Here is a 72,089-nt window from a genome sequence, read left to right on the forward strand (position 1 = left end):
TATAATCGCACAATTCGCGGACGACACAGCACTTCTGGCCACTCACAGACGACTCTCAACCACAATAAACAGGCTACAAAAACAAGGTGACTGCACGGAAAAGTGGGCAAAATTCAACAGGATAAAAATCAACCCAGAAAAGACAGCCGCTATCATATCACACGCCGCCGACCACAACTCCATGACGGAATCGAACTGAACGGCAGACAACTCCCATGGACCACATCAGTAAAGTACCTTGGAATAACAATAGATAGCAAGATGATATTCAAACAACACATCGAAGACAAACGACAACGAATATCAAAAACAATCCACTCGATTTATCATCTCTTGGCCAGTAAAGAAATGTACCATATAAGTAAACTAAACATCTATAAAGCAATAGTCCAACCAATGATGCTCTACGACTGCTCGTCGTGGGGCATAACCAGCAAATCCAATAGAAAACCATTACAGATTCTACAAGACAAATGCTTCAAACTCATACTTACCGCCCCATGGTGGACCAGTACAAATCAAATCCGTGCAGAACTCAACATGCCGACAGTAGACAGCCAGATCAACACCATCGCAAGAAGACTCTTTGACAAAATAGAACGGCTCAGACCTACTCGACAGCAACTACAAGAATTGGCAACAGTAGAACCAGCCCATTGGCATAGAATACTTGTTCCGCTATCCATATTACAGTACAATTAAGAACCAAGAAGCAACTCAAAAACTAGCAATATCACAACAAACAACAACGAAGCAGCAACAAGAATATATAAAAATACCATGACTGTGGGCCTCAAGGACCAAAAAACCGTGCCCAAAGGCTCTGAAATGAATACAAGGTGCCCTATTTTTTCAAATAAATGGAGTCCCCAATGAGTTACCTTACCCCGCACACTTGAGGGACCAACCTCCTCCGAAGGTAGAGCCCTAGCCATCGCACCACACACACACACACACACACACACACACACACACACACACAAAACTCTCAGTTGAGTTCAGTCAGGAGTCCCACCATTCCTAGCTGGCAGCTGCTCCACTGCTGTAGTCAAAATGTTTTTGGATGGGGTTCGCCTTTTGCAAAACACAACTTTGTTTTTTATGTCAGACATGTTTCACTGCAGTTGCACCATCATTAGTTTTATTTTATGGATGTTAAACATAAAGAATGTTCTTTACTGTTTGTACACAGGTAAATATTAGTTTTTAAAATCGTAATTACGAATTATTAAAGAACATCCAACGTTATGTATACCTTTTTACCACATGGTGTGGTTTTCCTGAGGTATTATGTTTTCTTTCACAGTTTGTCATCTGCAACCATGTACAACTTATTGTAGGCATTATTTAAGCAAAAATTACGATTTGGCAACTGTTATGGCTATGTCTGAAGTTAATTAATTCTCGGGGGGGGGGGGGGGCGGCGGCAGGAATGTTCTGTAGGTGGTGTTATCTCACAATTCTTTGAGGGCAGAGAACAGAGTTCCATTGCAGAGAGCTGTGTATTCATTTATTACTGTAGCCAAAGTTTCCAGCTGTTCGGTGACTCGATTTGCCTCTTCCTCACTACGAGAGACCGGTTAACACGCCGCTGAGCTTTTCAGTCTCAGCTGTGGAGGTTCACACAACCAGTCTTTAAAAGTCCCTAGTAGTCTTTTATTTTATTTCATCTTTAGTAACATTCAGTTCATCTTCAAGTATAGCTTGCAACGCCGACAGGTCGAAGGCAGACGTTGCCATTCGAACCAGAAAGTGCGTCACCGGCGGTTGTGGGTTCTACCTCTGTTCCCGCTAGGGCTGTTGATAATACACTCCTGAAAATTGAAATAAGAACACCGTGAATTCATTGTCCCAGGAAGGGGAAACTTTATTGACACATTCCTGGGGTCAGATACATCACATGATCACACTGACAGAACCACAGGCACATAGACACAGGTAACAAAGCATGCACAATGTCGGCACTAGTACAGTGTATATCCACCTTTCGCAGCAATGCAGGCTGCTATTCTCCCATGGAGACGATCGTAGAGATGCTGGATGTAGTCCTGTGGAACGGCTTGCCATGCCATTTCCACCTGGCGCCTCAGTTGGATCAGCGTTCGTGCTGGACGTGCAGACCGCGTGAGACGACGCTTCATCCAGTCCCAAACATGCTCAATGGGGGACAGATCCGGAGATCTTGCTGGCCAGGGTAGTTGACTTACACCTTCTAGAGCACGTTGGGTGGCACGGGATACATGCGGACGTGCATTGTTCTGTTGGAACAGCAAGTTCCCTTGCCGGTCTAGGAATGGTAGAACGATGGGTTCGATGACGGTTTGGATGTACCGTGCACTATTCAGTGTCCCCTCGACGATCACCAGTGGTGTACGGCCAGTGTAGGAGATCGCTCCCCACACCATGATGCCGGGTGTTGGCCCTGTGTGCCTCGGTCGTATGCAGTCCTGATTGTGGCGCTCACCTGCACGGCGCCAAACACGCATACGACCATCATTGGCACCAAGGCAGAAGCGACTCTCATCGCTGAAGACGACACGTCTCCATTCGTCCCTCCATTCACGCCTGTCGCGACACCACTGGAGGCGGGCTGCACGATGTTGGGGCGTGAGCGGAAGACGGCCTAACGGTGTGCGGGACCGTAGCCCAGCTTCATGGAGACGGTTGCGAATGGTCCTCGCCGATACCCCAGGAGCAACAGTGTCCCTAATTTGCTGGGAAGTGGCGGTGCGGTCCCCTACGGCATTGCGTAGGATCCTACGGTCTTGGCGTGCGTCGCTGCGGTCCGGTCCCAGGTCGACGGGCACGTGCACCTTCCGCCGACCACTGGCGACAACATCGATGTACTGTGGAGACCTCACGCCCCACGTGTTGAGCAATTCGGCGGTACGTCCACCCGGCCTCCCGCATGCCCACTATATGTCCTCGCTCAAAGTCCGTCAACTGCACATACGGTTCACGTCCACGCTGTCGCGGCATGCTACCAGTGTTAAAGACTGCGATGGAGCTCCGTAGGCCACGGCAAACTGGCTGACACTGACGGCGGCGGTGCACAAATGCTGCGCAGCTAGCGCCATTCGACGGCCAACACCGCGGTTCCTGGTGTGTCCGCTGTGCCGTGCGTGTGATCATTGCTTGTACAGCCCTCTCGCAGTGTCCGGAGCAAGTATGGTGGGTCTGACACACCGGTGTCAATGTCTTCTTTTTTCCATTTCCAGGAGTGTATATCGTTACTTTTCAAAAAATATCGACTACGTCGGCGGTATACTTTTAACCGACATATCGATATCGAAATGTAAATATCGAGTAACGATATGTTTATTTTTTATATTATATTTTATCGCAATTTTCGATAAATATTTGAAATTGTTCTTTTGAAATTGTAGTTGAACATAATTTTACTTTCATTGTTTGAAGGAGTCTTACTACTTTTTGAACTTTCATCGCGTTCAATCTTTCCTTTGACTCTGTGAAGCAAGTATATAGGTGGCACTAAGTAGTAGCCCGGCTGGAGTGGGTGATGGAATGACAAGACTTCTAATGTGAAGAAATACCACACTAGCTCATTTAAAAAAAAAAAAAAAAAAAAAAACAATTTTTAACCCAAGTAGTGTGCTATTGTTTCACATTGTCATTCTTCAAAAGCAGTTGCTGAAAATGATGACGAAAAATCTAAATGCTGACGTAATCGGCGCTCGGTGCTACCAACAGAAACTGCAACGTTTAACTCCAACGCGCAATCTTGACACTACAACTGCTAGTTCGCTGACGTTTGCAGAAATGAAAAAACGGGAAAGTCGACATGAAGTGTTGCGGACAGACATGCAGTTACCATTGTTAGCAAAGTGGAGATCGCCAAAGCGTGAACGTGCATAGTTTTCATCCCATGTAGGCTTCCACGGCCGGCGTCTTCATCAGTAAACACTTCCCGGCTAAATTGCCGTGGTAGATCTGTAGAACATAGTTTTCCTTCCAATTCTTGCTCTAAGGGAGGTAGGCAGGGTGCTAGCTTGTTGATGTGCAGAGTATCTAATAATTTATCAATATTTAAATATACAGCTCTAAAACCGGCAGTATATTTACAATGTGCAGCTGATATTTTTATAGGCCGGTACGCTGGTGCTTTTCCGTCGATATATCGATACTTCCTTCGACGTACCGTGGGCCGATAGTGATACTATTTTAAATATCGATATATCGGATTCGCGATATTTTTAAAAATATTAACAGTCATGGTATAGTCTATCTCTGAACTCAAGAGCGAGAAGCGCTTTGGGTGGTGCAAGGTGGCCTTTCCTAGAAAGACCCTGCCATTGGCCTACAGGGGCACCCAAGGTCAGTTATCCGTTGCCTTTGCAGCGGTGTATGTCGGCGTGCGGTGATACACGTCGTTTCTATTCGTGGCATCTTAGTTGGCAGCGTCAGTCAATTAGCTTCGTATACTTACTGATATACTTCGATATCCGGAACTAATGAATAATCGCCCTGCATTGCAAGAAAAATAGCAGAATATGAAGAACAGGAGGCATTTGCGGAGTAACGTGGCGTGCGTTAAAGAGGCGAAACAAAAAGAACTGCTGGCTAATATTACCTGTCCCAATGAAAGGGCTGCAGTTTACGCACATGTCAGTCTCGCCACAATAGGACACAAACCAAGGAAAGCGAAAATAAATCCCATAGTTTACTGGGATCGCGACAAAGGAAAACAAGTAATTTTTGGAGGGAACCCATCGTTACAGTCAGTTTCACAAAATCGGTCTTTGGTCAAATGATAGAGGGCTTTTACATAAATCAAAAAATAATGCTGTCATTACGGAAATTATTTTTGTTTTACGCCAAAAAGTAAATTTTCTCATTATTCCTTGGCAGCAAGTTGTTTTACACGAGACGCTGTGTGTGAAATGAGATTTACCTAGGAAAGATCTGTAAGTAAACGAAAGATTCTTGTAAAGAAAACGGATGTAATTGACTGACGATGGTAGTTCCTGATCCAATTGAGGAAATTAAGGGAGCTAGGCAGAAACGTCTTTTATTCTGATAAAACTCGAGTGGATAGTACCATTATTTATAGAAAATATTGGCATGATCCTGGCGCTGATGGCATTGTGGACAATGTTTGTGGAAACAATGGGATTATGGTGGTCAATATTGGATCAAAAGATGGGTTTTTACCCAACGCATTTACAAAGCGGAATATGCAGCAGAGAATTACCGTGGGCAAATAAACTACAAACATTTTTCAAATCGGATATCGACTAAAGTAATTCCGAATCTGCCATCGAACTGTGTTATTGTTACGGACAACGCTTCATGCCACAATAAGGAGTGTAAAAAGCTCCAACTAGGTCCTCGAAAAAAAGAGAAATGATTGAGTGACTATTAAAGAATAAGGAGGACGCTGATTTATCAGTGAGGGAAACAAAATTATTTGATTTAATTATACAACATAAGCTGCATTTTCTGAGTTTCCGTTTTTTTTATTCCAAACTAACCGAAAACAGCATACACAAACACTTGTCCCAGTTGTTACAGTTTTTGAAACGAAAAGTCAAGACTACTGGAGTGGATTCGGCCTCCACGTAGAGAAACGTCAGTAATACCGTCCTTAATCCAGTACTCTCAAGACATACTAGACGCCATAGTTATTAATTTAGAAAGCGACGACGACGACGACGACGAGGAGGACAATAAGGTCAGTGACACTGTTGATGATGACCTGTATTCACTATTTACATACATCGCATTTTAATTTCTTAAAAAATACATTGTGTATGCTTTCAAACCCGACTGTGTTCATACACTGTAAAGTTTCGTTTAGTAGAAACGTACTACATGGAAGTAAAAGTATTAAATAGTTTTCCAAAATAAAGGAGGTAAAATGTGATCCAAAGCAATAAATACCTTTATCACTAGTAGTACAAAACCAGCAATAATTTAAGAACTTCGTGGTAAAATTAATTAATTTTTCGCTAGTAGAATGTGACTCAATCGCGTAAAACCTCTGATGTTTATGCAACGACAGCACTTGAATGTATTCTGTCACTAAATCTCTATGTCGGTTACTATTCACCTGATTCTAAGACATATTGCATAAAACATGTACGTAATAGCTGTCCTAAACACTGCTGAAATTTCCTTCGAAACGTGTACACCGATTATAGACTTCTATGCAAAAAGCTTGACATACTATGTGCGTTCACATATTCATTTTTATTTTATGGTAAGAACTTTATTTTTAAGTGAATAACATTGCTGTAGATTAACAAAAAAATGGTTCAAATGGCTCTGAGCACTATGGGACTTAACATCTTAGGTCATCAGCCCCCTAGAACTTAGAACTACTTAAACCTAACTAACCTAAGGACATCACACACATCCATGCCCGAGGCAGGATTCGAACCTGCGACCGTAGCAGTCCCGCGGTTCTGGACTGCAGCACCTAGAACCGTGTAGATTAACAATCACCATTACATACTATACACTTATGCCAGTACTTTTTCCAATTCCCGAAACACTTTTGGAACTGTTTCTTGGGGATAAATTACAGATCTCTTAACTATCCATTTTTAATTTCCTCCATGCATGTAAAACCGCTGCCCTTTAAGGCCTGCTTTGAAATGTTTGTTTTGTGTCCTTGTTTTAGTCGTAGCAGACTCACCAAAGGCAATATTTAACATTTCTAAAAATTTTATACTTCATTCCATTCTTATAACAAAATTTACATACAAAACAAATAATTATTGATACTACGGAAACACATGTAACCTTCTTGACAGCTGAAAAGACTAAATACCCAATATGCATAACATTGTACAGATTCTTTTTACGCATGTTTACGAAGACAGTGACAAAAAAGTAGTGCGGATCAGATTAATACAAACACGCGAAATTATAAATTTCTCGCACTTCAAAGAAAATTTATACCTTCTCATAGAGAAACAAAGTAAGAATAAGCTTTATATTCTACAGATTGATTGCACGATACCGGGTTCGTTTTACGAATAGCTGTAGAGGAATGTACATTCACATGAACAGGCATTCGGTTCTCTGTTTATAGTACAACCTGACTTACGTTCCTATATTAATATTATTTACTCTGTAACGTTGTTTCGGAGGAAGCTATCGTTTTTTATCTTCCTTATGGTCTTAACGCATTTGTCTAAAAATAAACGCTACCGGGACGTATCTGTACACGGCGTCGCCACAGATTTGAAGTGCGCGCCGCGGCAGGGTCGGCAGTACGTTGTGAAACAGCCTGTAGAAGCGCCTCGTGACGTACCTGATTAGGCAGAGTGGGGGCTCGCTAGCTCGCTCTTAAGAGTTTACCGGCAGACTATATGCCTCCCTGCGCGAGCCTTGAGATCGTGCAAGCAGGCACCACATTTTCACTGTGTGAACAACTAAAAAGACTAAATATGCTTCAACACGTACAAAAATGGAAGTCTACAGAAACCAGACAGCCATAATTACAAGTCTGCACCCGCACATAGAAACTATAATACGCAACACAATCTGCACAAACTACAGGCCAGAAACCAAGGTCTCGAAATTACACAGTCCCAACAGACAAACACAAGCCAGGCAGCTCCCAGAACGGGGTGATAACGAAAGCAACTAATGACGTCACCGAAAAAGACACAGAGGACGAACTAATCAAACTAGGGCTTGAGTTCACGAAAGTGAATAGAATCACCTCAAGAGAATACGGAAAACGCATTCGAAAGTAAGGGTCATCTCCCGTAGGAAAGAAACAATACACCAACTATTAAACAACTGCTTCAGGATTTTCCACAAGTTCCACCCAGTGGAACAATGACACGTACCACCACCGCAGTCGGCACAGTGCGTAAGATGTCACACGTTCGAGCACGCTACGGAAAACTGTAAAAACAAGCCATTGTGCAACAGATGTGGAGGGGACCAAACCTGCCAACAGGACACAAACAAACCATTCTGCGTCAACTGCAGCGGGGAGCACCTCTCGATGGACATGAACTGTAAAAAACGACCAAAAGCACCGATATCGATAGACGCCACAGCTAAGATTTTTCGTCCATTGGTTCATCTGTGCAGACAAACAGACGACAACGAAAGAGTGCGAACGATAGCGTGTGAGGACTTTCTCACAGCAACAACGCTGTCACTCCTAAATATATTACCGGACAGGAAACCCCTCGTCCTAACCACGATGAAGGACATATTCATTTCGCGACTGGAAAAGATTTTGGATGTCTTGCAAGCATGTAACTGCATCCACTTCAGTATCTGCCGGGCAGACAGCAACCAAAATGACATAAGGGAAGATAGCAATCAGACTGAAAAAAGCTAGCAAGTTCACCAGTATAAACAAGATGAACACAGAAATAGAAATGCGAATGGCTGCAATACAAAAAAAAGCCAATAATGGAACACCTAATCAAGAGGGAAGACATTCAAATCCTAGGAATGACAGAAACCGGGGTGAGGCAAGCTCCGATGAACATATTGGATTACTCATGCTGCCGTGAAGACGAGACACACAGGGTGGGCACATGGCGGCATAGCTATACTACACCACAAAAAGCTAGCGACCGTTCAATTCGAACTTCCACAGCGCTTCGACAAACATACAGTACTAGCAATAAAAGTAGCAGCGAAGACATTTAGAACAATTCACAACGCCGTTACATACGTCCCCCCACAGAGGAAATACCAAAAGATCTTTAGGACCAAGCATCATCCTCGGAGACTTTAATGCAAGGTCAATAAATTTCGGAGAAAACGGACAAACAGAAATGGCAAACAATTGGAAGAACTAATGGAGGAAGACACACACATTCTGCGAATGCCCAACACCAAACCCAATTTAATAAATCAAATAGGTTCGACACCGGACCATATACTACACACAGCAGACCTAGCAAGGCACATAGGAAATAGGAGACAGCACAGGAAGCGACCACCTCCCGCTCCTCACAACTAGCACAGCAATAAACCCAGAACGGACAAAACCGGTAACAAATACATATAAGGACAGGAAGAACATACATAAAAACAAATACGTCGCCCACATCAAGGAAAAGCTAACGGCAGCAAAGGAAGGAATTACGGACCAGCAGGAAATGGAGGAATTAAATGAACACATTACGACCGGAATTTGGGCACTAGCTTCGATAGCATCGCAAACACGTAGAATTGCGGAGGGAGTTCAATGAATTCCAGCGAACATACTTGTGCTCATAAAACAAAAAAGAAAAGTATATGCACCATTCAAACAAAACCGCGATCCAACGATAAAAAACCAATGGAACCGGATAAATCATCTTATAACTCATATAAATCATCTTATAACTGTCATCTGCTTGCTGTACAAATTGTAAATAGCCTTTCGCTCCCTGTATTTTACCCCTGCCACCTTCAGAATTGGAAAGAGAGTATTCCAATCAACATTGTCAAAAGTTTTCTCTAAGTCTACAAATGCTAGAAACGTAGGTTTGTCTTTCCTTAATCTTTCTTCTAAGATAAGTCGTAAGGTCAGTATTCCCTCACGTGTTCCAACATTACTACGGAATCCAAATTGATCTTCCCCGAGGTTGGCTTCTATCAGTTTTTCCATTCGTCTGTAAAGAATTCGCGTTAGTATTTTGCAGCTGTGACTTATTAAACTGATAGTTCGGTAATTTTCACATCTGTCAACACCTGCTTTCTTTGGGATTGGAATTATTATATTCTTCTTGAAGTCTGAGGGTATTTCTCCTGTCTCATACATCTTGCTCACCAGATGGTAGAGTTTTGTCAGAAATGGCTCTCCGAGGGCTGTCAGTAGTTCTAATGGATTGTTGTCTACTCGGGGGGCCTTGTTTCGACTCAGGTCTTTCAGTGCTCTTGTCTAACTCTTCACGCAGTATCATATCTCCCATTTCATCTTCATCTACATCCTCTTGCATTTCCATAATATTGTCCTCAAGTACATCGCCCTTGTACAGACCTTCTATATACTCCTTCCACCTTTCTGCTTTCCCTTCTTTGCTTAGAACTGGGTTTCCATCAAAGCTCTTGATATTCCTGCAAGTGGTTCTCCTTTCTCCAAAGGTCTCTTTAATTTTCCTGTAGGCAGTATCTATCTTACCCCTAGTGAGGTAAGCCTCCACATCCTTACATTTGTCCTCTAGCCATGCCTGTTTAGCCATTTTGCACTTCCTTTCATCAATTAAATCCAATATTTCTTCTGTTACCCAAGGGTTTCTACCAGCCCTCGTCTTTTTACCTATTTGATCCTCCGCTACCTTCACTATTTCATCCCTCAATGCTACCCATTCCTCTTCTACTGTATTTCTTTCCCCCATTCCTGTCAATTGTTCCCTTATGCCCTCCTTGAAACTCTGTACAACCTCTGGTTCTTTCAGTTTATCCAGGTCCCATCTCCTTAAATTCCCACCTTTTTGCAGTTTCTTCAGTTTGACCACAATCTATTGGTTATGAACTGTAGATTAAGAGTCCACATCTGCCCCTTGAAATGTCTTACAATTTAAAACCTCGTTCCTAAATCTCTGACTTACCATTATACAATCAATCTGATATCTTTTAGTATTCCAGGGTCCTTCCATGTATACAACCTTCTTTCATGATTCTTGAACCAAGTGTTAGCTATGATTAAGTTATGCTCTACACAAAACTCTACCAGGCGGCTTCCTCTTTCATTTCTGTCACCCAATCCATATTCACCTACTATGTTTCCTTATCTCCCTATTTCAGTCACCCATGACCATTAAATTTTCGTCTCCCTTCACTACCTGAATAATTTCTTTTATCTCATCATACATTTCATCAATTTCTTCATCATCTGCAGAGCTAGTTGGCATATAAACTTGTACTACTGTAGTAGGCGTGGGCTTCGTGTCTATCTTGGCCACAATAATGCGTTCACTATGCTGTTTGTAGTAGCTTACCCGCACTCCTATTTTTTTGTTCATTATTAAACCTACTCCTGCATTACCCCTATTTGATTTTGTATTTATAACCCTGTATTCACCTGACCAAAAGTCTTGTTCCTCCTGCCACCGAACTTCACTAATTCCCACTATATCTAACTTCAACCTATCCATTTCCCTTTTTAAAATTTCTAACCTACCTGCCCGATTAAGGGATCTGACATTCCACGCTCCGATCCGTAGAACACCAGTTTTCTTTCTCCTGATAATGACGTCCTCTTGAGTAGTCCCCGCCCGGAGATCCGAATGGGGGACTATTTTACCTCCGGAATATTTTACCCAAGAGGACGCCATCATCATTTAATCATACAGTAAAGCTGCATGCCCTCGTGAAAAATTACGGCTGTAGTTTCCCCTTGCTTTCAGCCGTTCGCAGTACCAGAACAGCAAGGCCATTTTGATAAGTGTTACAAGGCCCGATCAGTCAACCATCCAGACTGTTGCCCCTGCAACTACTGAAAAGGCTGCTGCCCCTGCAACTACTGAAAAGACTGCTGCCCCTCTTCAGGAACGACACGTTTGTCTGGCCTCTCAACAGATACCCCTCCGTTGTGGTTGCACCTACGGTACGGCCATCTGTATCGCTGAGGCACGCAAGCCTCCCCACCAACGGCAAGGTCCATGGTTCATGGGGGGGAGGTTTTGGATATAGTTAAGTAGGTAATTCCCCCCACCCCGCAAAAAAGTCATGTAATATCTTGTATAAACACCTTTTATTCACCTGACACGTTCCACATCATTATTGTCATCTATGGAACAAGTACTATTCTGATCTAATCTAGAATATCGTCGGAGAAGAAACAATACCGCGTAAGTAGCAAAATAAGATTTTTACACGAGAGACAAAAAACTGTCTAAAATGCCTAATACCGGGTGATCAAACAGTCAGTATAAATGTGTAAACTGAATAAATCACGGAATAATGTAGATAGAGAGGTACAAATTGACACATATGCTTGGAATGACATGGGGTTTTATTAGAACCAAAAAATACAAAAGCTCAAAAAATGTCCGACAGATGGCGCTTCATCTGATCAGAATAGCAATAATTAGCATGACAAAGTAAGACAAAGCAAAGATGATGTTCTTTACAGGAAATGCTCAATATGTCTACCATCATTCCTCAACAATAGCTGTAGTCGAGGAATAATGTTGTGAACAGCACTGTAAAGCATGTCCGGAGTTATGGTGAGGCATTGGCGTCGGATATTGTCTTTCAGTATCCCTAGAGATGTCGGTCGATCACGATACACTTGCGACTTCAGGTAACCCCAAAGCCAGTAATCGCACGGACTGAGGTCTGGGGACCTGGGAGGCCAAGCATGACGAAAGTGGCAGCTGAGCACACGATCATCACCAAACGACGTGCTCAAGAGATCCTTCACGCGTCTAGCAATACTTTTTTTTTGCTCTAATAAAACCCCATGTCATTCCATGCATGTGTGTCAATTTTTACCTCTCTATCTACATTATACCGTGGTTTATTAAGTTTTCAAATTTATACTGATTTTTTGATCACCCGGTACATTTCACAGCGGCGCTAAATTTAAATCGTAGCACTACAAGGAAGTATTGAATCAAATAAAAATGTGAAACAAAAAAAAAATACGCTTTAGAAAGCTTAATTACGGCAGATACGCGGAATTGTCTTGGTATTTATGCCATGATCTGCTACTTACGCAGTATTTGTTTGTCAGTCTCCCGGCACGACTTGGCACATTTACGTTGGTATTTGGTAGTAAGAACACGTTTTGGAGTATTAATCACTTTTATCGAAAGACTTCATAGAAACATTTTAAATAAATATACTGTTTACATAGTTGCAATAATGTCTGCACATTTCTTGAAGAAAAATCCTAAACGTCGCTCAAAACAGCAACAGAGAATTACCCTGCACTGACACTCGTCACACAGTTACCTCCGCGATAATTTTCATTCATAAGGAATGTTGTCAGAATAACTATGGCAATCTTTAGGAAGAACAGATTTAAGTTGTTGTAAATGATCCCATTTGGATTTCTTGGCCGGCCGGGGTGGCCGAGCGGTTCTAGGCGCTATAGTCTGGAACCGCGCGACCGCTACGGTCACAGGTTCGAATCCTGCCTCGTGCATGGGTGTGTGTGATGTCCTTAGGTTAGTTAGGTCTAAGTAGTTCTAAGTTCTAGGGGACTGATGACCTGAAAAGTTAAGTCCCTTAGTGCTCCGAGCCATTTGAACCATTTTTCTTTTATTTCTTGATTTCGGGAAGCAAACATTTCCAAGAATTTTCCTCGGACGCCTCGGTAATTCTTGCCATACCTTGTTGAAAGAGCACTTGTAGTACATAATACCATTTGGGCGGTACTGTAGCGCCCTCAGATCGGTAACTGTAGGCTCATTTTTTTACAGCTCTTCCAGGCCTAATTGAGTCTGAGTCGTATAGCCACAAACTTTTCTCTGCGTAGTTGAAGAAAAAGGAATAATCTAGGTAATGGACTTCGCATGGCTGTGGCTTTTTTCTTGCTTCTTTAGATATCATAGCGTATTGGCTAGGAAGTGTAACTTTACGTCCTTTAAGCTTGCACTCAATGGAACTGTAAACTGAGTCACATCCCATCTGAGTATGGCCTTTCTCCAAAAACTTTTGTGTAATCATTACTCCAGTATCAATTGCTAATCTTAAAAGAGCATTTGATAATATCACATTTCTGTTCTGATATATGCAGCCGTCAGAATACAGAATGACTTTAACGGGATTTTCCTTAATCGTTCTGGATTGGATGTCCACGATCCATGAGGCAAAACATGATGCAACTAAAGCACCTTGCGTTTCATCGAACCAGTAACATACTGCATCACGACTTACTAAATTATACATTGTAAAGTTATGAACAGCTAACTTTGTTTTATAAAAACTGCACTTGCACTTAAAAATGGAGCTACTTTCACGGCCTGTAAGTCCATGGTGTACAACGAGCAAAGCTTCTGCTGGGTTTCTTTCTTGTCAGCATCTTTTTGCATCCTTGCCTGCTCTTTCCGTTCTGTGTGTTGCTTCCACACGTCTTCACTCAAGTTACCAAGCCTGTTAACTACAAGCAGCCGCGGTGGTCTCGCGGTTCTAGGCGCGCAGTCCGGAACCGTGCGACTGCTACGGTCGCAGGTTCGAATCCTGCCTCGGGCATGGATGTGTGTGATGTCCTTAGGTTAGTTAGGTTTAAGTAGTTCTAAGTTCTAGGGGACAGATAACCACAGCAGTTGAGTCCCATAGTGCTCAGAGCCATTTGAACCATATTTTTTTTTGTTTTTGTTTTTTGTTAACTACAACACAAGTCGCACTGGTCTTTCTTGGGGGAAAATAAGCTAATATTACCATCATCTAAAATCGAGTTAAAGGTAGCCCGACTTAGTGGTGAAATCTTCTCCACATGACATTTTTCCACGTTGAGTCCATGCAGCCGTTGTATGGATTGTAGAATAGGCTCAAGGTACAACTTGGAGGAGGATTTTCTTCAGTAATGCGACGGACTGTTCATTCTTTAATCCCAAGAGTATTGAGGAACATTTTTTTTTCATACTTTATGTTTCCCCAGCTCGTTTTTCAAACAATAAATGAGCGTCCCTTTTCTCCTGGATTCGCTAATGTTCTTCCCTGGACGTTTGATTGTAATTACGTCTACAAGGTTGATAACGTAAACCTTTCTCTGATACCATGACATCGTTTCCCAAAATGTGTTAAATACTGCCTGCCTATCATCAGCAGAAAACTGATGACACTTACTTTGAACGGATTTCTGGCACATCTTTGAAGCACGTAATGGGTCTAATTTTCGTGCCTCTCTTGGAGTATCATTAGTGATTTTACTAATTCGACATCTTTTGTATCCAATATTCGCCTGTCCACGCATTCTCAGAATTTTATTGGCATTTTTCTTCCAATCTTCAGGATGTGGTTTAGACTCCCGTTTTCTGTCACTGCTTACATCACCATAGAATTCTTCGCCTTCACTGTCAGCATCATTATTGCTCCCGCGATCTTCCGATAATTTATCCAGAGTGTTTGGCAAACAGTGAGCACCATCGCATAGCAATGAGTGTGAAGTACTGTCGTCTCTAGTGGAAACAGTGACTGTGGTTTCATTTTGAGTATTGTTGGATACATCCACTGAAGTTTCTAGACGGAAAAATATTTATATATTCATTTAAGCGGACAAAGATGAGATGTATTCATGAGAACGACGGCATCAGTATTACTATTAACAATAATCCCAAGAAAATTTACCTGCGTCATTAGATGTTGCAGGATCACTAACCGAGAACACTATTTACTAAATTAATTCTTCTTCGGTAAATGTAACTTCAGCGTTACGACTTTTTTCGCCTGTTGTTTGTTCTGCATTTACGGGAGATCCTACAAGAAAGTGGACAGTGTAGAAATCTTTGTCAGAAATGAATAAAGCACAGAACGAGTGCAGTGGAGGCGTTCTATTTTATATCACAATAAGACACTTGCGGTGCTACTAACACTCAAAGGTGAATAATAGCAGCAAATAAATTGTTTTATTAATCACTCACTCTCAGGAACGATTCTCCGCTTTCATAAGGTGACTTCAGCTGAGAAAAAATTTCCTCTTCATTAAAAAGACATCTATATCGCTGTCCATTATCACGAATGAAGCTACAAGCATGGAACCACTTTCGAGCACTGTTAAATACGCAATAAGGCAGTAACTATGTGCTCTCTCTCGCTCTCACTCTAAAACTCTGGCTGCATATGCCAGGTGTGTGGGCAGTTTAAGCAGCGGAGCTGCTGTTCCTGCGTTGACCTCTTTGGGGTGCAGTGGGACCTAACGTGTTAAGCTGTCCTCACTGGGTGTCGTTGATTGTGACGCCCTTTGTTTCTATATCGGGCTGCAAGAGAATACTACTATCGCAGTAGGTCGGGCCAACGTGTTGTTGGCCTGTGGTGGACCTGTTGGCCCAGACCACGAATCAGGCGGCTGCCAGAGTGTTCTGTATTGCTGTAGAACACTCTGGCGATTTGCCGGAAGCCATCCCGCAGGAAAGGGATGCCAGCTTCCTCGTGTAGCAGCCTCGTCGGGTAGCGAGGCGGCTTGTGGAGCGCAAGTCGCAGCGCCCTGTTATGCACGCGTTGGAGCGTCGCAATGTGCGTCGCTGCCTCGTTACCCCACACCACAGCCGCGTATTCCAGTACCGGCCGGACAAGGGACAGATACATGGTGAGGCCGTGGCGTGAAGGAAGTGTCGATGAAGGATTGAGCTGTGGGTAAAGCGCACGAGGCGCCCCACTGACCGCCCTCTGACGTCTCGGACGTGTGGCAGCCACGTCAGGTGGCTGTCCAACGTCACCCCGAGGTATTTGCCGGTCCGCAACCGTGGGATGGGGCCCCCCATGATCGTGACCGGCGGTAGGTCCGGTGGCAGCCTCTTCCTGCTGAAGACGGCAGCCTGACTCTTCGCAGCGTTGAACTTCAAGCGCCATTTCGTGGACCAAGCATCCAGGACGTCACATCCGAGCTGGAGGCGGCGGCGCATCTCGGCCGCGTTCATGCTGCGGGTGAACAACGCCGTGTCGTCGGCATAAAGTGCCAACTCCACGCGTCCCACCCGCAGGGCGTCGGCGGTGTACAGGGAGTACAGCAGGGGGCCGAGGACCGACCCCTGCGGTACTCCCGCTATAATCTGCCGGTCGGTGGAAGTGCCTCCATCTGCTCGGACGTGAATTGTGCGTCCCGAGAGATACGAGCGCAGCAGGACCACGTGCGACGTCGGTACCCCGTGCGCAAAAAGTTTGTACACGAGGCCGTCGTGCCACACGAAGGCCTTGGAGACGTCGAGAAGCACCGCCCCTAGGTACTCCCGCGTCTCCAGCGCTCGCATCGCCTGCTCCACGATACGAAACAGCTGCTGCGTGGGTGGCCGCTCCGGAACCCAAACTGCTCCTCGGGAATGAGTTGCTGTTCCGTCACGTGGCGCAGCAGCCGCTCCACGTACAACCTCTCAAACACTTTTGAGAGGGACGGGAGCAGACTGATCGGCCGGTAGTTAGCTGCCTGGCGTGGATCCTTGCCGCTCTTGGGGATGGCAACAACTTCCGCGTGTTTCCACGCGGAAGGGAAGGTCCCAGAGCGGCGGTAGCATCCTCAACAGGCAGTTGGTGACACCATCCGTGCCACCCGCCTTCTTCGGCTTGAGTCGACGGAGCTGCAGATCCACTTCATCACCTGTGATTTGCTCAATCGAGTCGTTTTCCTCCCGTGCAGCGAGGAAAACCGGTAGGCGGTCCTCCACCAGACGGACGTGGTCGGGATCGACCACACCATCAGCGGGTTGAAAATTTTCCGCGAACGTGTCCGCGAGGATGCTGGCTTTCGCATCTGGCTCGCAGACTACGTTCGCACCCGTATGGAGAGGCGGGACTCGCTGGCGACGACGAAGGAAACGCTTGGCAGTCCGCCAAGCACTACCATCTGTCGTTGTTAGGGTGGCCACCAGGCCCGCCCAGTCCCGATTTCGATGTTCGTCGATGGCGGCCCGAATCTCGCGCCGCGCCCTGTTGAGGCGGCGCTTCGTGTCTGGCAGCCGTGTGAGCTGCCACTCCCGGAAGAGGCGATTCTTGTTTGTGATCGCCTCTAGGATGTGCGGCGGGAGTTGGCGCGAAATCTCTCGCGGGCGTCCCGGCCGCCCGGGGGTGGCCGCCTCCGCTGCAGCCAGTGTGTGCCGCGTAAAGAAGGCCAACGCTTCGTCAGCCTCTTGCACAGCGGGAATGGGGTGCGCCCTCGAGGCGGTCTAGGACCTAGTCACGGAAGCGTGCCTCGTCTATGCCACGGAAGTTGTGGCGCTCGGACGGCATAGATGCACCGATGACGTCCATGTCGAAGACCACCGGGAGGTGATCGGACGACATGGCGCATCTAACGGTGGCAGATGTGAAGTGCCCAACACCTTTGAGCACGGCGATGTCGAGCACATCTGACTGGCCGCGATGGGGGAAGACGGTGTGATCGTAAGGCCCCAGTACTATCGCGCCATACCGTTGTGCGGCGCGAAGGAGGTGGCGGCGGCCGCTGGCGGTGGTGATGCGGGAGTTCATTGCGGGTGACTTGAATGCCAAGCACCCGCAATGGAAGACTTTCCCGCGCAGTGCCAGCAGGGCGTCGACGTCAGCCTCCTGAAGCAGTCCCCTCGGCGGCCTGTAGGCCGCAACGAAGGTGATGACCCCCGCCGTCGTAGTGACAGCCGCCCCAGTGGCCTCCATTGCAGCGAGGGGCGGTAGCTGAACGTCATGATGTTTCAGGGACGCCTTGATATAGATAGCCGTCCCGCCGCCGTGGGTCAACCTGTCGGTGCGGTAGCACCGATAGTTGGCCACCTTCACATGTATTCCCGGCTTCAGGAAGGTCTCGCACACGAGGCAGATGTCAATTGCCTCGTCGCGCAAGAACTCCCTGAATTCCCCTTGTTGGGGGACCAAACTGTTTGCATTGAATGCGCAAACGGTGAGGCCATGGATATGGTGATTATCCATGGCGCGGTGGAGTTGCAACGCCGGCCTGAAGGGCCGACGTGACCGCGGTGACGAGCACCGGGAGTTGCTCGAGCAGCCGGCTCAACGACCGGAAGAGCGATCGGAGCTCGGCTGCGTCGGCGGCCGAGGGGGCGGTGGGGGCCGCTGGGGCGGTCTCCGCCACTGGGGCGGCCGGTTGCGACTGCCGTCGAGCATCGGCAGCCGGTCGCGGTTGCGGCGCAGCACGAGGTGCCGTCCTCTGCAGCGACAGAGTGTCGTCGGCAGTCCGTTGTGCAGCGGCAGGGGTGGCCCGGCCTGCGCGCCGGCGACGCCTGCGCGTGGCGGCAACTCGCGCGCTCTGCGTGGGCGCGGGGGTTGCCACCCCCACGGGCGAAGCCGTGGACGGCGCGGTCGGGTGCTGCGTCTCGCCCGCCACCTGTTCCGAACTTCGGGTGGTGGAGGCTGATGATGGTGGCGGCAGCAAAGCTGGTGGACGGGTGCACCTTACGAGAAGGAGCAGCCCCTCCCCTCTGTCGATTTCGGCCCCTTTTAAAGGCCGAACAGCCTCTGTAGCTGGCAACGTGCGTGCCGCCGCAGTTGCAGCACGTCGGCTTTTCTTCCCGAACAAGCCCGCAGGACTTGCTCTCGTGCTGCCCCGCGCACTTGACGCAGCGGGGCAACATGGAGCAGTAGCGGGAGACGTAGTCGAGCCTCTGGCAGGAAAAGCACTGGGCCCTCTTGCCTTTGGCCCGGAGAAGTTCCACCGCGACCTTGACCCGGCCGACCCGCTGTACCTGGAAAATCTTCCGATTTTCCAGGCTGTCAACGAGGACAACCTGGTACAGCGGCATGTCGCGGTGTGTGCGTGGAGACTTCATCAATCCGGTGGATCGGATGCCGAAGCCCATGTCCTCTAGCTCCTCTCGAAGGTAGTCCCCACCAAACTTGAGGGGAAGGTGGCGGAATACCACCTTCAGAAGTTTGAGCGGCTCGGAGGGGTGCGCGTAGCACGGGAGGCCATCTTTGCGGATGGCGTCCATCACCGCGCGGTACTCCTCGTTGGACGACACTGTGACCTTGTAGAGGTCACGGCCAGCGTTCTTGACAGCGGCGGACGTGGCCACCCTGTCCAGTTTGTGCTGGAACTACTTGTACTCGCCGGCCCATTGGATGACGATAGGCGGCGGCTTCTTCTGGGCCGGCGCCAGAGGCGCGGCGCCGTCCTCCATCGCATCGACGCTGGCGCCCGCAAACGTGTTGGCGGTCGGCAGCGGGGTCGGTTGCTGCAGCGCAGCGGCCCTGGCAGTGTGCCGCCGGGGTGGGGCGACAAAACCATCCTCGTCCGGCTGCCGGGAGGCGGCAGGTGAACGAGTGGGCCGCCGCGTTTTCTTCGTCGATCTCTGCGTGGCGGTGCTCCGGGAGGAGCCCGCGATAGTCATCCCAGACTGTGTGGTGGAGGTGCGGGAGGCCCTGGCTGCCTTCTTCCGCGGCCTCGCTGCTTCATATGTCTGAGAGGGAGTGTCTGAATCGTCATGCGTCACAGCCCGGCGCTTTCTGGGCGCGCGGGCAGCGTCAAGGTCGGTGTGACGGCGCTCTGACTCGGCAATCGCCTCAGCCAGGTCGATGTCCTCCATCTCGGTGGCCGCAGCTAGCGCAGCCACGGGCTCTTCTTGTGTCTCTGGAGCCAGGGGGGCAACCGGGGGCACATCGACCTCTTGAATGGTCGAGGCCAGCGGCGCAACTCCCGCCGAGGCCGCGACCACAAACTCGTGCGATGCGGCCGGGGGGGCTCTCGGTGGCACACCCGACACCTGCTGCCTCGTGTGCGGTAGAGCGGCAGCCTTCTGAGTGTTACAGAAGGCGAGTATAGCCGCCTCGTCGTCCTCTCGACCAGAGTAGGAGCCCCCGTGGGCGAGTTTGTTTATAAGAATGAACACCCGATCACGAGAGTGCGCGTCAGAATTCGAAGAGTCAATCCTGTCATCGTCAGTTGTCGAAAGCCGGTTCGTCATAAGTGGGGGGCCGGATGGGGCCGCCACCGGGATCAATTCAGTCGCCTGAGCTGGCCCCGACGGACGGCGATCCGCCACAGCCTTCGCAAGTAAAGCGTCCTCTCTCATTGACATCTCGAACAGCACTGCGTCGCGTGACTATGTGCTGTGGCTGCGCGCGCTTTTGTATTTACGCGGCATTGTTTACAGTATCCATAGATTGTTGATAAGCGGTATTTAATTCTCTACCGTTCCGCGGTATTGTCATATATTTATTTGCTGTGTCACATACGCAGTATTGTTTTAGATAATTTTTTATGGTAAATAATTAAAAGTTCGTCATTATGACGTTAAGGGCAGATGTGCGTATGGTCAACGACATCATCTGACTGAAAACGAAAAATCGCCAATTTGTCGTAACGCAACGTAGCCGAATTAACCCTGGTGAGGTGATATTTTTGTAACTCAACTGGTGAGTTTGGGTTATAGTTACCCAATAATTTCCATGGCCCTCATACTTCAATGTTGAAGGAGAACTGAAAAGTTTCTACATACATTGCAAAAGTAACTTTTATTGACATCTCTGAACAACTTTTGGCAGCCGAAAATTATTTACAGTGAACAGAATAGACAATTTTTCAAATATATGTAAGTCCATAACAAATTTTGCAACATGTCACGAAATACATATATCTGCAAATTTTTTATAAACAAATAAACCAAATTTGAATATTACAGTATAAAGCAACAATGAAACTTTGTAATAACTTGTTTCAAAAAAATGTGCTTTTATACACAGAAGAATTGGCAAGCCATTACTCTACGCAATTTCGGCATACAGGAATCGTGCGGGTTCTGCAAATCGGTACGTTGCAGCTGTTGCAGACCTTTCTCGTGTTTCTGTCAGAGCCTGGTGGGCACTTCTTACACCTCACTTGTTTGTGCAAGTCTCGTCTGGCTTCACATGGAACTGGTATCTTGAGAATTCTGCTGATGTTTAGCCGCAATTCACGGGGCAAATGGTCGTTTTGAAGTCGACGATTGAGATGAGGGTCTACGAGTTCCTTGGCAAGATTTTTGATGTATTCCAATCTCGTTAGCTCTGGATTCCCTGGAAATCGACGGTAGGTAACATAGGTATTCACTAGGCTAATGTTCATTAGAGTGAAAAATATGGCTGATGGCCATCGTCTTGTGCGTCGACTTCTTGAGTATATCGTGCATTTCTCATCTAAGGCGTCGACCCCACCTTTTGTGTTGTTATAAAAGGCAATGATTTCTGGTTTCTGGATCAGTTGACTGGGTATGGTGCATTGAGGATACGAGTAGGATGGCCTTGCCTTTCTTTGGTACGTAAGAGAGTACCGTTGTCTCCTTTGTGAAACCATAGAGAGCTTTTCCTACTTCTTTCCCTGGCAGGTAAAAATTCTTTCGGTATTTTTTGTTTATTTTTTCACAGTGTTCCTACGTATGTCAAGCCCCTTTACGTAGTTCCTGTACGAGGGCAATGGACGAAAACCAATTGTCTGCTGTGATATTACGGTTACTTCCGATATGGGTTTGGTCAGTTGCAACACTGCTTGAGTTGGCTTGGAAAATTTCTTCTCATCAGTGAGTATTCTGCCATCAGTATCCTTTCCGGAGTAAATGTAGGCGTTTAGCAAGTAGTGAGTTTTTGCATCTGCCAAAGCCATTATTTTGAGTCCATATTTTCTAGGTTTGCTGGGGATATACATTTTAAAGCAGCATCGACCACGATAGCCCACGAACATTTCGTCAATGCAAGCGTACATACCAACTGAGTAACTAGCCATACAGTTTTTCATTAACTCTTGGAAAACCCATTTTATAGGAGCTGTTGCATCAAATTTTTTCCTCACATCTCTGTCTGAGGCGTCATCAAAACGTATACTGAGCAGTAACACCAAGACCCTCTTCAGTGACTTTGTACAACGAAAAATATCACGACCAGTACCGTCGGTTGCAAATATAGCTTGAAGATCTTCACTATTAGATTTGAAGATGGCTGTGAACATAAGAAGCCCCAAAAAAGCCTTGAACTCGATCACATCCAAGTCTTTGTAGTCAGCTCTTGTACCATCAGACAACTTTTCCCTTGTGAGGGCCAATTTTTTATTGGTTTGCAGAATTATTTCATTCAGTATTCTCTCACTAAAAAGTAGCGTCCAAGCAGTCTGGGGTCTACAAATCTGACCAAGGGCTTTAGCAGGGCCAATTAATCCTGGTAAATGTGAAATATTAGGTTTCCTTGTGCGAACATTCGAAGCTGGAGGTTTTTTGGACCATATGAAACGGTTCTTCCCATAATACTTCTTTCGCTCGTATTGACGACTCTGCCTTTTTGAATGGGGTTCGTTTTCATCTGATGACGATGTGTATGTTTCAAAGGAATGTGGTGGTTGTAGTGAACTTGCTGATCCAGGGACTGTAGCATTAGGTATACCATGCACTTCATTCTCAGCTTCACATACTTATTGCTCTGATTCGGTTTCATGGGCACTCTCGAAACCTTGTTCTATAACATTTTCATCCCCACTACATTCACTCTGACCCATCCAGTATAGATCTCACCCAGTCACCAAATCCAGGATCACTAGGTTTCATAGACCACCTTCTAAATGGGATGTCAGCTGAAAATCGGAAAACGAGAAAATCTCAAGGTAACTAACGTGATTATCAATAAGCCGAGTTTGAACTCGCTGCTTTGATGAGAATTGCATCCAGGGTTATTAGTTATCACAGGAAACCTGCTAGATGCCATACTACCTATAAAATAGAATACGATAATATTCCAAAAAAAGTTCCGCAACTGGTGAGGTTGATTTTATATGCGATTTTTTAAAGTTACTGGGCATTTTTAACCCAAACAACTCACCGCTCTGTTGAGTACCGCGCTTCAGGCCGACTTGCAACAAACTGACTTGAAGGTATAGGAACCCAAAATGATATACTCACGACAACCTGGTGATGTTGGGTGTCAGATACCCAGCTAAATCTTTGAAGCCCCATTATTACCAGTTACGGGTTAAATCCACCGACAGAAGGATGAACAATAGCGAAAAAACCACGCGAAACGGACTCCATGGGAGACAGCCTAATAAAACAGATACCCACATGCGGAGACAACAGACTGACTACGAACGAAAACATCAAGGACCTAATCATCAAACCACAGTTCCACCTAAATCTACCAAGATACAAATATCTATACCCACCGCAAATCACAGCAATAGCGACAGAGAAAGTACACCCCGGAAAACACAAGGAGTTAGAGACAATCACAAGAGGAAAACACCTACCGGAGCACCTGCAAAGTAACAACATACAGTACTAAAGAAGAAATCGTAACAGGAAAGACATGCAACACTGGCTGAGGTTTTAGGGGGTTTCCCTCAGCTGTAAGACAAATGTCAGGGTTGTGTATATCCCCCAAGCCAACAAAAATTAAGGAAAATACAAAAAAATTAATTTTGGAAAACTACTGCAGATACACGTCTCGGACATGCTTTATTAGATTCACCAGATCAGTAACAAAATAAAGCGAAATCGTGCTTTACTTTAACCTCGTACAGTTTTGCGATGGCTTCATATTACTGAAGTTGCTAAATTTCAGGCAAGATCTTTTATTGGCCGTAACTCCGTAACTAAACATTTGCGGACCAATGTTTATATGAACTTTCTTCTTTAGTTTTAGTTGTAGAATAACATATTAAAATATTTGCACATCTTTATGAATCACCCTATGTAAGAGTTCTCAGTGAAATAATGAATGCAGATCAATATTAAATTTTATTACTTGTAATTGAAGAAAGACATAATCTAAAACAGTCACATAGTTAAATAGGAATTCATTCATGCCCTCTTACAGTCGGACCTGATACGATTTCGTTACAATGAGAAGGGTAATCCTATAAAGACATCGTATTAGCATGTTACTCAGTGCTGTCCTCATACAGTTGGGTTTGGTATATGCAGGAAAATCATTATATCAGCAGCCCGGCGTTTCCACAGTGGCATAGGACAAGTAACAGGAGAAGGGAGCAAGGGATGTGATCGTTGTGGTTAAATTATAGATCAGCATGATAATTAAAATATCACCGATGAAGTTTAAACACTGGAAGAGGTCTGTGCCAGAACAAAAAATAGAGAAACTCAAAAATATCCATCGCATATACCTTCAGTGAACAATATAGATTAAACCACCACGGATACAAGCAATAGCTATGCGTTAATTTGAGTAGAGGGCCAACCACTCGCCACATGGTCACATCATGTAGCACAAAGGGCAATGAGTCTGTCTCACTCGTTATTTCCACACGCATATTATGAAAAAGTAAATGAAAGATGCTAAAGGCGGTACTACAACTTTAAGGGCAGAAGTCCTTGCATGAAAAATGGCTGACTTCGTGTACTTGCACTTCGTAACGGACAGCAGCCGAACATCAAGTCCACAGTTGCTGGATAAACAATGCATTTACGGAAAAAATATCAAGGTACACGGAAAACTAGAGTATTATAAGACCCGTTAGGTAGCGAGCAATAAAGGCGCTACGACGTAGCCAAAAGGCGGGGGGTCCAGGGAGTCTGCACCCTCCGTGTTACACCTGACCTAGGTGCCACGTATTTAAATTGAAAGATATTTCAATTTTCAGTCACGAAATATACGGTTGCGTATTGTCGATAATGCCGGCGATAGATTTGAACCACCAATGTATCGATAGCACAGTCGTCTATCGCCCAATCATACTTTAACAAAACTGAACTCAGGTAAGGCCAACAATGTACAATAGTCAATTTTGACTAATCAGTTCAGTTCTTACTTGCAGTGAAACTTAACGTAAGTGCTGCCATCTACTATTATTGTGCTGTGTGTGATGTGACATAATTTAAAAATCAGGTTACATAAATGCACTTGGATTTGCCTACGTCGCCCAAAAATCGCGTTGATGAATAAAAATATCGCCCAAATGGCGATGGTGGCATTTTTAAAAATTATCCGAAATTCTACCGTTACTAGTCCAAATTGCAAAATATGGCATAATCTGGTCACACGTGGGCCGTACTCACTTATGATAACCATTTTGATACAGCACGATGAGAAAGGGTTTATGGAGAGCGGAAGCGATATGTGATGACAGTACATTTTACAGTTCGTTGTCTGGAAAAGATTTTTTTATTTTTCAGTGGGCTGCTTGATTCTGAAAAGACAGAATAAGAAAATAACTAGCAGACAGAATAACTAAAATATATTTGATGTTACGGAAGAGCAAGGACGCCTAATTCATTTCCCCTTGTCTTTATTTATGATGTTACATTCGCAATCTGAGCACACGTACTATCCATAACCACACTTTAGCGCCAAGTCATAGTCAAAGATATGCGAATACAACACATTGGCTTATACTTCAGGTATTTCGTTTCCCACGAAGTGTTGGCAGACGATGCTGTGGCGTCTTCGGAGCGCGAGCTTCGCCAGTGCTATATCAGCACATCAGCTGAGCGAACGTTTTCTTCCTGCTACTAGTCTAATGGACAATGGCAACACCGTAGAATACGTTTGACAACTATGTGACCATCGATTTACGTTCTTGAGTGGTTCATAATTATGTTAGTAAATCCACTCGATATTTTTATGTCCTTTAAATTGTATTTGCTACGTGATTCGCACTGAAGATGTAGGAAATGTATGTTATTTGCTCTAGGAAGCACGTTCCAACAGAAATTGCTGCTTACATTGACATTTATGTTGCGAATTAGTCGTCTTATCCATCACATGGACAACGAGGATGCTCTGTTTCCCTGCAGTTGTTTCATAGCTTAGTGGTATTCTGTGTTGGTGGCGTTGCCAGTTTACATATTGTGCATGTAACACACAATAAAAGCGTTGGATGTCTACAGTGATTAGCCTACTTGAAAAACGTTTGTTCTCATCGTAATTTATGTAACTTGCGCTTCTACTGTCAATTTGACAATTTGTGGAATACCGTTTTACCTTGCTAGTCCTAGTTTCAAACATTGTCTGACTGAGAAAACGTAGGCATGAAGGAGTCAGTGAAAGCAATTATTCGCTATTATACCAAACTTTTGAATCCACTGGACACGAATTCTCTATATTGATTCGGAGAGTTTCGTTATTCCTCTTGTTATTTACTGTCTCAATGCTCTTGTTATTTCCTGTCTCAATGCCATCCGTGAGAATAAAATTAAAGGCAGTGGGATTAGGTTCCTGATCTATATACTGTGTATTAATATTCTGCGCTGCTACATAAATTTTGAAGGTTATATTCTTTACGTAAAACAGAGTATCGGTTTCAGTCCTAGGATCGACGATCAACTTCAGAAATAAAATTACAGAATAGTGGCATATCGATTATGGTTCCTCACCATCAACAATACTTGTTACCCATAGTTTTGTATTTGCTACTTGACCTTCGTCACCGTTTAGAGACAAACCTGATCTTTCCACAATGCCATTTTTCACTTGCTTCTTAGTATGTCCTATAATTTGGGTTTTTAGAGTAGTTCCCTAGTGGGTTTTCGGAGTTGCGCGGTTCGGTAGAATGCGGCCGCGAGTTCTCGAAATCTTTGTGTCAGCAGTTTCATTCCCGCGGCTTCGTGTGTGTCTGCCGTGGGGAATCGAGAGGGGACGTGTAATGCCCGTCGCAGTGCCCTATTCTGAGCTCTCTGCAGCCGCGCTATGTGCGACTTGGCTGCATATCCCCACACCGGACAGGCGTACTCGAATATCGGTGTTACTAAACAGCAGCAGAGCCTGACTCCAGTTGTCGCTGCGAGGCTGCTACTGCTCTTTAGCAGTGGATATAGCTCATTCAGCCTGGCACTTGCCTTATTTCTGAGATCGTTTATATGCGTTCTCCAGGTAAGGCGTTGGTCTAAAGTGACCCCCAGGTATTTCGCGGTTTCTTTTAACCACGGGATTTCACGCTGTGGAGCCTGAGTGTTGTGCTCTGTCTTCGACGGTTTGCAATGGATCGTTTGCCTTTTCTTTCGGTGATCGTGATCGCTTGTGTTTTATCGCTGTTTACTGTTATTCTTCATTCTTTGGACCATGTTTCAGTGTTGTTGAGGAGTGTGTCCTGTTGGTGCTGGTAGCAAAAAAGGCCGTGTCATCGGCATACTGGGCTGTGTGTGTGTGTGTGGGGGGGGGGGGGGGGGCAGTCGGTGTATCAGCTATGTACAAGTTGTACATCACGGGGCCTAACACCGAGCCCTGTGGGACACCAGCCCGTATGTCTCGTGTGCTCGACTTAGCAGTGTCTACTTTGACACAGAATGTACGATTAGGTAGGTAGCTGCGCAGTAGCTTAACGACTTGGCCGGGGAACCCTAATGTGTAAAGTTTGTGGAGTAGTCCAGTGTGGCACACACTGTCAAATGCCTTGGCTACATCGAGTAGCACTAGGCCACAGTAACCTTTCCGGTTGAAGGCTTCTGTGGCGGCTTCGACTGCTCTCATAAGATGTTGGGGTGCTGAGTGTTTGTTGCGAAATCCGAACTTGAATTGGGGGAGCATTTCTTCTCTACGTATGTATCGTTCGATGTGAACCAAAAGGAGGCACTCGTAAAGTTTACTGAGAGTTGCGAGTAAACTTATGGGACGGTGGTGCTGGGGAAAGAGGGGATCTTTTCTAGGCTAAGCGATAGCGACCACTTCGGCGTGTTTCCACTACTTCGGGAATTTTTGTGTTCGCGTGATCTCGTTGAATATTTTTGTCAGTTTTTCTATCGCTAGCTGGGGCAGGTGTTTTAGCAGTTCATTGGTGAGGAGGTCATGACCTGGGGCTTTCTTTGTGGGTAGAGATCTGATGGCTTTTGCTACCTCCTCGGTTGAGAAGGCAGGTATATCGTCAGCGACGTCATCTTCTGCTGCGAGAAATGCAGTTAGCTGTTCTCTGACTGTTCCCTCATGTTCTCGGTCTTGCGCCTCTGCTGGGGTGAATTGTTTCTCGAAGACATCGGCGAGTGCGTTGGCTTTATCTTGGGCGCTGAACACTAGTCCTCTCTCGCCATGCAGAGCCGGCATCCTAGGGCGTCTTTTAGTGAACTGCTTGGTGGCTTGCCAGAGGCTGTTATCCTGCACTTTGAGAGCCGTGAGGCGGTTTGACCATTGCTGGTTTCTGTGCTCAGTGAGCGACGCCTTAAGCTCTCTTTGTAGGCGGTTGAACAGCCTCCTGGTTATCGGATTTCGCGTCAGTTTCCATTCCTTCGCGATGCTGTTCTTGTGCCTAATCTGGGCAAGCAGCTTGGGTGGCAATCGCGGTGTGGGAGGTGGACTGGGAGGGGGGTTGGGTGTAGCGCCCTTTGCTGCTTGCAGGATTGCGTCGGTGAAATTTCTCAGCGTTTGTTCGATGTTGTCCAATGAGAGCGGGGTGTTGGTGAAGTCTACTTTTACTCTTTCTTTGAATTGTTCCCAAATGGTACTTCTGTGTGTGAGTAATCGCTGGGTAGGCGGCAGCCATCCGCCCACGTCGATTTCAAAGATTACAGGATTGTGGTCGGATGACATTTTGTTCAGTGAACTCGCGGCCACAAAACCTGCGAGACCTTTCGTAACAGCTATGTCGAGGACGTCCGCTCTGTTGCCGTTCAGGGGAAATGTGTGGGTTCCTCAGGGCCCCACACATGAAGTTGGTGGATGCGCGCGACTCTTTTCAGTTGTCGACCCGCTCTGTTTGCACACATGGAGTGCCAGTCTGTGTGTTTTGCGTTGAGGTCTCCCCCAACTACGAGCTTGCCCCTGATTTGCCCTAGTTTTACGATGTCGTCTTCTTCTAAGGTGCGGGTGGGAGGTCGGTATGCCGCAACCACGGTTACTGGACCTGTGGTTGTCGCTACCTCGATTACTACTGTTTCCAACTGCTTCATGTCAGGTAGGTGTACTTGGTGGTGTGGAATCCCCCTTTTAATGTAGATTGCTACCCCGCCCCCTGCAGTTGGTCGGTCTCTTCTGTAGCTCAGATAATTTGGTGCCTTTACTAGAACTCCTTGCTTGAGATGAGTTTCAGACACCATGCATACGTCGATGTTTTCGTCGTTCAGGAACTGCCTGAATTCCAGTGCCTGTTGGACGAGGCCGTTGGCGTTAAACGTACAAAATCTGAGTCCCTGCAGAGCTGGCGTAGTCATCGTGGGGTTTCGTGCTGCCTGACTTCGCAGCTTGCCGTGAGGGCCTAACTGCCGAACTGATTTCGGCAAACAGTTTTTCGAAGGTCTGTGTCATCTTTTGCATTAGTCTGTCTATCTGTCTGATGACTTCGGTGAGGGCTGTGGTGAAGTGTGTCATGGGTGAGTTTCCATGTACGTTAGCATGTGTTTTGGGAGCCTGTTTGGTTCTGTTGTTGTTTTTGTGGGGCTGGGTTCTGGTGTTAGTGCTTTTGCGTATGACTTGTGCCTGTCAGTTTGAGCTGTTTGTGAGTGTTTGTGTTTTGGCGCGTGGTCTGGTGTCTGGAATGTTTTGTTTTTCTAGTGTTTGTTCGGTGCTGCGGTTTCTGGGGTCGGTTAGTTTGTTGTGTTGCGTGTTTTTGTCCTGTTTTGGTTTCCTGTGGAGTCGTTGATGATTTTGCCTTGTCTTCTGTCCCACGCCCTTTTCTGGACGGGGCAGCCGTGGTAGCTGGCTGTGTGGCCGCCTCCACCGTTCGCACACATCAGGGGGTCTCCTGGTTGCCTAGTACAGTCCCTGGATGCGTGGTCCCCCGCACAGCGGACGCATTTCGGCGGCACTTCGCAGTCAGCGTTAACGTGCCCTATGATCTGGCAGTTACAGCACTGCACTGCCCTTGCTTTCTGCTTCAATGTTTCGGGCGTGACTGTGAGGGACATCAGGCGTCTTTCATGGAATAGTTTTCGATGTTGGGGCGTGTACATGAGTGTTGCGAGGTACATTGGGTTACGGACGCTTGACCCATGCTTCTGCACTGACCGCACGTCGTAGCCTTTTGTTGGTATAGCCTCTTTGATATCAGCAGGGTCTGTGCGGACGGGGAAGCCTCTGAACACGCTTTTGAGTTTATTCCTCCTGTTGGGAATGTGTAGTGTGGTATTTTGTTGTTCTTGGGTGTCTCTTTGATTTTGGTGTAGTCGTCTAGTGTTTTCGTGGTGATTTTAATTTTGTTACCTCCCGCTGATTTGGCTTCGAAGTGGTTTTCTCCCACAGCGGTTGTGATAAGGTTGTACAGTTGTTTGTATGTCTCTGTGAAGGTCGCTACTATGGGGGGTAGTTTCGTGTGTTTTTCTTGTTGTTTGTGTGTGTTTTGTGGTTGGGGGAGGTCTGGGGTTTCTTCTCCGTCTCCCAGTAGGGAGAATCTGTTCTCTGTGGCGCTTAGGCCGACCGGAGGCGGGGTCGCCGTGGCGCGAGCGGTTTTCCGCGCGAGCTGGAATTTCTCGCCATCGGTCAGCACCTCTGTGGCCTGTGTTGCGTGTTCGCGCTCTGTTTCGTGTTGTACCTTGTCTTGTGGTTTGGGGTCGTTGGAGGAGTCTACGTGTTCTGTAGTCATGTGTGTGTGGCTGGTGTGTGTGTCTGTGTTTGCAGTGAGGCTGCTTGGGCCTGAATTTGGCTTCGCAGTCTCTTCACTGCGGCCCACCTCGTAGCTGGGGCCTGCTACTGGGTGGTCTGTGGGACTTATCGGCGCGTCTTGCGGCGTAAACAGGGGGAACAGAGGGGGCATTTCGGTCCCTCTGCTGCCCCTGGTCGCGCGTTTCGGTGATTTTGCGCGCCGTTTGGTTTTCGTGATTTTGTCAGTGGGTGGTTTCGGTAGGATTTTGCGTTCTCCCTTCCTTTTTGTCATCTGTTCTTGTCTGGCCCTTTCCCTGCGTTTCTCTGTGCGTATTACCCTAGTCTTCCTCTCCTCTGAAGGGCCTAAATGAGGGAGGACGTTCTGGATCAAAGGGTTGCTCAAAATCGAGCCAAGCCCTTGTGTGTCCATACGTTTTATGGTGAAGCCAGTCCCTTTGGTTCTGTTTACCTCTAACCTGACACTGTCTTCCATGTCTGAACGGGAAAAGGATGCAAAGTCAAGAGCTGCCAGAGAGTGTCGGTCGTCACCTTTGTTGGCACCGTTATTCGTATCCGGTGCCGAACCACCCTAACGCCTACCACGCGCGGGTATCTGGCCAGTGACCAGGCCCCGGCAGCGATGGAGTACCCGAGCCAGCCGGAAAAACGGCTCGCGAGAGCAAGGAGACGCGCGCCAACCCACAACTCGCAAAACGCAGCGACAATTTTGCCCACAAGCCGCTGATAGATCAGCCACCTGTGTTACTGCAATCTTCTTGTAAGTTCGCTCCCGATTTGATAAAATCAGGAGCTCGGAAACCTCAGTGCGAGTAAATGTCCGGCAGGTCTGCGCGGACAAACAAGCGACTGATCCCGCAAGCGGGTTCCTATGTCTTGGTGCAGTACTGTATGCGCTCCTGCAGCCCAGCACGCAATCACCGCACAGTACGGCTGTCACAACGCAACTGCCTGGCAGGCTGAGCGACAGGCAGGCGCTACTCTATTGGGGACGCCGCTATTGTCTGCTGCAACCACGTGTTCCACTGTGGCGCCCTCACTCTAATTGCGGGCCAGGAGGCACGCGCCGCCTCAGCTTATGGCGCGTGCGGCCTCATGTCTTCTGGACTGGGTGTGGAATAGCCCAGTCTATCTGGAACGTAGGGTTTACCGAATGGGCATTTCGTACCACTGCTGTGGGTTGAGGTGGTGGTGGGCATCTTTTGTGATAGTGTAAGTCTCTCGGAGAGGAGTCGTTGGTGGTGAAGCTTCGATGCTGACCTGACTATTCAATCAGGGCAATGGGCCGCCTATAGTGGTCGTGATTTGGTCGTCCTATCTGCTGGACGAGTGGGTTGTCGAAAGAGCAGGTGGTATTATAGAACCGGCGCGCCGCTTCTTGAAATCGCTCCCTTACTAGGGGTTCTTCTGCTGCCTGGTGTGGGAGACGGTGAGGAAAATCGTTTGGTACATGGTAAATGCGTCACAACATCTTGTTTTGAAGTTGTGGCTTCTGAATGTGCGAGGGGGCAGCGCTGTCCCAGACTTCACATGCGTAGTCCATGACTAGACAGATGCAGGTGTGGTAGAGACGCAGTCCATTGTCGACTGGGAGCGAGGAGGTTGTGTTGAGCATGGGGTACAATGCCCGGCCCTCTGAGACGTCTTCTGGCGGACAGCGGTCATGTGAGCCTTCCAGGTTAGCTGGCAATTGAGGAGGACTCCAAGGTATGTGGCAGTCGTCGCCCACCTGATGCGCAGCCACTGGTTCCTTGTAACCAGCCCATCAGGTGGGCGACGGCGGGTAAGAATCATCCCCTGCGTTTTGGTGGCTTGAAGCCGATCCTCTAGTCGGCAGCCCAACGCTCGAGATCTTGCAGTGCGGTTTGTAGACGTCAGAGGACGGCATCAATGTTCCGATGTCGTGGTTAGAGGGCCGTGTCATCTGCGTAGATGGCGCGACCGACCCTCAGGGAAACTGGCAGGTCGGAGGTGTATAAGTTGTACAAGATTGGGCCAAGAACGCTCCCTTGTGGTTCTCCAGCAAGGACTTGGCGAACAGAAGAAGTCGTGGTGCCAACCTGGACGACAAAAGTACGCCCCTCGAGGTAGCTGGCAAGCAGGCGGAGAAGCACGATGGGGTGCCAAGGTGTAACAGCTTGTAGAGTAGACTTTGCCATACGGTGTCAAAAGCTTTTGACACATCAAGCAGGACAAGACCGCAAAACTCCCGCTTGTTGAAGGCGAGTGTTGCCTCCTTGATGACGTGGAGTAACTGCTGAGTGGTTGAGTGATGCTGACGGGGTCCAAACTGCTCCTGTGGGATGATGTTGTCTTGGTGAAGCAGCCGGCCGAATCTGGAGAGTAGGATTGTCTCGAACACTTTGCTCAACGTCGGGAGGAGGCTGATGGAGCGATAATTCGCCAGTAAGGTCCTGTTTTTCCCCAGCTTTGGGACCGCCACAACGACAGCCTTCTTCCAAGCTGCTGGGAACTGCATTTGTTCAAAGATGGCGTTGAAGAGAGCAACAACATACAAGATGGCTAGCCTGGGTAGCATGCAGAGGACTCTCCCATCAACGTTGTCGTCCCCTGGGGCCTTCTTCTGGGGCAGTCGTCTAATGTGTTCAGTGACCTCCCGTTCCGACGTCGGTACAATGGTGACGTCATCATGGTCTCCATCGAGGAAGGCAGCAAGTCTGGTCTCAACAGTTTTGGAACCAGTCAACCTGGAGAACGTCCAAAGTGGCCGGAAGTTTGTCTCAAAAGTTGTCGCCAGGGCCTCTGCTTTAGGGGCAGGCATGTAGGCAGGTCCGTCCGTGGTTGTGAGTGGCGGCAGTTGTGGGCGATGCCAAGTGAGGGAGCGGACAATCTCCCACGCGTCAACCTCAGGATCAACTGAGGTGGGCAGCAAGTGCAGCCTTGATGGTCCGGCGTAGATGATTGATGCGACGCTTCAACTGAGGCTGGCATGTGTCATGCCAATCTCTGTTGAGGCGATTGCTTTCCCAGATAAAATCATGGATGTCTGCAGGGAGAGCTGGAGCTGCCACAGAGGAAGTCCTTAGAGGTGGAGTGGAGTCAACGACAGCTGTTGTAATAGCTGCGGTCAGGGTGTCGAGTGCAGCATTGACATCTGTGTCTAGCGATGGTGGCTCTTCTGGAAGGTGATCCAGAACAAGCTGCTGGAAACGTGGCTGGTTGGTCTTCCTGTTGTCGAGCTTAGCTGCTTGAGGAAGTGGATTGACGTGGAGTCGGAAGAGCACCGGCAGGTGGTCAGAGTTCATGGTATGGAGAACTTCGGGTGTGACAAACCAGTTTACAGCTTTGACGAGACCAATGTCCAAGACATCTGGAGCGTTGCTGTTTGGAGGATAGTGCGTCGGCTCGTCAGGTCCGTAGAGGAAAGCTCGTGCCCTCTCAGCAGCATGATAAAGTCGCCTCCCACTGATGTTCCGTGTCCGCGAATTCCAGATCTGGTGCTTAGCATTCATGTCTCCAGCGAGGAAGAGCTTGTCTCCAACGCGGAGAAGAGTGTCAGCGTCGTGAATGGTGAGGTGGCCTCTTGGTGGTCTGTACACTGCAATGGCCATGGCTTCACAGGAGTCCAGTCGCCGTAGGGGGACACGATAGTGCTGGAGTGTCCACTTAACATATATGGCTGTCCCACCGCCAGCCGTCAGCCTGTCATTGAGCAAACGCCCCTAATTATGTCTGCTATCGCAAAGGCCAGGTTTGAGGTGAGTCTCTGTGAGGAGACACACGTCCACGTTGTTGTCCTGGAGAAACTGCCGAAATTCGAGAAGTGCAGAGAATAATCCATTCGCATTCCACGTGACAGCTGTGAAGTTCTGGAGCCGTCTACGGTTGTGGTCCATGTCCAGTGGTAGTGATCGCTGTGGTGGTGGGGAAGCTTCTGAGGGCTGCATGGACTGCAGCAGTGATCGCGTTCGGCAGCTGGGCCAGAGCGGCGGAGACAGCCACAAGGGTGGCCTGTACTTCTTTTAAGACCGTGATGAAGTCATCAGCTGCAGTAGGAGGAGCAGGTCTGTCTTCAGTGTGTCTCGTAGGCTGGGCAGCAGCGGCAGGAGGAGGCGTTGTCCGGCCCCGGAGGACGTCTGCGTAGCCGAGGTCTGCCCTAGCAGCAAGCAGTCGTCGTTGGGCAGGTTGTCGCTGAGTAGCAGCAGGGGGAGCAAGTGATGGCGCAGCTCGCCGCCGCATCTGCTGGCCGTTAGAGCGTGACGTCTGGCGCAAGGGAGGTTAACCCTCGCTGGCGGCGGCTGGCTGCTTTGTGAACAGCACAACCACGGTAGCTTGCAGGGTGAGCCCGCTTGCGCAGGTGGCCGGTTCTTCCCGTTTCCGCGTGCATTGCTGACTGAGGTGACCGTTGCCGCATTTTACATATCGTGGCTTCATGCGACACAGGCGAGAAATGTGGCCTGGCTCTTGACAATTAAAGCATTGTATGCGGCTCTTTCGTGCACGTAATTTCTCGACAGACACCGACAGGTCGGCAAACCGGGTGACCTGGTATATTTGCCTGTTGTCAGGTGTATCAGGCAACACTCTCCATCAAAGGAATGGGTCGCTGCGTACAAGGCATCTTCATCCGTGTGGTAGCAGTAGCTGCAAAACCCATGTTGATGAGTCCGTCCTTAAAGACATCAGCTGTCATCATCTTCAGTGGTATGCCTCTCGTGGCAACCTTGAGGACCTTTGGGCGCACAGTAGGGAAGGTGTAGTTGGGTATACCATGTGCACCAACCATGTCCATGACAGCCACGTAATCCTCAGTGGTGGTGACTGTTAGCTTCAAATGATCTTCTCCACAGTGTTTGGCTGTAAAGGCATTCTTCAGGTTGTTTTTGAGCCATTCTCGAAGCGTCATATAATCTTCGGGATATTCGCTGACAATCGGTGGCAGTTTAGGGCCAGAACCAAGGGCGTACCCAGGATCTGAACTGGGGGGAGGGGGCAGGTCATACTAGTCTCAGTAAACAAGGACTCGAGACAACATACAGCACTTCTTATTAAATAAAACAGTAAACCAGTGAAAAACTGCTTTTAATAAACATTTTAAATACAAGAATGCACTTGTACAATCCGAGAAAATATGCAGCATTTCTTATTAAATAAAACAGTAAACTAGTAAAAAAACTGCGAATATCTTCTAGGAGGGGGGGCAGCTGCGCCCCCGCCCACCCGCCCCTCCCCTGCCCCTCGCTTCGCTGGGTGCGCCCATGGCCAGAACGTTGTGTATTGTCGTCTGTGGCCGTTGGTGTATGCTTATCTATCTGCATCGTCGGAGTCGGCGCCTTCTTGTAGTGCGGCGTACTGGTTAGCAGTAGATACAGATGCAGCGGTTGCGCCCTGTCGTCGAGCCGCCCTCTTTTTTGGCGGCGGTTTCTTAAACCTAGCATCACTCGCAGCAGAAGTTCGGTGTTCGTTAGTGGCTGATGTGACAGCCGATCTCTTGCGGTGAAGCACCCTCTGCGGTGCACCGTCAGTGTATTCTTCACTAGGTGGGTCCGTAGTGTATTCCATTTCATCATCCTGTTCATGCGTGGTCGTCTTATACTCATTGTCCGCCTGGGATTGCTGGGTCGTCATAGGTGGAGCGTCTAATGGGGCCGCCCACGGCGCATGCGCCGCCGGACGGCGATCAGACTGCTCCGGCGCGGCGGTGGCAGCTGCCGCGGCCGCGCGCGCTCGATATACGTCATGCTTGCTCGCCATCTCTAACTCGAATGCGTGCGTGCGTGCGTGCGTGCGTGCTTACGGCGCGATGGTACAGAGACCTCTATGGGTCTTCGACGTCCATGACGTCTGGCGGGGATTCAAATTCCGCGGCGCGCGGTACCAGTAATTCTTTACATCTTGAAACTTACTACCGTTCACTTTCACTAAAGAAAAGATACATAACAATAAAATGAAATCATAGATTAGAATGTCAAAACATACTGTGAATGGTTAAAATGAAATGAACTAAAAATCATCTTCTTGTCTAAAATGCGTTACTGTTCCAGAGAACTTCGGCACCTCTCAAAAAATTTTTACACCTCTGAAGTTTAGCCACATGTGGACTAATAGTGGGTCTCATGAAGCAGCACTGTTTAGCCGTCACAGAATAAAGCCTAAAAAATCTGTAAATAAAACTATCCTTCTACTGTTGCTCCGAATCGCATATACCAACCGCCCTCTGCTGCGACAACGACTCGAAGTCTTTTGGGTATTTGACTTTTCTCTTCTTTTTCGGGCATCCTTACCTCCCCTTCTAGCCCAACCTTCGTTCTCCAATTACACCTTCATCGGTGAGCTTCTCCTCAGTATTTTTCATTTGTGCTGATTTGCTTTTTACCCTTTTTGCATATACACTTGTCATGTATTTTTAGAGACTGCGTGAATATAAAACGTATTTCTTCTCTTAGCAAATTAAATATTACATATCTTGTTGTGAATTAATTTGTTTGTCCAGATTCCACTTACTGCGTTTCCTTAAAATTATATAAAATATACGTCTGTAAAAAAAAAAAAAATAAAAAAATACTTTATAAGTCTCTTGCAGCTGATTGGTTAAGGGCTGAAAAAAAAACACATCTGCTGATGCTTCTTAGTATTGCGTATAGCCTCCTTCCGCTTCCACAACGGCTCGAAGGCTGTTAGGGCGCGTTTATGCTGCCACCTCGCTGCTCGCCGGCATGGCACGGCGATGATGATGAATCAAAGCCACAGAATCCTACCGCCCCATTTAGTGTGCACCATCGCAGCTCGCGCTGCTCGCTACTCGCTACGATCCCAGGCGATGATATCAAGCTGGTTTGTGTTTCGCGCTACGACCATCGCCGCCTGGGCTGAAACTTGTACTGTGATTGGCTGCTTCAAGGTCACTCTAGCAGAGCGCTGTTTGCTTGTTGCGCACGTGGTACTTTTGTGTCCCATCGCGCACAATATTGTTTGTTGGATGCAGTTTCTGTGCAGGCCACAAACAATGAGTGAAGATTTGAAGCAAATGATTATTTCAGCCATTTTTGAACGGAACGTCATCTGGGACCAGAGGCATGCAGATCATCACAACCGTTTCTTACTGGATAAACTGTGGAAAGAAGTTGCAATAAAATGTGGAACACTAAGTTGCATTTCAATTTAATTTCATTACACAATACTTTCTTCATTAAATAAACGCTTAAACAGATTCCTTATCTCGATAGCTTCAGCAGGAGCTGCAATTATTCTTCTTGATGGCTGAACTCCAAGAAGTACGTCTCTGCACTCCACATTGTCAGTACATTCTCTTTGTCCACAATCACATTATGTAAAACGCAAACAGCTTTCACAATCAGTTCTGCAGTCTCTACTTTCGTTCAATTGGTTTGTTTAGTAATCGCCACTTTGCAGCCGCAATTCCAAAGGCACATTCAACAGGTTTTCTGGCTCGTGAAAGAACTTTGTTGAACTTTTCGTTCGAGCAACCAAGATTACTCCTGGCAAAAGGTTTCATCAGGTATCTGAGAAGGGGGTGCGCTTCATCTCCTATGAAGACAAAGGGGGCTTTAACAGCAGTACCTGGTAGAAAGTCGTCTTCAGGAATGTGAAGCATGCCTTTCACCATTTTATCGTACAAAACAGACATCCTGAAAGTGCCTCCGTCACTTTGTTTTCCAAATGCTCCAACTTCAATAAAAGTAAATTTTGAATAGTTCTGCAGGCTGTGTGTGATGCAGACTGTAAAGTATTTTTTATGATTGAAAAACATAGAACCAGACCATTTAGGGCTTACAATTCGTATATGCTTCCCATCAATAGAACCTAGACAATTTGGAAACCCCCACTTCTTGTAAAACATTTCAGCTATTTCTCTGAATTCTTCCGTTGGTGGCTTCATATGCAGTGGTTGTAGTGTTTGCCACAACACTGATAAAACCTGTTTTACAATTTGAGGAACAGTAGTTATTCCTACTCTAAACTCTCCTGCTAGGCTTGCATACGAGTTCCCTGTTGCCAAGAACGTGAAATTAAAAAAAAAGGGGTGTTACTTTCCACTGTGTATTTATCTAACTTCATTATGTACGTAATGGACGTGGTTATTCTTTAATGTTTCTGCAATGATATTTTTCCTCTTATTTCAGCAGTCTGCGATGTTAAGAAAAAATGGGTAAAGTCTTCGACAGCAGTTCAAAGAAAAGCTGAACACGCTTCCTAGACACGCCTCAGGCGGTGCTGCTCACACGGCTCCAGTACAGTGGCCGTATTTCGAGGCTATGGTGTTCTTACGAGATAATTTTGAACCTAGAGCGACTAGTGGGAATTTGGATCCCGTGGAAACCAGCGATACGACTGAACACAGCGAGTATAGTTCTCATTTTGATGAAGCTCATAGCCAACAAACATCATCTTTAGCATCACCACTTTCACCAGTGTCGTCTGATCGCGCTGAGACACCACCAAATTGTACACCTGCTGAATGTAGGGCCTATAGGAAGAGACCACGACCTGTAGACCCAATTGCAATTCAGTTGATAGAAAATGAAAAAGAGAAGTCGTATGCGCAAAGAAAAAGAGTCGCTGTTATCAGAAAAAAACGATGAAGATGTACCTTTCTTTATGTCTCTTCTTCGTCAGACACATGACCCCTTTCGACACAATGTGGTTCAGGATAGATGTGCAGAAACTAGTTACGGAAAGAGTATACGGATCTTCAGATTGAAGTTACAGAGGATACGATGAAGCTTCGCAACGGTATATACATATTCATCCATCTACTTCAAATATTAGCACTGAGAATGGATCCATCGGATTTGCACTGGGAACAGCACTTAGTAACAAACATTACACAGCTAATGGTGTACAAACATCAAGCCCAGGTGAGAAGTTAACTGGTAGTACAGACTACGATCGCTCAGGTGAAGCGGTTCAAATGGTTCTGAGCACTATGGAACTCAACTGCTGAGGTCATTAGTCCCCTAGAACTTAGAACTAGTTAAACCTAACTAACCTAAGGACATCACAAACATCCATGCCCGAGGCAGGATTCGAACCTGCAACCGTAGCGGTCTTGCGGTTCCAGACTGCAGCGCCTTTAACCGCACGGCCACTTCTGCCGGCCAGGTGAAGCGGAAGTAAGTTTTGTGAATGTCATGGACCCGCAATACAACCGAGTTTAAAAAGGGGACTAAATAAATCTTGTCACATTATAAAGCACTTTTGAAATGTAGTTAGTTTTATTTTATTTCAACCAATTCTATCAGAAATGTATTTATTATTGTTTTTATTTGTAGCTATCGTGTTAGTCTTTCGTATCCCTGTAATTCAAAATCATGCAATAGAAAAATATTGTATAGGATCTATCATTAGTAATTAGGTGTAATATTTTTAAAGCTATAGTTACATCTAAGTTATAAATTTTACTATTAGGACAACCCTAAGCAGATGGCAGATATAGTACATAAAGTCGACATAAATAAAATCTGACGAATATTACTTCAGAGTGAGTACCAGGCGCTCCTCCACAGAAATGGCATTAACAATGTTGGGCCGAATGTTCATCTGTTTAGCTAGTCCTGGTTCGATGAGATTTAGAATGTTCTGGAAACTTTCTTGCGACATTAGTAAATGTCTGAAAAAGCGATCTGGATAGTGTTTGAGCTGTTGGTAATACTTGGTAAAGTATCCGTAGTGAGGACGTACAGCATTCAAAGGTTGCACTCCGTACTTCGTCTTCCTTCTCCTTTCCAACAACCACATTTATGTAGCGAACGAATCACTGTCACTGTGGTCAGACGGTGTGGAGAACATGTTTTACGCTTGACGTCACTGCAGTTGTGCACTTTCCTGTAATGTAAGCGCTTAAGGATGAATACACACGGCTCTCGGCCGGTTCTTGAGGCTAATCTTCTAGTTGCATGGTGAAGGGTTTAACTTTCGGTATTTCCTACTACTTGAGAGGTTTGTGTGAAGTTTTGTCATCCTTATTCGTAGTGTGGCTTGTGTGTGTGTGTGCGGACACGGGGTGAGGTCATGAGATGATAGGGAGCTAATTTTCTTTTATGGGCACTGTTTCTTCATCGATCAAGCAGTGCGATCGGCCGTAGATGTCTTTCTTGCGGATCACGTGCTTCCCCCAGATCTCTGATGAGGGGGTTAGTTGACATTCTTGCTTTGTGATAAAAACGCCGTGCAATCTCTTGGTGCCGCTGGAGCTCTTCCTGGTCTTCAGCTGCTTCGTGCAGGTACTTGTGCGGCGATTGCGGATGAACGTGGAACACCCGTTTGAGGATTTTATTCTGCAGAGCCTGGAGTCGCTGGAGATGCGTTCTCGCTGCATTGCCCCAAACTTCACACACACAGTCGAGGAGTGGGCGAATGTACATGCGGTAAATGAGGAGGCCGTTAGCTACGGAAAGATCGGAGCCCTCGTTGATGACGGGATACAGAGCTCCCAGTCGTTGTGCCACCTTGTTGTGGACATCTACCACGTGCTGCTTCCAGGTTAACTTCTTGTCGAGGGTCACTCTGAGGTATCGCACCGTGTCTTGCCACTCCAGTTCTGTGTTATACAAGCGCAGGTGTCGTGTCGGCATGGTCCGTTTCTTCGTGAAGACGATAGCTTGCGTCTTGGCCGGGTTAAAACGAATACGCCATTTCGCAGCCCATTCTTCTAGCGCGTTACAAGCACTCTGGAGACGTGGCCGCATCGCGTCGCGCCAGCGGCTTCTGGTGAAGAGAAGCGTATCGTCTGCATAAATTGCTTTCTCGACCCTCTGTGGTGTGGGGAGATCAGAAGTATATAGAGTGTAAAGCACCGGTCCAAGTACCGATCCTTGGGGCACTGCTGCACAGATTGGTCTTGCCGTGGAGAGTGCGTCGTCTACCCGAATTGCAAATGTGCGATGGCTAAGGTACGAGGCTACCAACTTGACGTAGGCTCGAGAGAGGCCGAGCGAGTTTCCAGATGAACCCCTGATGCCACACGCTATCAAAGGCTTTAGTGATGTCGAGGAGAACTGCTCCACAAAATTCCTTCTTGTTGAATGCAGTAGTGATGCCGTTGACAACTCGGAGAATTTGTTGACTGGTGGAATGTCCTTGACGAAACCCAATCTGTTCATGAGGTAAGATGTCTCTGAGAGTGATGATAGTTTGTTTGAGCGGCTCCTCCTCCAGAGACTACAATTTACTAACGTGTGGCAAGAGGCTGATCGGGCGGTAACTCGTCGGTAGGCGTCGATTCTTGCCAGGTTTGGATACAGGTACCACATCTGAGTGCTTCCACGCCGCCGGATAGGTCGCAGTGGTCAGAATCCAGTTAAAGATTGTTGCTAATCGCACTACTGCAGTCCAAGGTAACTGTTTGAGGACCCGACCCGCTATGTCATCAGACCCCAGAGCCTTATTCGATGGTAATGCTCGAATCCCATTCTGCACTTCTTCTGGAGTGACAGGTTACTGGGGTCACCGTGGACGTCATCATCTTGCAGGATCGCCTCCACCTCTCGTTCGATTGTGTTTACTCGCTGTAGGTCCACTCTTTCACTCAACGGACGGAAATTCGCTTCGAAAGAGTCAGCTAGCAGGTTCTCCTTATCGGCAGGACGGTATGCAGTCCGAGCATCTGTCTCAAGTGGCGGGATGCGTGTCCGGCGATTCGTAAAGAAACAGATAGCCTGCCAGTTAGCGGGGTCAGGTGTAAACGATCGAAGCTTGGCTGCCCACTGCTGGTTCCTTTGAGCAACGATGGCTGCCTTGCTGTCGCAGCGTAATTGGTTGATCCGCTTCTTGAGTTCGATGTTGCGCGTTAGGCGCCACTCCCTGCAGAGCCTGCTCCGTGTGCGAATGGTGTCCAGTATGTGCTGAGGCAATCCAGGCGACGAGAGATGCGGTGGCTTGGGTGGTGGTGTGGCCAGCTCCAAGGCATCAGTAATGGCATCAGTAAGTGTCTCCACAGACTCGTCAGAGATGTCTTCATCGGCGTTGATGACGTCGACCGATAAGGCAACACACTCTTTAAAGCGGTCCCAGTTCGTGTGTTTGAGATTGAGGCGGCCGGGATATTGCTCCGGGGCGACTTGCAGATCAAACAGCACTGGCAGGTGGTCGGAGTTACGAGCATGTAGTGGCATCGCATTCATGAATTGCGGAATGACGTTCGTTATGGCCACGTCGATGAAATCGGGTCTGCCACGAGATGAGTCTCACGTGGGCTCGTCAGGGCGGCAGACATAAGCCTGTGCTCCTTCTACAGCCTGGAGAAGGAGACGGCCGCTCATGTTAGTGACCTGTGAGTTCCAGGCGGCGTGCTTGCAATTGAGATCGCCCGCAATGAAGAGCCTGCCAGGTGTGCGGAGCAGAAGTCGGGCGTCGTCAAGATCCAGGAGTCGGCGTGGGCTGCGGCAGGCTGCTATGAATGTCACTGGTCCAGTTCGGGTCTCCACTACAACCGCAGTCGTTTCGAAGGAACCAGTAGCAGGCGGCTGAACTTCATGGTGGCGGATGGAACGGCGTAAATATATGGCAGTGCCTCCCCAGTGTGTCAACCGATCCGTGCGGTAGTAGCAGTAGTTCGCTATATTGCTGCGAATACCAGGCTTTGGGAACGTCTCTGATACCGTGCAAATGTCCACGTTCTGGTCCGCAAGAAATTGCTGCAACTCTGGTACATCGTGCGTGAGGTTATTGGCATTGTAGGCAACGATGCGTAGTTCTTGTAGCTGGAGTGCTCTGTTCATGGTGGCGAGCAGTTGTGGCACCTCTCTGGGCCTGGAAGGCTCGACTGATGGTCGCCTCAACGGCGGCGGCGATGGTGGCGGGTAGGTGTGACATCGTCTTGTAGACCTCGGCGAGGGAGGCAGTGATTTGCGTGAGCAGGGCGTAGATTCCTTGCAGGTCCGGCTGGAGAGGCTGGGAAGATGCTGGGAGCGGTTGTTCGTGTCGGCGTTGTGGCGCTGCAGCTCGTGGAGGGGCTGCCGGAGTGGTAGCTTGCTGCGTTGACTGTTTTAGAGCGACCGCAACCGTGAGGTCAGCTCGTGTCTTGGCCGCCCGACGTTCCATTAGCGTGGGCCAAGCCTGGGCATGAGTCGGCTTTGGTGGCGGTGGTGGGTGTTGGCGGCGTCTACCGGCAGTAGGAGTCTTCTTCGGTGGAACAGGAGGCAGGCCACGCTGGCGTCTACTCTCCTGCTTGCGTTTAATGCAGGATCTGAAGTTGGCAGGATGAGGTCCGCCGCAAAGTCCACATGTAGGAGGCTGTTCTCTGGTCTTGGTACAAGTTCTGCTGTCGTGTGGGCCGCCGCATTTCACGCATACCCAGTCCATAGTGCACAGGCGTGCTACGTGACGGAAACCTTGGCACCTGTAACACTGAACAGGGCCGCGCGTCCTCCGCAATCTCTCGACGGTGATAGAATGAGCGTAGTATCGGTCGAGCTTGAAGATATTGCGATGTGCTGGAATATCGGGTTGTATAATGACGCGATGTCCAGTATGCTGGTTTGTACCAGGCATCCGATGGTGTTCAACGAGTGAGGCAGCGAACCCACGGTCCCGCAGCTCTTCTTTAACATCTTCATGCGTCAACGACATGGGTATGCCCTTGACGAGCATCTTGAGGACCGGTGGAGGAACTGCCGGGAACGTATACATGGCGATGCCCGACCGCCCGAGCTCGTCGACTGTGAGCGTAGACAATTGCAGTTTCAGGGTGTCGCCTCCCGCTTGCTTCACCGTGAATGGCTGTTTGCAGTGTGTCTTCAACCATGTGTATTTATGGTATTCCTTGAAACGTAAGACGATAGGTGGCACCTTTCGATGTGGGGCCGACGGCGGAGCCTGTGGGCGGTCCTGCGAAGACGGCTGTCGGTCATCCGTGGGGGGCGGGGCCTCTTCTCCCGCACGTTGTTGTGCTGCACGGCGCTGCTGCTGATCCGCCAGGGACGCTGCGGCTTCCTCGAGCGTCGCTCCCTCCCCCTGGAGAGGCTGGTAGCGGTTGGAAACATCTAGTTCTCTGGCAGCGATTCTCTGTGGCCAAGCTTGTTTCTCTAAGGGCGGCTGTAGGAAGCCGTCGGCGGTCGCTTCGTGTCGAGTTTGACGCCGTCCAGATGCGCGATCGCGGCGAGTACGTCTGTGTTGCGATGCCTTCTCGACGGTATCGGTGACGGATGCGTCGCCGGAGTCCGTGTAGTAATCCATCTCTTCGTCCAGGGGCATCTCCGCGGCGAGGGTACTAATACTTCCCCCCACCGCGGGTCCGGTCGTCATAGGTGTGTCTGCTGACGGCGAGGCAAGCCCCACCGAACCGCGGCCGGCAGACACGAGATCACTCGCTTCGCACGCGCGCGCAGACCCTCCTTCCGTCACGTGCGACATCCCAGTCGCGACTGGAAATACACGCGGCGAGCAGCGTACATGCGACAAGGCTACCGGCGAGCAGCGAGGTGCCGTGTGCCAGTAGCGAGCTGCCAGCATAAACGTACCCGTAGGCATTGAGCCCACAACTCTAGCCACATAACTAGGAGACCGAGTAACTCATTCCAAGCGTCACGAATCACGTCAGAAAGCTGTCGACGGTGACTGTCCGTTTTCCCGCATTACTCTGTGACCATTTCTGCCCAAATATTCTCGATGGGACTAATCAGCACCTTTAGGTGGCCTTTCCATTACAGTAATATTACTATAGTCGTCGAACCACTTCTTAACCACACGTGCCATATGAATAGGCGAGCGATCTTGTTGGCACATGATCTGATCATCGCCAAATCTTGCTGTCACAGCAGGCAACATCACGTTCTCCAGAACTGATATGTAATTGCACGCATCGAGTCTTCCTTCCACTTCCCACAGGAGCCCACACCTTTCGGCCGATATCCATGCCCATACCGTTACCGACTCCCTTCGGCAACTGTAAATATGTTTTGTATTATACGTGGCACCTTTTGACAGATAAACTAGCACTTTTCCGGTTGATGCCGTAGAGAAAACTTTTTCGTACGTGAAAATCACTCGCCTCCAAAACTGGAGAGGTTTGTCGACATATTCAGCAGCAAAAGCAACGCGAGCTTCCCTGTGGGAAACAGTCAATGTCTCTTTCACAGCAGCTCTTCTGGCTCTCAGTCCACCTTCCCTTAGACGACGAGTGACGATTTTACTGCAAACATTGAGACCCAAAGTCTGCTGAATTTGTCGTGCGTTGACAAATGGGTGGTTCCCACTGAAACGGCGTATCTGTCGATTCTGAGCTGCTGCTGTTTTGCAGCGACGGCCACGAGGCCTTCCATTCTGGTTACCACCCTCTTCCTTTCGTCTAATCCACCTGGTTACCGTCGACGAGTGAAGCCCCATACTTCTTGCTGTATAGCCATTTGAAAATCCCTCTGCATGGAGTGCTATTATAGCGCCTTTGTCTGCCTCAGCCTCAGCCACATGGGTCATTTAGCATTGACTGAATGATTCGTCGCGGTTAATATCTGTTGCGAAAACAGCGCTAGTAGGAAACAGACTGTCTCGCAAGCCTGCACCCGTGTCATTACATAGTGGAGCAACTTAGAATCTGTAAATTTTCTCAGAAGGGACTGGTCTGCTCGTGTCATGACTTATTCTGATAAATATTACATGAAATGAAATGTTTACGTTTTGCATATACGGCAGGCCTAACGCAAGAAACATTTCTGAAATATCTGATGCAACCTGAAGAACACTCCGTGAATTTTAGCTGTAGAAGGTTGCCTTATAAGAAGGAAAACGTGTTTATCCTCGCTCGCCGTGTTTCCAAGTGGCGCAGTTTACTCTGAGGTATACATAGTTCTCGCCGGGCGTAAGAAGCTACTCGACTAACGAGGGAAACTCGTCAGGTGCCATACGCTGATTGTCCGGAAACTTTGCTCAGTGAAGGAGAGGACAAAATAAGCGAACGTGTGTTTCGGCTTGTCTGCAGACATTCGACCGTTTCCGAGAAAACGACGGTCAGAGTTGTCACCTTTTGCGCCCGAGAATGCAATTGAAGCGGTGGCCCAGTGGCTACCGTCGTTCCTTCTTAACTTTGATTCCCGAGCTCGAGACCATATTGGTTTTTTTTTATTCTTATTTTTCCTCCCTCTCTATCAGAATAAACTACGAATGTTTTTGTCCCAATTTATGTTGAAATAATGTTGTCGTTATTCGTCAATTAAATTTCTGTGTAATTAATTAATTAAAAAAATAATAAGCGATTGAGAAAATAATGTGAAATATTTTTGAACCTCCTTACAACCTGTAAGGTTGCAAGGACATTCACAAATATTTCACATCATTTTCTCATTCGTTTAACTGGCCAATAACGTCAGCATTGTTTCAACATAAAGTGGAATAAACATTCGTAGATAATTCAGAGAGTGAGGGGGCAAAAAAGGAACAACCGGGTTTCGAACTCGCAGCGAAAAGTACTGAAGTCGCGACGGCAGCTGCTGAGCCACCGCTTCAATTGAATCCTTACACGATAAAAAGTATCTACACTATAGCAACAGCGCATTGAAAACTTTGACCGTCATTTTCTCAGAAGCGGTCGAGTGTATGCGAATAAGCCGAGACATGTTTTCGCTTATTTTGTCCCCTCTTTCACTGAGCGAAGTTTCAGCAAGATCGGGGTATGACAGTTGGCGGGTCCCCTCGTAAGAAGCGTGCGTTGCGATTCAGTAGACAGAACGCGTCCACTTTCCTCGGCTACTCATTGACATGTTTGGGAACTTTCCTTCTTGTAGTGGCAGTTTGCATTATGAAGGTTGGTTTTCCTGATAACGATCTACTAATAGACTTTGCTCCTAATTTGCGTTACTGTGTAGTAGACCTCAGGAACGTACCTTCAGCGTTTGCTTGGGGGGGAGGGGGGGGGGGCGGGTCCAACACTATCATTTACGAAGGTAAACCTGTCTTCGCCCACCACATAAAAAGGTTTTGCTGTTAACGCCAATAGAGTCAATCAAGCATAAATTAAAAACCCACAAACACGTTATCATCCATATTATATGCGGGTAAAACTGTAGAGTAACACTAATTGACCCAAGCGTCTTTAAATATAACATATGTATTGTAGCTGTTGAGGTATTTATTTATGAAAAAGCAGCTAATTGTAAGCTAACATTGGAGGTAATTATACAGAGTGTCCCAGCTATCTTGTCCACCCAAAATATCTCTGGAACAATAACAGCAATTGGAAAACGACTTTCACCGGTATCAATGTAGGGCTGGGGCCCATGAATGTACATATTTGGAAACATTCTAAAACGAAAGCATATGTGTTTTTTAATACAAACTTATGTTTTTTTAAATGGACCTCCTATATTTTTTCTTCAGCAATCCATAACATGACAAAGCACATACACAATGGCGTTGATTGCATCGCAATATTCCCATTACATCCCGAGACACTAAGACGCGAAGTTGCTTGAAACACCCAACATGCGCTGCTAGCGCACGTCCTGAGGCTCTGGCGTGAACCCCATGCTGCGCGTAATCGCGATGTGATTGACATGCATAATCACACTTCCATACTTATCAAGAGGTCCGAAACGAATAATACGGTCTCCTGCCATCCTGCATTAACGTCGTACATTCCAGCAGGTATTTATCCCATAGGCTAGGGGTGATGCGGTTCTGTAACATATCTGTGTACCGCAACGTTAGTCACAAAGTTAACTTCGCTTATCGTTAATCCGTTACTAAAAAGGTAATGCCGTTCAACGTTAAAACTTTGAACTGTCACTTGCGCTAGATCTACAGTAAAGTAATCATTCACTCGTAATAGTAAAATTCATGTTGACGGTTTTAGTGAAACGAGCAAGTGCACTAAAAGTTTTACCGTTGTTTAGGTAAAAATGTTTTGATTTGGGAAGTTCAGGTAGGACATAGAAGATGAATGTAAACATGTTTAACCAATTAGTTTTATTGTCACATAATTATCAATGTTATGTTTATCTAATGCGCTAAATGACAAATTGTTGCAAACAAATGTTTCTTAACATCACTGGGTAAAATGGCCCTTTGTAGAAACGTCCACTGTGATACCAGCACTACATACTAAACATAGCGTTCACATCTCATGCTCAAAGTGATGCCCATTGGCTTGCATACATAGGGTCACTCTGCGGATGAAGGATGCCCTACTTCGTGCTACTGTTTCCTCTTTGATGGCTGTACAAGCATCAATAATGCGTTGCTTCATGTCCTCTGGTGTTGTTGGTTCATGTTGATAAACAGCATCCTTCACTGCTCCCCAAAGAAAATACTCCTACGGTGTAAGGTCCGGAGATCGGGCAGGCCACCTAATTGAGCCACCTCGACCAATCCACCTACCAGGGAAAGGTTCAGAGGTACGGTGTCCAAGAGAACAGGAAGATTGTGTCGTATAAATCGGGAGTATTGTCTGCCATTTTGGATGCCATTTATAAAGAAAGGTCCGATAATGGTATCTCCAATAATCCCACACCAAACATTAACTTTCCACGGACGTTGATGCTTTACCTGACGGAGCCATTTTGGATTGTCTGCGGACCAATAATGCATATTCCTCATATTGACAATACCTTTGTTGGAGAATGATGCCTCGTCGGTAAAGAGAACATCTGCAAAAAAATTTGGATTAGTCAGAAGTTTTTGCTGAGCCCACTGACAAAATGTTACCCTATTGCGGAAATCATTTCCATGAAGATCCTGGTGTAAATGAACATGGTAAGGATGAAATTTATGACGTTTAAGAATACGCTGTGCACTTGATTTCGACACACCAACTTCACGTTCAATTTGACGTGTGCTGATTTGAGAATTCACAGCTATGGTAGCGAGCACAGCAACTTCAGCACGTTCATCTGTGCGTGTTCTAGGACGATGTCGAGGTCTTGGATTTAAGCTTCCCGTTTCACGTAGACGAGATGTGAGACCACCAAACATCCGGCGCGAAGGCGATTGCTTGTCAGGGAATCGTCTTCTGTACAGTCGTTCTGCCTGAACAGCATTTCGTCCACCTACAACAGGGTACAGTACAGGTATGTAGAGTAGGGTAGAAAACAGACATATTAACTTAATAATCATAATGTTCGCTAACAGTACTATCAACAAACAAGCAATCTCATAACGTATTTCCCGTCAGCGTGCATTCTCCATAGATCAGCAGCATTTCTACCATATCTTCATGTGTGTACATTATACTGTACAGTATAAGTTCCACAACACAACGTTTATTCACAATGTGTACTACCTCCGTGCCGTCACTAGATTACTCTGATGCACGACTACACTGCAAGCGGTGTACTGAACGCCAAAGGAACAACAAATGGGATGCTCGGAGGGTGGTGGAGTACAGGAGTTTGCATGGGTCGCAAATCATAAACAAGGCGAAGTAGTAACTGTGGCAGTAGTGGGAACTACGTTGGACACTTGACTAGGTAGAGCCAGGCCCTGCGCGACAGGCACAATGGGTCATATAACGCATTAGATAAACCTTATTTTGGGTGTGCAGGATAAATAAGACAACCTGACGGGTGTACACCGATCGGTACTGAATCATATTGTGTACGTAGATACGTAAAACGTGCAAGAGGGAAACCATTATGTGCTTATGAGAGTAGATGGCAGCAGACCGTATTGTTCGTTTCGGACCTCTTGATAAGCATGGAGGTGTGATTACACGTGTCGATCACATCGCGATTACGGGCAGCATGGGGTTCACGCCTGAGCTCCAGGATGTGCGCTAGCAGCGCATGTCGGGTGTTTCAAGCGTCAACTTCGCGTCTTAGTGTCTCGGAATGTAATGGGAATATTGCGATGCAATCAACGCCATTGTGTATGTGCTTTGTCATGCTATGGATTGCTGAAGAAAAAGTATAGGAGGTCCATTAAAAAAAAACATAAGTTTGTGTTAAAAAACACATATGCTTTCGTTTTAGAATTTTTCCAAATATGTACATTCATGGGCCCCAGCCCTACATTGATACCGGTGAAAGTCGTTTTGCAATAGTTCTTATTGTTCCAGAGATATTTTGGGTGTCATTTAAATTGTGACACTTTATTTATAAATTAACTTACGTCCTGAAGTTACAGCAAAATGCCAAACATTAATTACTTTAATTTAAAGTATTGTATTTAGCCTTTTACGTCTTGCTGCTAACTTACTAATAATTTCTGCACAATCTAGTTGCACCGCCAGATCACGATGAAAACTCATTAGAGCAAGACCAGTAAGCCTATCACCTCCCATTTAATTCCTTATGTAAGTTTTTAGCGTCTTCATAGTCGAGAAACATCTTTCAGGGGTCGCCGTTGACACTGGGAGTGTGGCTAATATGATAAGAAGCTTTTTCAGCCGGCCGGAGTGGTCGTGCGGTTCTAGGCGCTACAGTCTGGAGCCGAGCGACCGCTACGATCGTAGGTTCGAATCCTGCATCGGGCATGGATGTGAGTGATGTCCTTAGGTTTGTTAGGTTTAATTAGTTCGAAGTTCTAGGCGACTGATGACCTCAGACGTTAAGTCGCATAGTGCTCAGAGCCATTTGAACCAAGCTTTTTCATCGAAGGGAAAAACAGTTCATCACACTGATCAATAACTTCTACTGCAGTGACAGGATTGTCCTCTACAGATTTCCAGTGATTGTGCCATATCTCGTATTCACTCAGGACTGTTGTGCCTACATTCTCACCAAGAAATATTTGCGCTATCTTCTTAAGATTTTCTTTTGTGCTGGAGTAATTATGGGTTTTCTCAGGCAGGAGCATCTGAATTCCTTCGATTGTTTCTTCGTGTGGTTTAAAACGAGCATCAAGTTCTGTGATCACATGTTCAATAAAATGGTAAAATACATTTCGACGATTATATATTTCAGCAGTTTCTCCTGGTACATTGCTGCGCTGGGTTTGCCTTCCAGTCGTTCTTGGAACAGTTATGTCACTTCAGCTCATCTGCTTTGCCTGCTCGAAAAGGACTGAGAACTCACTTTCATTCCGAATATTTTGTAAAGTAGTTCTAACTGTTTTCGCATAACTGCAAATGTTCATCAGGTGATCACTGACCTTCTGCATTGCTTTATTCAGGTTCGCTGTATATGAAAAAACTTTTCGTAATATAACAAGCGACGTGATAAATTGGCTATTTTCCATGGCAGTCTGCAGTTGGTATGCTTCAGTGGCTACATCCCTACTAGCAGCGTCTTGAAGGGCCTCAAGTGTTGCGCGTACCACAGGAAGCATTTCTGCAAATCTCTCAACAACCGCATGCTTTTCGGTCCACCGCGTCTCAAAAAGGGAGATCAGCGTTGAATGAGATGAATCTGTTTGATCTGAAATTTTCTTCAAAAGGTTGTCCCGAAGTGCAGATTGTCGAAAAAAGTTTACTATACTTCTTATTGTTCCAATGCAGTTCCGTATCACAAGTATTTCACACGAATGCCCAAGAACTAAATTAACGACATGTGCCACACAATGTACAAATTGCGCTCTCTGATATTGTTCTGCTATTATTGTTCTCACGCCTCGTAACCGGCCGCTCATTACTGCAGCGCCATCAAGGCCTTGCCCCACCAATTTGTCCATATCCAAGTTATAACATAATAAATGTGTTATGATCGTGTTTGCCAATGCTTACGCTGAAACATCTTCCTCGTAGATAAAGTCTAGAAAATCCTCCCTGATAATTGATTTTCCTGTACCTTTGTCATCAGAGATGGATTTACGTATAGGCCCACTAGGCACGGGCGTAAGGGCCGTAGCTTTAGAGGTCGGCATTTTTTGCATTCTATTTAATACTTGATGTTTTAAAAATAACTGCTCTAACACATGACAAGAATGATAAATATTGAGAAATAACCTGGTACTTTGAACAAGCCGTAACAAAGACAATCGACAATACAAGTTTGAAATATTGTTAGTTTACTTGGCGACTCAATGGAAATTTAAGCACTCATTTTCCGTCTGGAATCGAGTTTTCAAAAGTTAAAAGCCGACAGCATTGTGGCAATAATAAGTTAACGTTCACTGAGAACAGAGAAAGAGGCGACAATGAAGTCAAATTATTCTCCATTGTCATTCTTGTCTTAACGATTTTATCTCATAGCACAGTTTGGTCAAGTAATCCAAGCTAGTCAGTTTATCACTGTTGTGTTTAAAGTAAAAAGCTTTCTGCTCGTGTACAGTGTGGTACGATTTTCAACTGGAACTTTTTATTTACAAACTTTTTTGTGCTGGTGTTGGTTGACAATTGCATAAGTGTCTTGAACGTGAATAAGAGTGACAAAAACAAACGTGTAAAATTAAGTGGGGCGCATATATTACGGTGTTTTTAGGTGTGCAAAAGTTTTTTATCCGCCGCTGTTTGTCACATTTACTTTTAAGCCAGTGAACAGTCACCATTTTTGCTGGCAAAGAAAAGCTACTTCAACATGGACAAAGTTGCTACCATTATTCAGTATTAAACTTCATAAAATTATATCACACTGTACAGTCTCAGTGATCGTAGTTTCAAGGTTAGGTACCAAAAAAAGAGAGCTCCAAAACAATCACACGCTTTCTATGTTTTTATTGGCCATGGAAAACTTATTTTAGAAAAATTATAAGAAACGTTCAATAAGTGATTGAATAATTCTGTTAGTTGAGATTTACACTGCCAATATATGTGCCTGTAACCACATTAAAATTCATTAACTTCAGACTAACACGTTTCAAGAGTTCTGAAGTGAGTAGTTCCTAGGGAAAACGCTCATAATCCAGGCAATTGTTACTATAAATATAAATAGAAAATAGTTATTTTACATTATAACCAAATTCTCTCGCATAATAGCCTAACGCAAAATTAAACTAGAAAAAATTGGTATAACGTATTTTGCGATAGGCCCATTTGTTCACTTGTAATTAAATGTTAAACTAGAAGGTTCTTCTTTATTTTGTACGAAACTGCGGCCCAAAATCAGATAACCCTTTTTTTAATGGTAAATAGGAGACTCACCCTTCTTCGCTTCATCCTGTTTTCCTGGATGGTCCCGCTTCTTCATGCTGGGATTCGGCATCACGTGGTGACATGCCACTCTCTTTCGAAACAAGTGCACCAGAATTCTGTGTCTCTTTTTTAGAAAAAAAACCAGAAGGGATATCTGTCTTGTCCGTTTCACAGGTGGTTTTTCTCCCAATCACGGCTCTCTTAACAACTAAACACACGCACGCACAGTTTAAGCTGTCTTAACACACGGCGCCCGAAACTTCGTCGCTCTAATTCTGACTGCCCAAGGGCAAGCGACAGAACACACTGGATTGGTTCCGTTCAGTGTTGCCAGCCAAAAGCAAGTTAATTCCGCTAGGAGAACATCCAAATTCCACTACAGTTTCAAATGTAATTTCTGATATAGTCTACACAATTCCTGACGATATACAGGCAAAATAAATAATTTAAACTATAAACAAATATATTCCATACCTTTCCAGCTGGGGCATTTAACGTTCAGCGACAGCTAGCACGACAGTGTGCAGTGTTGGATCTGAATATCGTGCTTCATTCAAATAGTTGCTGTTAATATAGTAATTGTAGTTTGGTGAGACAGGTAAGTTTCATCTTTATATGGAATCTGAACTGGCTAAGGCTAAGGAATTAATTTACAAGGTTTTTTTTAGCATTGTGTGTGTCAAACGTTTCAATGTTTATTAAAATCACAATGAAATGCATGAATTTGTTGATGCAGCAATATTGTGATCATCTTCAGTTCTCAGATAATAATTGATACGTTTTTCGAACTTACGGAAATGTTCCTCCGTATTTGTGTACGAAATATAATAATGATCAATAACGGTTCTTGTTTTGGATGTCTAGTCATACTTTCAACAAGCCACTTAACGTTTCTGCGAGTAGCTTAATAAGTCTTTTAGTTTTAATGTCTGTCATCATTGAGAAAGACTGTTCGGTATCTGCATTCCCGTGCATATATTACATGTTTTGCACTTGGCACTGAAAATTCACGTGGGTTTTACATTTCGCCAAAGAAAGTTGAATTCCGCTACATTTTTAACAATTTCAGAATTTCGCCGCTACGCCACGAAGGCCAGAAAACTCCAATACGCGTAGCGGAATTCCGCTACGGTTGGCAAGATTGTGCAACGGAAGTGAGTGCAAACAGTGAGTGTGGGGGTAGACACCCCGCCGCAGGGCACAGCTATTTTTTGCAGCCTCATTCCTCCATGGCTTTGTCACTACGTCAACCAAGCGCAGTGCGCGACTATTTCGTGGCACGGTTTTTCAAAAGCGGGTATTCTTCTAATATTGGCGTTTTTTGTGTATACTAAGGAAGGGGGAGGGGTGTCCAGGCCCCCTGCCGCCCCCCCCCCCCTTATATACGTCCTTGGTAGACCTACTGCAGCGACTTGAACCGGAAATGTTTGTTTATTTTGATAGTCCGTTTCTTAGTTGCCATATTTTGTTATAATATTTTCCTTTGTTTCAAAACGGTAAGTTTAGATGACCACTGCAACTTGGTAACATAAGTAACAATTTAATACTTTGAAACAGTTACGTGGGGTGTACGAGGAGTGTACTCCATTGAATGACTCTTACGTTAAACACGAAAGCTGCGTCTAGTAACAATAGTTAACTTTTGTCATGTGACCGAAACACAAGTCGAAATATTGTCAATTCATCTCAGTACCCAGTAAAACTGAAACAGGAAGGATCGCAAACATACTTTTATGGGGAAAGAAAACGAAAGACTGCGTTTTATTGGCCGCACACTAAGAATACGCAACAGGTCTTCTGAAAACACTGCCTACACTTCGTTTGTCCGTCCACTAAAAAATAGTATTCGTGCGCGGTATGGGATCTTTGACAGACATGATTGACGGTGCACGCCAGAAACGCTCAAGTAACGGTGGCACCACAGTCTAAATATATACAGTCGCGACACTCCCTGCTGTGAAAGTAGTTACCATTTGACAGTTGAAGTGACACTAGCGCCCCTAGCGGCCAGAAAGCTCGCTTTCCTTTGACGGCAGATGCGCTGTAAAAATAATGTTTGTTTTTAATTCGTTTTGTACGTAATTTACAAAATAGTTAGTATATTTTGCGTCACAAGTGTTAGAACAGCGAGAGACATAAATGATCGTGAAATATAAGTAAACAGATCACGAACTATTGAATGAAGTGACATAAGCCGCTACATATTCTTGAATAAATAATTAAGAAGTAGCATACAATCGCACTTACTCCACTGAAAGTAAGAGAATACACACTGCATATCCCACATATGAAGTACATAGATGCTCTTCCTTGTGTAAAAATGAAGCGACACACCACTTTTCATTACGTTCTGCTTTGCAGGAAGCCTGCGTCCAAAAATACAATTTCCATCTTATTTTTTGTGGTATCAGGTTATCTCAATAAAAAGCATGACTGTTTTAAAACTTTGTTATATCCCATTGATACATTTAAGGAAAATCAAATTAAATGAATGAGTCAGTCTTAACACTTTAGCAACCCAAATGAGCCAGCTTCATCACTTTTTTATTTCTGCTCTTGCTCCTACCGCCTAAGTCTACTTATGTGAGCATATTAATCAAAAGTAGAAGTCATATTAGTCTCGCAATGAGGTAAAAATTCTTTGACCTCTTCTGTACAAATAAATAGGCTTCCAAAGTTGCCTTCATAACTTTCAAAATGACAATAAACTCTGTCATTTGCATCTAAGTATTGGCTGCCGTCTACAAGTACTGTCCTACATTTTTAACAGTCATGAATAGCACGCAGTTTCTTTAATACATAACCAAACACGTACCTCATGCTGTTTGCCTCTCCGAGGTCTGTTTGGACTTCCACATTTGGTAGTCTGATCACTGAACTCGTGTCACTGATGTCCAACAGAGGTGAAACAAGTAATTTGGACGCTGCTTTCATATCCACTATTGTCTGACCCCAGTTGTTCCCCTCACAATTGGAGGTAGCTACACTGTGTGTGTTCATTAATTTGCTTAAAGCACAATTATTGAAAGCAACTCAATACTTTCGTGGTGATGGGTTGCTACAAAAACCACCTTTATGCCTTATCACTGAGAAAACGTTTTCCAGTGGATCTTGATTAATTTTGTGTGTTAATAAATATAACTTGGTTCCATCCAAAACATCATCAAAAAACATGTTCAAAGCGCTTATGTTGCCCAGAAGTCCTTTAACACACTTAATCCTAGATGAAAAATCTTTCCCATCAACATCTACAAATTTCCGTGACTGTATCCATATCTTTAATATTTCCAAATGTCTTGAGGCACTTGTAATGCAGTTCCTTAAGGATACAGGCCCTTTAACACTATATGCATTAAATATGTCAAAAATACCGTTTACTTTTTGGCGAAAATCTGCAGTAGAAGTAGCAGATGATGATATGGTGCCACAAGTAACGAGACCGGGATTCAACGGTTTACGTTTATTCGCATAGTTCAGAAAAAACCTTACATAGTGGAAAAAAAGTGTCTGAATGCCTGCTGCTACTGTATGACTCAACAAACGAACTGCAGTGCTTACCTTCATTTTTGTTGGACAGCTCTTTTAGTGAGCTTGGGGGCCAACTTGTACTTCCTTTCACAATCACTTGAGTACAACTGACAAATGTCCTTCCATGAAGCACTGCCAATCCATTCTTCATCTGTTGTGTGTATAATGTTATAACTGAATAAATTATTAAGGATGCTTTTTATCAAGTGTGGGGTGTCATAAAAAGTGAATCTTACTCCCTTCATGTACTAAGCATGGATTAACTGGTGTGATACCCCGTCTGTGCCTCCACTCCACAAAATTCGAGCCTTGGTCAGTCAAACATGTTTTTACAACCAAACCAATCTCTGTGAGTTTTTTGACAACTTCCAAAAATATGCGCATTAGATGGGTGGCTCCTACTGGTCCTTTGGAGAAATACTAATCGCTGTTTAAAATTTGAGAAGATATCGTTAATCATTATAACTAATGCAGTATTGGCAACCACAGATGTACGTATGAAACCCATGTCTTCAAATCCAATAACACGATCCGTAGAGCTGTCATAGATCAAATTTTCCATTAGTGACATCTCATCCATAGACAAATTAACAATTATATCAGTTTCTGGTAACTGCTGCACTTTCTGCTTTAAAAGATGAAATATGTTATTATTTATCCCACAATTTAATTGTATATCTTCCACATACCTTTGTAAGGTACGTACTGATGGAAGGCTAAAACATTGTGATAAAAAAACTGTATGCCTGAAAAGTGCAAATAATTTAGTTTCATCTTTCCATCTCGCACCACGTTTTCCATTCAGTGGTGTACTGATTTGTCTTATCAATAAATCGAGAGCATCTTTTTTCAAGTACTTGGAACCAATACTTTTTAAAATGAGCTTTTCCTTTTGTACTTGTGTCCTCTGAAGTTGTGGGTGCAGTTTATTCTTACGATGGGCACTTTCCTTGTCACGTAGTAATTTTGTACGAAGTCAAATGATTTGCACGTTTTTACATTTCACACGATTTTCCAACACGCGAACAATTTCACTTAATCTAAGCATTTCATCTTCAAAAGATGTCTGTGTTGCAGATTCCGTTTTTAGTGATTTTATATATGTCTTTCGTGTAGGAACACTTGTGGTAGCTGTTTCTTCTGTGTGAGGAGACAGTTTTATTGGTTTTGCAGTAACACTTTCACGTTTGTATCGTCACTAGTTGTGGCTTATTCGGCACGTCAAATAACGTAGGAACTGCATTCCATACCAATGTCTTCCTTTCCGCGCTCATGAACTGTAATGTAACGCACAAAACTTCACGTTATTGTGCAAATAAAGGACATCTTTTTGCAGCAGGTCCTGTTTTCTACTATTCTAAGTATTTCTTGCTCCTAAAAAAGAAAAACAAATTCAGTAATTCAATGCAGTTTAGAAAAAATCGTAAATATAGAGCGCTCTAATGTGATGTTTCATACCTCTCAGGGTCTTTATGAAACCTGAAGAATGACAAATTTGGTGCTTTCTTCCTATTATTATTGCAATTGATTGCGCTACATACGCTGCCTTTCGTAAAAACCATGTTGAAAATTAATATAAACGATACTGTTTACATTTACTGAATACCGTATTCAGCAGCGTAGCTTCTCCACCGCTTGGGGCGCTGTTGTCACGGTGTATAACAAAAATCAGCGAGAGTGTCGCGACTGTATATATTAGACTGTGGTAGCACGATTTGTAATGTCACGATGTAGGGGAGAGTGAGTCTCAGATTTGATAAGTGAGTTGGGGTGACATTCATGAAAACAAAAGCGTTTATCGTTTATTATTTCGTTTATTATTAACGAAATTATGTTGTAATTGCGACATGTGAGACACATTTGATTTGAACATCGAAGTTGTTTGCTGTTTATTTATGATTTGTGCATTATTTTCAGTCATAGACAACCACCTAGGCGCGTTAATTTGATACTGACATACAGGGTCATGCATAGACCAATAACAATAAATTCTTAATTACATGTAATGGTGCTGCAGTATCTGCCAGCGTCTTCAGAAGTGGATATCGCATACGACGTCCCTAGGGTGTTTAAAAGTGGATATTGCAGACGACTCTGATCACGGAATTTTTACGAAGCTACATTCAAATTTTGTTCGAACGATCTGAGTTGCTGGCCAATAAAGTTTATCCTCACTAGACAGTATATTTTATCATTAAACATGAGGTCAAAAGGGTTTCGCCGGGTGCGGTAGCCGTGCGGCTCTAGGCGCTTCAGTTACGAACCGCGTGGCTGCTTCAGTCGCAGGTTGGAATCCTACCTCGGGTGTTGTGTGTGATATCCTTAGGTTAGGTAGGTTCAAGTGGTTATAGGTCTAGGGGACCGGTGACCTAAGCAGTTTGATCGCATAGTTCTTAGAGCCATTTTTTGACCTTTCCGGTAATTTTCTGTAGACGTTTCCGGTAATTTTATTTAAATTGCGTTAACATATCTCACTTTTTTACACCACCAAGGGACCGTATACCGCAAGAAGTGCGATATGTTTCTGCGTATTATGTCTACCCATACTGGAGGTAAACGGGTTTCAAGGGTTAGATAGACGGTCAAGAAAGTGAGACTAGTAGGGTTCCATTTTTACCGAATTAGGTGACGGATTCCTAACAACGAAAATAGCTAGGACAGTTATTGAAGATAAGGGCCGCATAAATAATTCCCCCTACTCTTTATTCTAAATGTTCTAGTTGCAGTCGATACAACAGCATATTAATCGTAGCTACGCTTTCTATCCAAATCACGTTTGAAGGAATGCAAATAAAACCCATTTGCCTATACACGTGGTAATTCAGATCCCAGTATTAATGCCACTGCGTTTTAGAAGTGTGAGCATTCCCAGCTTAAGAAACACTTCAATGAACGTTTTCTGGCTGTGGCGAGTCTAATAGAGAATTCGAAACATTGTGGAATACGTTTTGGCAGCTATGTCGCCGTTTCTTTCCTGGGGCGGTGCAGAATTATCCTACTAAATTTACTCGCTAATAACAGCATGTTGCCGGCCGGAGTGGCCGTGCGGTTCTAGGCGCTACAGCCTGGAGCCGAGCGACCGCTACGGTCACAGGTTCGAATCCTGCCTCGGGCATGGATGTGTGTGATGTCCTTAGGTTAGTGAGGTTTAATTCGTTCTAAGTTCTAGGCGACTGATGACCTCAGAAGTTAAGTCGCATAGTGCTCAGAGCCATTTGAACCATTTGAACAGCATGTTGTTATTTCGATAAACATCGCGAATGATTATCACATAAGCGGTGACATAAAGGTAGTAAATCAATGTTTTTGAGTCCAGAAAGCCCTATGCAACAGAAACTGCAGATCATTTTGCCATTTTCATTACGAAATTGCGGGCTTATTCGTGTCTGGGCTGTTTGCCTGGGTTGTCTGTAAGCGTAGTGAAAGGTATATGCTACTGCAAGGGAAGTCTGCTTTGTTTTCGTTTCTAATCTCTATGGAGGCAGATGGACTATCAGTAAAGCAATTTTAAGAAATTCTCGCGCCCCCAATACGCTTTATTGCTACCTTTATTCTGTACCGGCGCGCTGTGGATGTCAATATGAAACTCTTGTAGCATGTCATACTTGTTAATGCCTGATTTTTCCTCTTATGTCAATAATTGAATTGACTTAAGTGTGGCACTGAATGATTTTTAACTTAATTTCGTTATGAATCTTCACACATTGCTAAATTTGCACACTTTCATGGTAGGTTAGTAACGGTAATCCAGTATGACTGGTCTGAACGTTGAGACAGACCGTTTCGCGGCCAAATGCGCATAATATTTTGCAAACGATCGGGGGTGCTTTGTCTTACTAAAACAGTTAAGATATCGCGATAAGCTGAAATTCATTTTTATTGGTACGGTTCATACTAATTAGCGTTTCTTCTTTCATTTATATCTTATATTTACGTGTTGTGTTTAACACACTAATCAGCGTTAATATAGTCTTACACGTGGTTGAAAACAGCCTGACAAAGTTCGGATAGTGTTTCAATTTCACGCCTGTGCGTAGTATGTTGGTAGCACTTCGCCGCCTTGCCTGTTATGCTGTGTAGCAGACTTTAGAGCTGTGTGGATCAGCATAACGAAAAGGCCGGGGGGGGGGATTTCACTTGTTTTGTCCACGACTGTACATGCTCCACAACTTTTTAGTGGATAGTTGGCTTGACAGGTACTGGCGCTTTGAATGATCACGTCAGCGATGTTATTCATTGGGAATCAGAGAGAATGGAAACAAACGGATGACGTAAAGAAATTCAATTTGGGAATTTCGAAATTTATGTTTCAGTGGCTTGGTAAAGAACAGATAAAACTGGGGTTATCAAAACAGAATGTGAGACAACCGTATTTTAACACACTTGGAGTAATTCTCTTTTTCCAGAAATAAATTTGGGTATATGGTATCTCAGCGCGGGATCTATATTTTTATTTCTTGCAGTGACGGTTGGTCTTTTACAATATGGAACTTCTTTCTTTCCATAATGAGCAATGAATGAATCTCGGCGTCCTTCATTGTGAGATCGATAAAATGACTAGCGAAACCGTCAAATGTGTTGCATCCCAACATCACTGCATGTAAAGCCAAAGCCAAACGTTAGAGGGTGATTACAATTAGGTTTCTTTCGTAAAGATTTGGATGAGTGTCTGAAATAGTAAAAAAATGCGGGAACACTTTATAAATATTTAATATGATATACAAAAATGGCCGTGACGGATATACCTAGAGATTAAAAACGCAGAAAAGAGCAGCAAAAATAAAATTCTGTCAAGGTTAACTTATAGTTTCATGAAGATCCATGATATAATTTGAAAAATCGGAGGTTATGCATAAAGTACAGGTAAACTGCGGGAATAAAACAACAAATGTTTCAGAACCCTTCTTACCTCGTTTCTCTTGGATTTTCTTCCTTGTAGACACGTGTCGTTTCCGTTCGCTATTACATTCTGGATTCAGTGGCAGTAATAATACTTTCACAATCTCTAACACTAGCTTCCTTTCCATCCATTTCGCTCTGCGGCATTAATATTACTGCTCCCAATAATGTTGAATGTTATCCATTGAGCAACATCCAATGCAGAAGTACATTGTTGTTCAAGTATTTGAACCGTTTATAGTGATTATTTTCAGATACTTAGTTTCTTTAATAATGTTTATAATCACATAAAAAACTGTTTCACCCGGCAGCATAATGTTAAATGCACACACTTTCTTTAAAGTGTTCTCAGAGTTAAACTTGATGAATCATTTGACAGTGTATCATGTAACGACTTGCACGTATTATGTTTTAGAAAATAATAAAAAAACATAAAAGATAAACATTTTTTTCAGTAACTTAGTAATTAAAATTTGCACGGCATGTTGTGTTCCGAAGCTTTATATTATGTTCCAAGTGTCTCTGTATGCCCACTGGCCATACAAAGTTCAATGCTTAATAATCACGGGATCTAAGAAATTACGGACAAAAATCTTTTACCACATTACAAATAATCCTACAAAGATTCTGAAACGTGCGATATCCAGATTTTCGTTTACTTTTTTTCCCACATGTTGAATGTTAGAATTAACCACCTGAGGCATACTATAAAGAACAGGGCCCAGGACAGAATCCTGAGAACTCCTGCCTCGATTGTCTATTTCTACCTCTATCCAAACCTACATAGAAGTTCCCGCCTTGAAGGAATGAGGCTACGACCGTGAGACTGTGGAGTGGAGTGGACAGTCATAGTAGTGGAGCTTATAATCTGTCATGCCAGACTCAATCAAACGCCTTCTCGATATCTAGACTGTTTTGTGACGCTGATATTTTTGGTTTGTAGGAATGTTTGAAGTGAGTATAGGCTCAGGTGTTCCTTTTGCCTAGGAGGTCGAGTAATAATATAGGGCGGTAGTTTTGGGGGAAAGATTGGGTTTTTATTTAGCTTTATTACGGACACACAACACCGTGATTCCAATACAACATTAATTTATTTCTCTCCAAGGAACGTACATCATGGAATATAAAAGATTAATTCAAGGATAATCAATATTTCCAGAGTGTCTATAATTACAAATATCAACCCGCAACACCCTCGACATCGACAGGAAGTGCAAAATGGCTAAGCAGGGATGGCTAGAGGACAAATGTAAGGATGTAGAGGCTTGTCTCACTAGGGGTAAGATACATACTGCCTACAGGAAAATTAGAGAGACCTTTGAAGAAAGGAGAACCACTTGTATGAATATCAAGAGCTCAGATGGCAACCCAGTTCTAAGCAAAGAAGGGAAAGCAGAAAGGTGGAAGGAGTATATAGAGGGTTTATACAAGGGCGATGTACTTGAGGACAATATTATGGAAATGGAAGAGGATGTAGATGAAGACGAAATGGGAGATAAGATACTGCGTGAAGAGTTTGACAGAGCACTGAAAGACCTGAGTCGAAACAAGGCCCCGGGAGTAGACAACATTCCATTAGAACTACTGATGGCCTCGGGAGAGCCAGTCATGACAAAACTCTACCATCTGGTGAGCACGATGTATGAGACAGGCGAAATACCCTCACACTTCAAGAAGAATATAATAATTCCAATCCCAAAGAAAGCAGGTGTTGACAGATGTGAAAATTACCGAACTATCAGTTTAATAAGTCACAGCTGCAAAATACTAACGCGAATTCTTTACAGACGAATGGAAAAACTGGTAGAAGCCGACCTCGGGGAAGATCAGTTTGGATTCCGTAGAAATGTTGGAACACGTGAGGCAATACTGACCTTACGACTTAACTTAGAAGAAAGATTAAGAAAAGGCAAACCTACGTTTCTAGCATTTGTAGACTTAGAGAAAGCTTTTGACAATGTTAACTGGAATATTCTCTTTCAAATTCTGAAGGTGGCAGGAATAAAATACAGGGAGCGAAAGGCTATTTACAACTTGTACAGAAACCAGATGGCAGTTATAAGAGTCGAGGGGCATGAAAGGGAAGCAGTGGTTGGGAAAGGAGTGAGACAGGGTTGTAGCCTTTCCCCGATGTTATTCAATCTGTATATTGAGCAAGCAGTAAAGGAAACAAAAGAAAAATTCGGAGTAGGTATTAAAATTCATGGAGAAGAAGTAAAAACTTTGATGTTCGCCGATGACATTGTAATTCTGTCAGAGACAGCAAAGGACTTGGAAGAGCAGCTGAACGGAGTGGACAGTGTCTTGAAAGGAGGATATAAGATGGACATCAACAAAAACAAAACGAGGATAATGGAATGTAGTCAAATTAAGTCGGGTGATGCTGAGGGAATTAGATTAGGAAATGAGACATTTAAAGTAGTAAAGGAGTTTTGCTATTTAGGGAGTAAAATAACCGATGATGGTTGAAGCAGAGAGGATATAAAATGTAGACTGGCAATGGCAAGGAAAGCGTTTCTCAAGAAGAGAAACTTGTTAACATCGAGTATAGATTTAAGTGTCAGGAAGTCGTTTCTGAAAGTATTTGTATGGAGTGTAGCCATGTATGGAAGTGAAACATGGACGATAACTAGTTTGGACAAGAAGAGAATAGAAGCTTTCGAAATGTGGTGCTACAGAAGAATGCTGAAGATAAGGTGGGTAGATCACGTAACTAATGAGGAGGTATTGAATAGGATTGGGGAGAAGAGGAGTTTGTGGCACAACTTGACTAGAAGAAGGGATCGGTTGGTAGGACATGTTTTGAGGCATCGAGGGATCACAAATTTAGCATTGGAGGGCACCGTGGAGGGTAAAAATCGTAGAGGGAGACCAAGAGATGAATACACTAAGCAGATTCAGAAGGATGTAGGTTGCAGTAGGTACTGGGAGATGAAGAAGCTTGCACAGGATAGAGTAGCATGGAGAGCTGCATCAAACCAGTCTCGGGACTGAAGACCACAACAACAACACACCCTCCCCACCCTGGTCAACTTCTAGAGGAATGACCAGTTGAACGGGACGTGAGATTATGGATACTTCTGAAGTTCGTAAGGTTACAGTTCGTATTTTCCCATCTCTTCCGTCATGAAGATCTTCTATCCGTGCCTTCCTCCACATGTGTCGTGGACGAACATCCTCCAGTAGAAGAACGACATCACCCATCTGGAGTCTTCCTGAACCTGGCCTCGGTTGATGAGTTTCATGGAAGTTTTTGAGCAGGATCAGATATTCTTTCTTTCACCTGTTCCAGAAGTGTTCTACCATCTTCTTCAGCCGTTGAAATTCCTTGGACAAGTCCTTTCTAACTGGTGATTCTCGACCAGTAGGTAGTGTTGTGAGTCGATCACCTACAAGGAAATTTGCGGGCGTCAGTGGCTCTCCCCCTTGCGTAATTGGTCTAGAGTTTAGTGGTGCTTCTATGCTGACCAGACCTTCTTCGTCCAATTGTGACTGCCCTAAAACTTTTCTCAGGCAGCGTTTGACAGATCCTACCATCCGTTCCCAGAATCCTCCCCAACAAGGCGCGTGTGGGGCGATGAATTTCCAAGTGATGGCTTGCTGGGCGAGTTACTTTTGCGTCTTGCTTGCCATGAGAGCCTGCCAGAGCTCCTTCAGCTCTAAGTGCGTGGCATAGAAGGTAGTAGCATTATCAGTGTAAAATTGTGCTGGGCACTCCTCGTCTTCCGACAAACCTTTGTGGGGCTTGAAGAAATCTGTCAGTTGACATATCACAGCATAGTTCCAGGTGAGTGGCTCGTGTTGTTGCGCATGTGAATAGAGCAATATACGCTTTCTTGGTAATATGTTCTTGTCTGACATATAATGGACCAGCAAAGTCAATACATGTTACTGTAAATGGTTTCAGTGGTGAGACTCGTTCAGCTGGTAATGGAGCCTCAGTTTGTTGAACAACGTGAGTCCCGGCGGGGTCAGGGACTTTCTCTGCCTCGTGATGACTGGGTGTTGTGTGATGTCCTTAGGTTAGTTAGGTTTAAGTAGTTCTAAGTTCTAGGGGACTGATGACCATAGATGTTAAGTCCCATAGTGCTCAGAGCCATTTGAACTATTTGAACAACGTGAGCTTTCACCATCTTACAAGGTAGGCAACGGTGTAGAACATGTTTAATTGCCTGTCGAGCTCTAACGATCCAGAATTATGTTCTCAGTTCAGATAACACTATGTTTACTCCAAGGTGATGCAAACGAATGTGAGTCTGCTGGATCAGTAAACGTGTGAAATGATGATGTCCTTCAAGAAGAATCGGGTGGCGTTGATCTCTGGGTAATTCTGCAAACAGCAGGCGTCCACCGAGACGAATAATACCATTATCCAAGAATGGGTTGTAGCGAACTATCTGAGAATTACGTGGTAGAGGCATGTTGTTGTATAGTGCATGCAGTTCGAGCGCCAAATGTTGCTGTTGAACTACTTGAATCCAGTAAGTGCGTGTTTCGCACAAATCTGATGCTGTTAGTTCTCCAGATGTTCTGTTTTCTTTCAATAAGTGCTGTTTAAAGCGAAGTACTTATCCTGTAACTCTTAACAGCTTGAAGTAGCAACTGTACCGTGTAGCTGTTAAAATAGGAATCGTTGTTTGTACCATGAAGACTTGGTCTGTTAATTTCTTCTTTTCTGTCAAGGAGTGCTCTTCCGTCTGTAAAATTCGAGGCCAGTGTGTTCTGTTCTTTGTTAACCAAGCAGGTCCATGGAACCATACAGAAGCATGGTGAAGTTTATCTGCTGTGGTACCTCTGGAGGTTAGATCAGCTGGATTTTTGTCACCAAGGCAGTGCCTCCACTGTGACGGGTTCGTTAGTCGTCGTATTTCCGTAACATGGTTTGACACAAAGGTTTTCCGTAGATTAGGGTCATGTTGTATCCATGCTAAGGCTACAGTTGAGTCAGTCCACGATGTTGCACGACTTGCATTATATCTGGTGGCCTTACAGGAATAATGGAGTAGTCTTGGTCCAAGAAGTGTCGCTAGAATTTCCAGCCGTGGATGGGAGCTAGTCGGTTTTTACTGCAAACTAAGTGGACTGATACCATATTTGTTGTGGTGCACCGTACATAAAGGACTGCTCCGTAGGCCTTTTCTGATGCGTCGCAAAAGACATGGATTTCTGGCTCAGTGTTTTCAGATACATCAACCCATCGGGGCATTTTTATGTGTGAACATGATGGCAATGTTGATACCCACATTCGCCAGCGTTTGCTAAGATCTAGGGGTAAAAGCTCATCCCATTCAGTTCCTCTTGACCAAATTTCTTGAAAAATTATTTTTGCAGTGAGGGACACAGGCGACAACAGACCCAGTGGGTCATAGAATCTAGCATTGTTTCGTAGTACTTCTCGCTTAGTGGCAGGACGATTTATAACATTGTCGGTAACATTGTTGTGAACAACACTGAGCGTACCAGTCTGTGTGTTCCAGTGGACTCCCAGTACCTCCGTATCTGTAGTCTTTATGACACCTTCTGATTGCCATATTCCAATCAGTTGGCTTGAATTTGTGGCCCACTTTGCCATTGATAGACTGATGTGTCCCATGAGTGAGGTAAGCTCATAATTTAAGTTAATTACGGCATTGTCATCTTTAGCACCTGTTACAAAATCATCCACGTACATAAAGTAAAGCAGCTTGCGGAAAATTCGTTTTGTGCATTACAGCAAGTTCTTTCAGCGTGGCTGCAAGAAGAAACGGACTGCAGGTAAGTCCGAAAGGTAGCCGGGTGAAGCGGTATGTAATCCTTTCGTCAGTTGTAATATAGTTTCCTTGTTGATCTACGATTACTTTGTTCCCAAAAAAAAAAAAAAAACTCGTGAGATCTCTCTTTCCTGTGAAGAACTAACTGTAGAAATGCTTGTTTGGTATCGGCAATTACAATCCTCCATTTGATGACACCTAACTTTTCTTTCTTTACTGCATGATGTGGCAGATAAAATGTGTCACGCAATTTCTGTCCAGAAGGGATGACTTCCACATGTTTCTTCTTGATGTGTTCTATCATTTGCGCCTCGTAAATTTGTTTCAGTTTCTTGTTCTTCGTAAATTTTTTCTCCTGTGAAGCAAATCTCTTCTCTGCTTGCTGAATATTATTAGATAACATAACGTGGGTTTTCTGGGGAAAGACACCACTCTTCTTTTGTCTTCGATAGAGTAGGATTTTGAGAAATCTTGCAATAACGCCAATTCCTTCTGATTCAGAGTTGTTTCTATCTATTGTTTCTAAATTCCAGAAACGTCGTAAAATATCGTCTGTTGTTGTTGCTGTCTCTAAACTGATGTAGTTTGCCGTCACAAGGTTAGCCGCGATGCTTGATTTGCTTCCACTAAGAATCCAACCTAGAATGGAAGGTACCAGAACAACTGATGACGTTAGTCGAATCGGAGGGGAATCTTTAACGATTTTCCAATAGTAATCTGCTCCGATAAGAATCGGACTACCCTGTAGTGTGAATTCTACGACTCTACGGTGCGTTGAAGTTGCGGATGGCATTTCAAAGGCGTTGACAGATAGAACACGATGTTCTATAGTTCTTAAACCTAGCTCATTAATCAGGAACTTGGAAATGAAGCTTGACTGACTACTGCTATCCAGAACGCAGCGAGTAAGTTAGCTCGAGTTTGGATCAGTGGACCCGCAAGATTAAGCCGTCTGAAGATAAGTAAAACCTGCTGAACTTACGTCGATTCTCCCTACAGATGTAGAGCTAATTTGCTGAGAAGATGAAGAAGAGACAGCAATGTCAGTACAGATAGCTTTGTGATGACTTTTCTTGCACTTAGAACACGAGACCTTGCCCTTCTTACTGCAGTTTCTAGCATTATGACCTCGGTTTAGACATATAAAACAGCGATTATCTTGTTTTAGTTTATCGATACGTTGTTGGCTGTCAGTTACTATGTTGCAGCCTTGGGGCCAATGAGAGCGAGCTTCGCAAAATACGCAATATGGTTGTACCGGTACTTCTCGTTTAGGCTTACGCGGATTTTTCGCTTGCTTTGAATTTATGTGAAGCGCTGCTGCAGTGGGCGTGAAGCTAGGAGATGACTGATATTCTGTACGAATCTTTTGTGCAGTGAGAGCACCACGAACTTCTTCTTCCAAAAAGTTCAGTAGTTTCAGTACATCTCCTTCCGCTACTTCCGTTCTTCTAGCATGAATGACCCATTTCTGGCACATTTCAGCGGGAAATGCACGCAGAATTTTCGGAGTGAGAATTTTACCGTATGCCACGACGTCTTCTGCTAAGGCACGCAGTGCTTGAGTACGACGGTTACATTCCAGGAATGTACTGTTCAGCGTTTCAGGTGCCGCTGACTGTACAGGCTTTAGCGCATCCAAATAATCGAGGAGCGCCTGTATAATGCCGGTATCTATTCAATAAAATTTTCTTTGTTTCTTCATACGTGTTAGCCGTTATAGGTATTCCATCTACAGGCAACTTCGGTTCGCCTGACAGATACCCTCGTAGGAAAACATGTTTGTTTACTGTAGGAAGGGATGGGTCTTTATCAATGCTCGATTCAAATTGTTCCCAGAAGCGGGACCACATTTCGACATCTCCACAAAATGACTCAAGCTTAATTGCTGGTAGCTTGACAGAGTGGAATACAGTTGGTTGTGTGAGCACTGGTGGTGACGTGACATTCATCTGCGACGTTGTGGCTGAAAGCTTGTAATCAGTTGCTTTTGTAGCCTTCTGTATAGCGCGTTTGACTTCGTCTATATATTCCTCACAGCTCAGCACGTCTGCATTGTATTCATCGTCAGAGAGAAAATTATGAATAGCGTCATCTAATGAAACGAGCTTCTCTAGAGTTTCTTGAAGACGTTCCCTGTAATGTTCAAAATCATCAAACGGCCTTTCTGTGGGAAGAGCATCAACAGCAGCACAAAACCGCGTAGCATTAGTCCTCTCTCTAGTTCACTTTCTTTTGAAGTTTGCTAACTGTATCTCTGATTCGTCCTGAATTATGACTTACTAAAAGCGGCTGTTGTAAGATTGTTTACGTGTGCGCTTGTGAATAGCTTAAACGTTTAACAAGCAGCGTATGCGCAAACGTAAGTGAACGAAAGCCTTTTAACAAAACTAGCTACTCTGAGTGCAAGTTTCAGGCTTGCAATACAAAGCCGCAAAAATTGTTTTGAAGCAACCAGTTCATGCGATCATATTATATTGGAATGGACTTAGCTTGTGATGCGGTCCGACGTCGTCTCTTGTTTCCTACAGCGTGAAGTAAGCCGTTAATTGTTGAAATCCCGCAGGAAATCGCAATTTCTTCCCGGGTTTCGGCACCAAAATATTACGGACACACAACACCGTGATTCCAATACAACATTAATTTATGTCTCTCCAAGGAACGTACATCATGGAATATAAAACATTAATTCAAGGATAATCAATATTTCCAGAGTGTCTATAATTACAAATATCAACCCGCAACAAGCTTGGGAAGTGTGATAAAGTTTGCTGTTTTCCACACTTCAGGGAAATAGGCGAGATGGCGACAGGGGTTGCATATAGTTGTCAGAAACTGTGTTGCAGTGGGAGGTAGATACTTGAGCTGAAGTCGCAGTGAGTTATTATTGCTAGTTTGACATGGTCTTTTTTAATAAACATGAATCCATAATTAATATGTTCTTCATTATTCAGTGAAAGTGGCTGCTGAAAGACCATTGTATATTTTCACTAAATGCACGAAAGCAATAAACACACTGTTTACTTTTAAGATCACAACAGGCGTAATACTTAGTTAATAATCCAGAGCACAGACTGAAAAAAAATGAGCTGTCAACAGTAACTTGCTGACGCGCAAGGCAAAGCTGATGCATAGTCTCCCTGCCGAGCTGGGCGTGAGTTTGAAGAAAACAATTTGAGTGATATCTGCAGACTTCAGGCAGAATAATCTTACCTAACCTCCTAACTCTGACAATTCATACTAGCTTTTATTGATCCAGTAGAGCTGCAACCTACACGTAGCGATTGCGGGATACTGTGTGGCGAAATGGTACCTGGATTGTAAAAATTCGTAGTGGCTAAGGCGCGGAATCCTCGAAGTTTACTGGAGCTTATTCCCGAGCCGAGGAGCTCCATCAGATAGTGGAAACACACGAACTTTTCACTGATGAACGACAATTTTGCTTTCTTTTAAAGTGTACACGATCCCGCCTGCGAATCAAGCCCAACGGCATAACCATTCGCTAGCTTGGCTAATTAGGCAGTGTTGCGAAGACAAAGGGAGTGGTAGCAAGAGCTAACAGTTTCTCCGATCACACCTTCCCCACATAAGAGGAACGCCCGACCAGCACACTGGCGGAGTGGGAACTGTCTGACCTCATGAGGAACTTGTTGTCCTCTCCGTTGGCTTCACCCTTCGCTGAGTAGCTGTCGGAGTGATTGGACGCGTGTGTGGGGCTGCTCTAGCTCACTCCATCGCACGCTTACTCAGCTATAGGAATTCGCTTGTGGAATTAGTCGTTTCGGACATATTGTGCTTCAGAGGCGTGTGTTCCGAAGGCTAAGGCTTCCAAGCTCCTGACTTTTTAAAATCAGGGGTGAAGTTGCAAGAAGATAGAGACACCAGGGTCTGTATTTACTACAGCCGTTGAGCGAATTGTCGCTGTCGATTGCGAGCTGTGGGCTGGCGCAGTTTGGTGCGCGCCTTCCTGCTGCCGC

The 72,089-nt window shown here is 45.4% G+C and overlaps 1 protein-coding gene across 1 annotated transcript; it reads right to left on the reverse strand.

Annotated features, from left to right (window-relative positions):
• Nucleotides 1–18,487: 18,487 nt before the first annotated feature.
• On the reverse strand, nt 18,488–20,486 carry LOC126419706 (translation initiation factor IF-2-like). Its single transcript, XM_050086888.1, has 2 exons — nt 19,729–20,486; nt 18,488–19,004 (listed from the first exon to the last, which is right to left on the reverse strand). The coding sequence occupies exons 1-2, from the start codon at nt 20,484–20,486 to the stop codon at nt 18,488–18,490; spliced, it is 1,275 nt and encodes a 424-aa protein (XP_049942845.1).
• Between the last annotated feature and the right edge of the window lie 51,603 nt (nt 20,487–72,089).

This window comes from Schistocerca serialis, chromosome 9 (assembly GCF_023864345.2).
Source record: "Schistocerca serialis cubense isolate TAMUIC-IGC-003099 chromosome 9, iqSchSeri2.2, whole genome shotgun sequence".
Lineage (NCBI taxonomy): Eukaryota > Metazoa > Arthropoda > Insecta > Orthoptera > Acrididae > Schistocerca > Schistocerca serialis.

What these genes read in the sequence shown, in the direction of transcription:
- LOC126419706 (XM_050086888.1), bottom strand. Translation starts at nt 20,486, where the DNA reads ATGACGAACCGGCTTTCGACAACTGACGATGACAGGATTGACTCTTCG. An exon ending in CCGCTGCCGACCGCCAACAC is followed by an intron (nt 19,005 to 19,728) that starts GTTTGCGGGCGC and finishes CGAAATCGACAG; the next exon opens with AGGGGAGGGGCTGCTCCTTC.